Consider the following 72,089-nt stretch of genomic DNA (forward strand, 5'->3'; position numbering starts at 1 on the left):
TGCAGTTCCTGGGAAAAGAATTTACATAAAGAGGGGAGTAAGACAAGGAGACCCTTATTCTCCTTTAATTTTTGTGCTGGCCGCTAATTTGCTACAATCCATTCTTAATAAAGCCATGAGATTAAACCTGATCACTGCTCCACTGCAAGTAAACTCATGCCCTCACTTCCCAATTGTGCAATATGCAGATGACACCTTAGTGGTTATGCAAGCTGATTCTAGGCAGTTATTCTGCTTAAAAGCACTTCTGAATACTTTTGCCACAGCAACTAGTGTCGGTGTACAAAAAGAGGGGTACACTTTTTGTACCCCTATAACTGTGCACGGGTAGTCTGAGCCACAGCCACCACCACACCAAGCAAGGCAAGGGAGGTGAGCCAAGGTAAGGCCAAAACTCAGGAAAACTAGAACGACGCCAAGGCCAAGACCACAAAGAGCAAAGGGGGTGAAGCAAACTCCCCCGGCAAGATCCTTGCCGGGGGACGGTTCTAGCAACCCCGGCAAGGTTCTTGCCGCGGCAACTCGCCCCACGCCTACGGAGGAAATCGCCCTTGAGTCCACTACCCCCATGGGGCAAGGATTCGGGAGACATCCCCGTGGTGGCATGCAGATCTTTGTGAAGATATTCAAGATCAGATACACACTAAGGAAAGGACGACCCTTGGCGGGATCCCAGCCAAGGAGGACCACAAGGCCCCCGGCAAGCGCCTTGCCGGGGATGACAACAGGCGCCTCGGCAAGACCCTTGCCAGGGCCCCGGCAAGGTCCTTGCTGAGAACACCCGCAAGGCCACCATTAGGCCCACCTCCACCACCGCATGCATGCAGCTGCCGACCCAACCAGTTGGGCAGGCACCTGCGTGGCGGCATGCAGATCTTCATGGAGACCCACCACTGCGCCACCTCAGCTGCCTGCCTACCTATATGGCATCTCAGGCATCGCTGGCTAGGGCGCGTGTCGACACACGAAGGAGCGGCGACGGACAAGACATGTCTCTCCCCCATCCCCGATAAAGCAAGGACACCTAAGAAAGACGCATTAAATGCGCCTTGTCGTGTAATGTGAGGGATAACATCGCATCCCTGTACCCTTTCCACCTCCTGTGTGCCACTATGGCGACCCCTTTCTCTATAAAAGGAGGCCCGAGGTGACCAGGAGAAGGATTTGGCTTTTTTGGAGCTCCTCACGCCCCATAGCTAGCTCAAGAACGCAGATATACAATCCACCAAAGCAGGAGTAGGGTTTTACGCATCCTCGCGGCCCGAACCTGGATAAACGAACCGTGTGCTATCTGTTTGATCCGCTCTTCTCATGACCCCGCGCCCCGCTAACCGTAGTAGGGATTCTTGTGATCCCATAGGTGTCGTTCCCACCGACGTCTTTGCGCGCCAGGTAGGGGGGCGCAGTTGTGAGAATCGGCTCTAGCAGTTAGTCCAGCGCCTCTTCATCATCATGGCGCCCAAGAAGAAGACGACGGTGGCGGTTGGCCAGTCGGAGGCCGGACAGCCCGTCCCGGTGCGGGCGAGCAGTGGACCGGTCGTAGAAAGGACCCGAGGCGCTGCTCGTGAACACCAACACTGTCCCAGCAGCCGGAGTTTGGGAGGCGGCGATGTTTGTGCGCCTGGAAATGGGCCACACGTCGCCAAATCCAAAGGCGGAGCTAGGACCTCCGCGGGCGGAGTGGGGCCTTCCAAGGTCATCGCCGCCCAGCCCAAAGGCGACGCGAGGGCCTCCAAGACCCCCATGCCGGCACCAATAGCGCGCTCCTCTCAAGCAGCGCGCGATGAATGGTGTAATCACGCCGAAGATCTCGGGCGTCGACGCGGGAAGAGCCTCGAACGCCACTCCCGGGACGTAGAAGACCTGCCCGCTCGCCGAGGAGCTGGTGAAAGTGGCGTGCGACCGCGGGGTCGTGATAGAGCTCCTTCTGACATGGTCAGAAGTCGAAGCGCGTCGCGATCCGTGCAGGTTTCGCTGCCGCCGACGCCAGCAGAGGCCCTGGCGCGCACGCTGTTGCTCCGCGACTTTCATCCCACTACGGGGAAACTCGACGAATGGAGAGCCACTATCCGAAGCCTTGTTGCGGTGGCCAACAAAGACGAACCAAGTCCGGTGGAGCCCCCGGGTCGACGCTCCGATGGAGTCCCACGCACTAGTGGCAGGAAAGCTGGCGGCGCCACGACCACGGTGCATTCGCCTCCTCCTCGCCCGGTACCACGGACGCCAGCCCATCGCGACGTTACGGGCGACGAAATCTCCATAGCGTCGTCTGACCCGTGGACCCACTATGACCAGCGCCAAGTTCTTCGGGAACGAGCCCATGAAGACGCTCGAACCACTATCGAGCGCCGGCGCGGAGCGCGCCACGAGTCAGACAGGCGAGCAGGGCCTGCTGCGAACCACCCGGCACCGGAGAGCCCTGGAGGCCTACCTTACGAGGTAGGCTGTCCGGATTTTACCCGTGAGCTGCGGCAGTTCATGTGGCCCACTCACCGCACCTTCAAACCTGATGTTGGCGAAAAGTACAGTGGCAAGACCCACCCGTCTGAGTTCCTCAGCATCTACACCATCACGATACAAGCTGCCGGAGCCCACGACGATAAGGTTCTTGCGAATTACTTTCCATTAGCTCTTAAACCCAACGCCATGTCATGGTTGATGCACTTGCCGGTAGACTATATTTCCTCCTGGTCGGATTTGTACCATGAGTTTGCGGGCGCCTTTACTGGAGGCCACCAAGCCCATGGCTAGGCAAGCGACCTGCACATCATTCCCTAGAAGGGAGGCGAGAGTCTGCGCAAGTATATACAGAGGTTCAGCCGGATATAGTACAATATCCCTGACGTTCACCCTGCCACCATCATCAGCGCGTTCCATCAGAACGTGCGTAATCGCAAGATGCGCGAAGAGCTGGCAATGAACAAGGTGAAAGATGTGGCAGAACTCTATGTTCTTGCTGATAGATGTGCCCGAGCTGAAGAGGGAAGGAAGTACCCCGGTGAATATGCCGGCATGGAAACCGACTCCTTAGATGAGGATACTGCCGCCCCGGCGAAGAAAGGCCGGCGCCGCAACAGGAAGCACAGGGGTAAAGCCGTGCTTGCCATCGAGGGATCTGATGACACCGGCTCCGCCAAGAAAACTAAGGCAGATGACCCCGGCAAGGAAATTGCCGGATGTGTCGCCTGCCGGGCCTTGGCGGCTGTCGCGAAGCCAGGAAACTCCAACAAGCAATATTGCAAGATCCATCGCACCAAAGGCCATGCTCTCCAGGACTGCCGACAGGTTGAGCTCCTTGCTGAGAAGCAGAGGGCTGAATATGAGAGGCGAGACAAGGAGAAAGGCCAGGGCGGTGCTGAGGGGTCCGGCAAGAAGCGTGACGGCCAGGCGGGCCGTCGCGGCAAGGATAAACAACAGGAGAGGCCCGCCCGGGGCCGTGACAGAAAGCCAGAATATGATGATCATGAAGAGGACGACGAGTCCAGCGACCAAGAGTTTCAGAAAGCTACAGAGGCCATGTGCATCGATGGCGGCGCCTCGCTGCATACCTCTCACCACTGGCTTAAACAGTGGGCGTGTGAAATTACAGCGGCAGAGCCGTCGTTTGATGCCCAAAGGCCGCTGAAGTGGTCCAGCACACCTATCATCTTTGACACTGAGGATAACCCTGATCGTACTACTGTGGTCGGGTGTTTGCCATTGTTGGTTTCACCAACAATACGCAACCTCAAGGTGACAAAGAAGCTAGTCGATGGCGGGGCCAGTCTGAAATTAATCTTGCCTGCCGTGATCGAGAAATTGCAGATTCCTGATGGAGACCTCGAAGAAACGGGTACGTTTCAGGGGGTCAACCTGGGAAGAAGTCAACCGAAGGGAAAGGTCACGTTGCTCGTGACTTTTGGGAGTGATCTGAACTACATGACAGAAAGGGTTGTGTTCGACGTTGCCAAGATCCCCTTGCCTTACAACGGGATCCTTGGCCGCCCAGCGCTGGCCAAGTTCATGGAGGCGTCACACTACGCCTACAACACCATGAAGATGCCGGGGCCTGTGACGGTCATCACCGTCCCATCAGACAAGAAGGATGCGCTAATTTGCGCTGACCAACTCTACTAAGGCGCCTACTCTACTAAGAGTTGCAGCAGCCGCCTCTGCTAAGGTGCCTGCTCCTGCCGCTGGAGCCCCGGAAAGGCAAAAGAAGAAGACCGGTGAGACCTCAGGCACCCACTCCGGCAAGCGCACCTCTTCGGAGTGTAGCGCTCCCGTCGAGGACGTGCCAGAGAGCTCCACCGGCAGAAACAAGAAGTCCAGGGCCACACCACCGGGAACCAAGAAGGTTTCTCTCAAGGAGGACGACATGGGAGGAGCTTTCACTATAAGCTCCACCCTTGACGACAAATAGGAAGACGCGCTCATCACCTTCCTGCGGGCGAATGTCGATGTGTTTGCATGGCAAGCATCCGACATCCCCGGCGTTCCCAGGGAGGTGATTGAGCACCACCTTGCTGTCTGTCCTCATGCGCGGCCCGTCAAGTGGAAGGTCAGAAAGCAAGCTTTGGAACGACAAGAGTTCATCACAGAGGAGATCTGGAAACTAGAAGTAGCGGGTTTGGTAAGAGGAGTGCTCCATCCAACGTGGTTGGCCAATCCGGTGGTAGTGCGCAAGGCGAATGGGAAGTGGAGGATGTGTATTGATTACACAGATATCAATAAGGCTTGTCCCAAAGATCCCTTGCTGTTGCCGCGCATCGACCAGATTGTTGATTCCACAGCTGGGTGTGATCTGTTGTCATTCCTCGATGCCTACTCCGGCTACCACCAGATCTTCATGAGAAGAGAAGACGAAGAGAAAACGGCATTCATCACCCCATGTGGTACGTATTGTTTTATACGTATTGTTTGCAAGGGCGGTCCAGATTGGTTTTGAACCCCAGCTCCATAGAAATATGGAAGCTTATATGGATGATATAATGGTCCAAACCAAGGACAGGGCAACCCTCATATCGGATTTACAAGAAACATTTGCAAACCTACGCAAGATCAATCTCAAGCTGAACCCTGAGAAGTGCGTCTTTGGCGTCCCGTCCGGCAAGCTTCTTGGGTTCCTTGTGTCACAGCGTGGGATAGAGGCCAATCCAGACAAGATCAAAGTTATAGAGCAGATTGAAGCACCCAAGCGAGTCAAGGATGTGCACCGGCTTTCTGGTTGCGTTGCCGCCCTGGGCAAGTTCATTTCCAAGTCCGCCGAGCGCGCCCTTCCCTTTTTCAAGATTTTGAAAAAGGCAGGCCCAATGGAGTGGACACCAGAAGCCAAAGCGACATTGCAAGATTTGAAGAGGCACCTCTCCTCCGCGCCAATACTAGTTGCGCCGAGGCCACAAGAACCGTTGCTGCTCTACCTGGCGGCAACGAACCAGGTGGTCAGCGTAGCACTAGTGGCACAGAGAGAAATTGATGACGAGGCAATAACAGCGACGGAGCCTGATGCCACCGATGCAGAGACGACACAACCAGTTGGAGTGTCGCCAAAGAAGAAAATGATGCAGCGCCCGGTCTACTTTGTTAGTTCCCTCCTGCAGGGGGCTAGATCAAGGTACTCTAGTGTGCAGAAACTGCTCTTCGGCCTTCTTATGGCCTGGAGGAAGCTACGTCACTACTTCCAGGCGCACGAAATCACTGTCGTCACTCGCCTCCCTCTGCAACCGATTTTGCACAATCCAGACGCAACGGGAAGGATGGTAGAGTGGGCACTGGAACTGTCCAGCTTTGGCCTCAAGTTTGAGAGTACCTCGATGATTCAAAGCCGAGTCCTGGCGGAGTTCATTGCAGAATGGACCGCGACGCCTGACGAAGAAGCCCTAGAGACTACTCTCCCCGGCAAGGAGGCAAGTTGCGACTGGATCATGTACTTTGATGGAGCTTTCTCCATACTGGGCGCCGGGGCTGGCGTACTGCCTGCCGCGCCCACCGGAGAGCACCTCAAGTACGTGATCCAGATGCACATCCCCAGGGAGGTGTCAACAAACAATATGGCTGAGTACGAAGGACTGCTTGCTGGTCTTAGGATCGCGGTAGACCTCGGAATCAAGAAACTCGTCGTCAGAGGCGACTCGCAACTTGTCGTCAGGCAAGTCAACAAGGATTACCAGAGCCCGTTGATGAAGGCCTACGTCGATGAAGTGAGAAAGCTGGAAGAGCATTTTGATGGTATATAGGCAGAATACATTCCCCGAGCAGAGAACGACATCGCCGATTACCTGTCAAAGCGCGCTGCCCTCAAGTTACCTGTGGAACCAGGTACCTTTGTGCTTCAGCTAACTCAGCCATCCGTTGGTCCGTCAACAGAGCAAAACGAGAGGAGGAAATCAGGGCCCGGCAAGTACTTCCCCGCCGAGCTCCCCAGAGCCGCTGGCAAGGATGTTGCCGGGGACACTGAGCCCGCCACGAGACGGCTAGCTCCGGCAGAGCGTCAAGCTCTTGCTGTCGAGACAGCCGCTCCTATAGAGGAGGAAATGCCTTTGGTCCTCGCCGTCGAGCCCCGGGCTCCAGCGTGGGCACAACATACCGTCCGGTTCCTCCAAACTGGGGAACTTCCTGAGGAGCAGGAAGAAGCGGAAAAAGTTGCCCATCGATCTGCTATGTACCAGTTTGTTGATGATGTCATATACAGAAAGAGACTGAACAGCGTGAAATTGAAGTGTATCCCTCGAGAGCAAGGACTGGGGCTGTTGGCACAAATACATGGAGGCATATGTGGATCCCATATAGGGTCAAGAGCCCTTGCCGGCAAGGCATTTCGGCAAGGCTTCTTCTGGCCCACCACCCTCCAGGATGCGACGACACTAGTCACCAGGTGTGAAGCGTGTCAGTTCCATTCAAAGAAGCTTCATCAGCCAGCTCAAGCCCTTCAAACCATTCCTCTCTCCTGGCCTTTCTCGGTCTGGGGGCTCGACATACTGTGCCCTTTCCTCCGTGCTGTCGGGGGCTTTGAGTACTTGTACGTTGCAATCGACAAGTTCACAACGTGGCCAGAGGTGGAGGCAGTGAGGAAGGTCATAGCTCAGTCAGCCGTCAAATTCTTCAAGGGACTAGTGTGCCGTTTTGGTGTACCCAACAGGGTCATCACCGACAATGGCACACAGTTCACAAGCTGCACCTTCATGCAATATACCAAAGACCTCAGCAGCAAAGTTTGTTTCGCTTCCGTTGCTCACCCACGAAGCAATGGTCAAGCTGAAAGGGCAAATGCTGAAGTACTGCGGGGATTAAGGACAAAGACCTTTCACAGGCTGCACAAGAGCGGAAGGCGCTGGATTGATGAGTTGCCGACGGTTCTTTGGTCAATCCGAACGACACCAAATCGAGCCACCGGCCAGACGCCCTTTGCCCTAGTATACGGGGCAGAAGCAGTTCTCCCCACTGAACTCATATACAGGTTACCACAAATGCTCGCTTATGATGAGCTTGAGCAAGAGCAACTGCGGCAAGATGATGCAACGCTCCTTGAGGAAGATCGTCTTCGGGCGGCTGTGAGAGCAGCGCGCTACCAGCAAGCCTTGCGCCGCTACCATAGCCGCAAGGTTCATGCCCGAAGCCTTGAGGAAGGCGACCTTGTTCTTCGGCGCGTTCAATTCAGCCAAGAATTCCAACAAGTTGACGCCAAAGTGGGAAGGCCCTTATCGGGTAATACGAGTCACCAGGCCTGGCGCAGTCTGCCTGGAGACCGAAGATGCCGTTCCGGTGAGTAACTCCTAGAACATTGAGTATCTTCGCAAGTTTTACCCATGAGGCGCGGCTTACCGGGCCCCCCGGCAAGCCACCTTTTGTACAAGCCTTGCCGGTGATGCATGTAACCCTTTGTACAAAGCTAGGCGCAGACCCTCAGCATAAATAAATGAAGCGCTGGCGCCCTAAGTTATAGCATGCATGCTAGGTCGAGTCTCATCCTTGGTTAGGGTTGATAGTGCTTAGCGGCGACTAACCCCTAGCTTAGAGGTCGAGTGTGCGTCTCTTTCTCTTTTCTCTTTGTCTTCTTTGGTTCGCAAGACACACAGATATCCTTGCCAAACCACTTGAAAAGCTCAAAGGAACGGACCAGCATCTAGGCCCCGGCAAGCCAGTATTGCCGGGGGCTGCAAGAGCAAAGATTCACCCACGGCAAACCAGGGTTGTCGGGGACTGCAGCTTCAGATAAGTTCTTCATCCCCTTATGGACCGAGGTTTGTGAAACCTCGTTTTTCCCTAAAGCTACCGTGCTCCCCTAACTATAGGCCCTAGGGCTCGTTCCTAGGGCAAAGTTTGGCCGTAGTCGCGGTAGTGAAAGGATGAAACAAGGAGCCTGAACCCACCTCATCCCTGCCTCCGCCAAAAGCATGAGAAAGGTCGAGCGAAGTGGGAAGACGGCAAGGCCTGTTGTCGGGCAAGGAAATGTTTATCTTGGAGATATCAAGGATTTACTCCTTGTCGTGGGTTCCACCCACAAACAAATGACCTAGCAAGCATCCCTTTTTCATTAAAAACATTCCACTCAGCTACAGTCCATAGGGAATGAAAAACATGAATGATGGGATTACAAGTTTTAAATTCAACAAAGGCCTGAAGGCTTACAAACTAAAAAGAGATAAGGTGCCCATAATCCCTTTCTTGTCCCTCTCCTCAGGAGGCAGGTCAAGGAGGCGAAAAGGACAAAAGGAGCACCTAGGCAAGCTATGGGTGGCAGAAGACACCAAGAGAACATCTCGGTGGCCGTCCGAAAGCTGGATGGTGATGGCGGCACCGGAAGCAGAGCTCGAAGAGGAGGCGGCAGGACGTCAGCACGCGTCGAAGGTGTTGATGCCCGTGTACTCCGATTTGACGGCCTTACTGCCCGCCCTCTTCCTCTTCCGCAGCCTCCCAACGCCAGCTGCCCAAGGAGACGACCCCGAGAAGTTCGAGGAGCCGGCGACATGGATGATGGGGTCGCCGGTGCCGCACGGAGCGGCACCCGACACCTAGTCAGACCCGTCATCCTGCCGCTTACCGCCCTCGTCGTCGCTGCCACTGTCCTCCTCGTCACTCCCGCCCAAGGAGGAGTCTTCGCTATCAGAAGAGCTCTCCACGGAGCACCTTGCACGGGTCCCAAAGAACCCGAAGACCTTGACGAAGAGAAGGCCACCCTCCATCAGCTTAAAATGGAGAGTGATCCCCTCCGTCAAGCGGTGGATATGAGCAAACGTCTTCCATCCCCGACGAAGATACATCACGTGAGGGGCGGGGAAGTCGACGCGGACCCACGTGCCACTAATCCCGCAGCCCCTCATGTGCAGCCGCAACAACTCCAGCGGATCCAGCTCCATCTCCCGCGCAAATGGAGTCGGGAGACGAAGGCGACGGTGCGGCGGCCGGCGCAGCCTAACAAAGAACTCACAAGGGTCATCCCGAACATGGCCCTCCACTGGAGGAGGAGCTACTGGCGGAGGCGAGGCCGGCGCGCTGCCCCGTCCTCCTCTCCCCCGAGTGCCCCGGCCTCGCCCATGGCCTCGCCACTCCCCCTTCCCCTCGCGGCTGGCTCTACCACCGCAGGCGCAGGAGAAGGAGGGACGCGTTGTCGAGCTGCGACCCTCGCCGCCACCATCGAAGGACCGGGATTCTCTCTCTCCTTGACGAATGGAAGGGAGGAGCAGAAGCTGGAGGAATAAGAAGATGAGCGAATGCGGGACGCCATCCCCCCTCCCGCTCTTTATAAAGGAGGGGGGTTGGAGTTCGGCTGCCCCGCTCGACCAATCAAGATGCGGAAGGCGCAGGGAACCGGGGCCGACCCGCTGCCCCAGCCAGCGACGGCCCGGTTTCCCGCCTCCACCGTTTTCCACCCCAGGCGCATGGGATACGTGTGGCGGACGTGCAGAGCCGAGGGGACGGTTGAGACGACCTCTCCCCACCCCATCATTGTGGGGAGTGGATGCCTTGAAGACCGCGGCTCGGCCCCATTCAGTAAATGGGACGCGCCTCCACGCCTCCCTCCGTTTATGGGGAAGGGGCAAACCGTCCCTTTACTACGACGTGATGCAGGCGTGCGGGGCTCAACCCCATGCATGCAGCCCACGTCACGCCCACCTCCCCACGCCGCGCCACGCGTGGGAGTCATGGGAAGCGCAGCGCGCGAAGAAACTTACCGCGATAAAACCCGCCCCGCCTACCGGCGCACCGTTTTCGGGCCTGGCCCAACAACGCGTTGCGCTTATGTGTGGCCCAGGCCTGGGGGCTCCTGTCGGTGTACAAAAAGAGGGGTACACTTTTTGTACCCCTATAACTGTGCACAGGCAGTCTAAGCCACGGGCACCACCACACCAAGCAAGGCAAGGGAGGTGAGCCAAGGTAAGGCCAAAACTTAGGAAAACTAGAACGACGCCAAGGCCAAGACCACAAAGAGCAAAGGGGCGAAGCAGACTCCCCCGGCAAGGTCCTTGCCGGGGGACTGTTCTAACAACCCCGGCAAGGTTCTTGCCGCGACAATTCGCCCCACGCCTGCGGAGGAAATCGCCCTTGAATCCACTGCCCCCATGGGGCAAGGATTCGGGAGACATCCCCGTGGTGGCATGCAGATCTTTGTGAAGATATTCAAGATCAGATACACATTAAGGAAATGACAACCCTTGGCGGGATCCCAGCCAAGGAGGACCACAAGGCCCCCGGCAAGCGCCTTGCCGGGGATGACAGCAGGCGCCTCGGCAAGACCCTTGCCGGGGCCCCGGCAAGGCCCTTGCCGAGAACACCCGCAGGGCCGCCATCAGGCCCACACCGACCAAACCTCCACCACCGCATGCATGCCGTTGCCGACCCAACCAGCAGGGCAGGCACCTGCGTGGCGGCATGCAGATCTTCGTGGAGACCCACCACTACGCCACCTCAGCTGCCTGCCCACCTACATGGCATCTCAGGCATCGCTGGCCAGGGCGCGTGTCGACAGACGAAGGAGCGGCGACGGACAAGACAGGTCTCTCCCCCGTCCCCGATAAAGCAAGACACCTAAGCAAGACGCATTAAATGCGCCTTGTCGTGTAATGCGAGGGATAACCTCGCATCCTTGTACCCTTTCCACCTCCTGTGTGCCACTGTGGTGACCCCTTTCTCTATAAAAGGAGGCCCGAGGCGACCAGAAGAAGGATTCGGCTTTTTTGGAGCTCCTCACGCCCCATAGCTAGCTCAAGAACGCAGATATACAATCCACCAAAGCAGGAGTAGGGTTTTACGCATCCTCGCGGCCCGAACCTGGATAAACGAACTGTGTGCTATCTGTTTGATCCGCTCTTCTCACGACCCCGCGCCCCGCTAACCGTAGTAGGGATTCTTGTGATCCCATAGGTGTCGTTCCCACCGACAACTGGGCTAAAAGTTAATTATGGGAAGTCCATCATGGTACCCTTGAATATTGCTGAAGACAGGGTAGAAATTTATACAAACACCTTGCAGTGTGCTAGAAGACAATTCCCATTTACCTACCTTGGTATGCCCTTGGCAATATACAAACCAAGTGTTGAGCAATGTCTCCCCCTAGTTAAAAGGATTGCAAAAAGATTGGCTGGTATCTCTATCTTCATGACCCAAGCTGGAAAATTACTGTTGGTCAAGTCAGTGATGACATCTTTATCAGTCTTCTTCATGTGCTGTTTGGACATACCTATTACAATAAAAAAGAAGATCATTAAATACTTGAGACACTGTCTTTGGAGAGGACCTGATATGGAGGACAAAAGGCCTGCCTTGGTGGCATGGACTATAGTGTAGACCAAAAGACCAGGGAGGCTTAGGTGTTCTAGATATCTTTACACATAATAAAACCCTGCTCATGAAAAATCTTCACAAATTCTTCAACAGACATGATATTCCCTGGGTCAACTTGATTTGGGAAACATACTATAATGATGGAAAATTAACAGGGGACAACATGATTGGATCATTCTGGTGGAAGGCCAACTTAGCTCTCATTGATCAGTACAAAGCTATTGCTAGATGTAATGTGGGAGATGGTGTCTATGCTTTCTTTTGGGATGATCTATGGAGCCAAGCAATACTTAAACACCAATTTCCTCACTTGTTCTCTTTTGTAAGAAACCCCCAGCTGAATATTCAACAAGTATTGCAGACTGAATACCTGCAGGATTTATTCTTCCTCCCCTTGACAACTGAGGCCTATGAGGAATTCTTACGAATGGAATACATTTGTATAGCCATGAGACAATCTGAGCATTTAGACTCTTTAGACACATGGAGTTACATTTGGGGGACTGAGCACTATTCCTCCATCAAAACATATAAAGTCTTAATTGGTCACAAACAGACACCCCCACACTTCACCTGGATCTGGCAGAGTTCATGCCAACCAAAGCATAAAGTTTTCTTCTGGCAACTTCTTCATGATCGAGTCAACACCAGAAACTTACTTAGAAGGAAGAATTTTGTGTTGGAGGATTATAACTGTGCTGTTGGAGGCTGTCAACAAGAAGAAACACTGCACCATCTCTTTTGGGGTTGTCCATTTGTTCAACAATGATGGGAATTCATTTGTCCAACAAGAGCTCCAAACCTGTCTGTGTTAGAAGCATTCCAAGACCTCAAAGAAAAGCTAAGGTATCCATTTTACATGGAGATAATCATTCTTGGAGCATGGGCCATTTGGATCACCAGAAACAATAAGATTTTTGAAAATGTTGCTCCTTCATTCCAAGGGTGGAAGTTCATATTTCTGGAGGAACTGAAGCTACTCAAATATAGAATGAGGAAGAAGCATGAGAGACAATTTTCAGTTTGGCTTGACAGCATGTTGTAATTACTTTGTTCTTAGGATAGTTGGTTGTTTAGTTTTTTCTTTTTTCTTTCTTCCTTTGTTTCCTAGGTTTTAGGTTTTTAGTCTTCTTGTTTCTTGGTCTTACCTCAAGCCTTTCAGACTTCTTTGTTTCTCTGCGTTATTTATTAATAAAAATTGCAGTGGGGTTTTACCCTATTGTTTATAGTCAAAAAATCCTGTTATTTTCTTGTGACGTCGGCCTCACCACGCAGCCGACCAGTCAGCCCTCGTACTCTGCTCAGTGTGGGCATCTGCTGTTGTGGCTACGCCGGCTTCAGGTCATTCCCTTCCTGGGCCTTGCCCTCGTCCACCGTGTTTGTGCTCTCGGCGCGGCGTGGTCAACATGGTCAATGAACAACAGCCATTGGAAGAGGGATATAAGTGGAGAGGCTGACAGTAGGGACCCACACAAGCAAGTGCCTCCTTATTACGCGAAAACAGTGGGGCTTCTCCTGGTCATTCTAGACAGGGGCCTCGCCATCATCCACCGCCCTAGTTCTCTTGGCGCCGTGGTCAACGTGGTCAACGGATGACATCCATTGAAAGACGACTGTACATGGAGTGTGTGACGCCCCCGATTCAATCGTACACTAATCATACACGCAAATGTGTACGATCAAGATCAGGGACTCATGGAAAGATATCACAACACAACTCTAGACACAAATAAAAATAATACAAGCTTTATATTACAAGCCAGGGGCCTCGAGGGCTCGAATACGTAAGCTCGAATACAAACAAGTCAGCGGAAGAAACAATATCTATGTACAGACATAAGTTAAACAAGTTTGCTTTAAGAAGGCTAGCACAAAAGCAAAATGATCGAAAAGGCAAGGCCTCCTGCCTGGGAGCCTCCTAACTACTCCTGGTCATCGGCGGCCTCCACGTAGTAGTAGGCACCCTCGGGTTTGTAGTAGTCGTGGTCGAAGGTGGCATCTAGCTGCTGGACTCCGTCATCTGGTTGTGTCATCCAAGAAAAATGGAAAAGGGGGAAAAGAGGGAGCAAAGCAACCGTGAGTACTCATCCAAAGAACTCGCAAGCAAGGATATACACTACATATGCATCAGTGTCAATTGAAATGGGCTGTATCTATGGAATGAACTTCAGAATGCCAGAAGAGAAGGGGAAAAAACTAGTCCTATCAAAGACTAGCATCTTCTGGAATCCACCATCTTGCAGCAACATGAGGGAGTAGAGTAGTATAACATAAGTCATATTATGTTGTTGTATCAACGCTCCGGGATCCTTTCTTGACTCCCGAAGCAACATATCCAAATCATGCCTCAGCATCCAGTTCTAGTTGTATCAATCGGGATACAACTCTGAGTGTCCATTACCGTAGGACAGGATATCGATAGATGTTTTCTTCCCTGCAGGGGTGCACCAACTTACCCACCACGCTCGATTAACTCCGGCGGGACACACTTTCCTGGGTCATGCCCGGCCTCGGCCAAACAATACGCCGCAACCCGACCTAGGCTTAATAGAGAGGTCAACACGCCAGACTAAACCTATCCCCTAGGGGTCATGGGTCATCGCCCCGGGAACTCCTGCACATTGCATGGGCGGCTGGTGAGCAGACCTAGCTACCTCCTTAAAAAGGTAGGTGCTTACGCAGTCCAACCCGGCACGCGCCGCTCAGTCGCTGACGTCTATTAAGCTTCGGCTGATGCATACGACGCAAAACGCCCATACTATGCCCACGTGATGGTTAGGGCTATCAGGCCAGAGGGCCCTGGGATCAAATATCCAAATCATAGTGGATTATGAACGCGCGGTAACAAGCAGAGACTCACGAAAGATGTGACCCCGTTGCCCCGTCTCGAGGACTTGCGGCAAGGGCTAAGAATGCCCGGCCACGCCTCGTATTTATCTCAAGGGCACCTTCCAAGTCAACCCGACTCCACATCACTCGCAATTAAGCTCGCGCGGGTAACCCTCAGGGCCGACCCATCTTTAGTAACATGATTTAGTGTAAAGTCATAGTAACCATAGTAACTCTGTGCCTAACGCCAAGGGGAACCCTGAGGAACCACCCTCTGTGGATTCCACTCGGTGTAATCATCAAGGTGAACATAAGAGGAACCACCCTCATGGTTCACACTTGAGGGGTTGCACGACAGAGTTGTATCGGAAGTGGTTAAGGAGGAAATCACTCTCGATGACCACGACCAAATAGCTACACTACAGATATCTCATCAGGAGTGATGTATGAGGTTCCACCCTCGGCACTCGATGGTAACTCTGCAGAGTCGAGCACCAAAAGGGGCATGATGTGATGTGAGTTGTCGGGCTCTGGTCATCGATCATGTTGATTGAGTCATCGATGATGAAGCAGGGGCAACAAGGACCAGGTGGGGGTCACTGATGGATCATTAACCAACCTATACTAAGCAGTTTAGGATAAGAAGGTAGGTAACAATAAGCAGGTTACAAAAGCAGGCTATGCATCAGAATAGGAGCAACCAATTACAGTAGCAAAATCTAATGCAAGCATCAAAGAATGTAATGGGCGATATCGGGATGATCAAAGGGGGGCTTGCCTGTAAGCTCCGCCAAAAAGGGAAGAAGGGTCATCGTCGACGTAGTCGATCACAGGGGCAGCATCGGTCTCGGAGTCTACTGGAGAGGAGGGGAAAGAAACAGTAAATATAAAGCAAACATAGCATCACAAAGCATAACTTGGCAATATGTTGTGTCGGGTGTGACCTAACGTATGGCTACACGATATAGGTGAAGGGGGAATTCAACTGGGAATGTATTCCCGGTTCAGGACCTGTGCCGAACAGATGACCAGAGGGGAATGTTCCATGTTCAGATATTTAGAAACATCTGACAGGTATGTGGTTAGCGTATTCGGGTTCGTCTCGTCGTTCTGAGCAACTTTCATGTATAAAGCATTTTCATTCGAGCTACGGTTTATTTTCTACGAATTTCTAAAGTTTAAAAATTTTCTGAAATTATTTATATTAACAGAAATGGAATATGACGTCCGCATGACATGTTGATGATGCCAACAGTAAACAGAACGGCTGACCAGGTCAAGCCTGACTAGTGGGTCCAGTGGGTCCCACATGTCAGCCACTGTGGCACTAACAGTGGATTAATTTGACTAACAATACTAGTTAGGGGTGTGGTCCTGAAAGGATCGAGAAGAGGTGTCTAGAGGGGGGGTGATTAGACACTAAGTGAAAAAGTTGCAGTTTTTAATCTCTTTAAGTTTAAGTGGAGTTTTAGCACAAGTTTAACAATCACAATACATAACAAGCAAGCATGGAAAGAGTATATGAGGAGCGGAAAGTAAAGCAACTTGCAAGAATGTAAAGGGATGGGATTGGAGTGTGCAAACGCAATTGGAGACACCGATGTTTTTGTCGTGGTTCCCATAGGTGGTGCTATCGTACATCCACGTTGATGGAGACTTCAACCCACGAAGGGTAACGGCTGCGCGAGTCCACGGGGGGCTCCACCCACGAAGGGTCCACGAAGAAGCAACCTAGTCTATTCCACCATAGCTGTCGCCCACAAAGGACTTGCCTCACTAGGGTAGATCTTCACGAAGTAGGCGATCTCCTCGCCCTTACAAACTCCTTGGTTAAACTCCACAATCTTGTCGGAGGCTCCCAAGTGACACCTAGCCAATCTAGGAGACACCACTCTCCAAGAAGTAACAAATGGTGTGTTGATGATGAATTCCTTGCTCTTGTGCTTCAAATTATAGTCTCCCAACACTCAACTCTCTCTCACAGGATATGGATTTGGTGGAAAGAAGATTTGAGTGGAAAGCAACTTGGGGAAGGCTAGAGATCAAGATTCATATGGTAGGAATGGAATATCTTGACCTCAACACAAGTGTAGGTGGTTCTCTCTTGGAAAATGTATGTTGGAAGTGTAGGCATGTTCTGATGGCTCTCCCCACAAATGAAGAGTGGGTGGACGGGTATATATAGCCTCCACACAAAATCTAACCGTTACACAACTTACCAATCTCGGTGGGACCGAATCGTTAAACTCGGTCGGACCGATTTAGCAAATAATGTGACCGTTAGAATTTTTGATGGGACCGACATGTCAACTCGGTGGGACCAATATGGTTAGGGTTAGGGCATAACGTCATCTCGGTGAGACCGATTACACAAACTCGATGGGACCAATTTTGGTAATAAGCTAACTAGAGAGTTGGTAAGGCAAACTCGGTGGGACCGATTCGCTCATCTCGGTTGGACCGAAATGTTACGAAGAGGAACAGAGAGTTTGAATTGTAATCTCGGTAGGACCGATTACGCAAACTTGGTGTAGCCGATTTTGGTAATGGATACATACAGAGAGATTACAATCCCATCTCGGTGAGACCGAGATCCCTATCGATGAGACCGATTTGACTAGGGTTTGTGGCAGTGGCTATGACATCTGAACTCGGTGGTGCCATATAGAAAGAATCGGTAGGGCCGAGTTAGACTTTTGGTTTGGGTCATATGTGGATATGAGAAAGTAGTTGAGGGCTTTGGAGCATATCACTAAGCACTTTGAGCAAGCAAGCCATTAAGCAACACCTCAACCCCTCTTGATAGTATTGGCTTTTCCTATAGACTCAATGTGATCTTGGATCACTAAAATAGAAAATGTAGAGTCTTGTGCTTGGAGCTTGAGCCAATCCTTTGTCCTTAGCATCTTGAAGGGGTTCCAAATCCTCTAGTCCATGCCACTTCATTGTTGAACCTATCTGAAACATACTAGGTAAAAGTGTTAGTCCAACAGGAGATATGTTGACATTAATTACCAAAACCACCCAGGGAGCACTTGTGCTTGCAGGCTCCCCCTTTTTGGTAATTGATGACAACATACATCAAAGCTTTAGATAAAGATATAGATAATAACAAGTAAAGCTTTGGAAAGACATGTAACATGCATAGGCTCCCCCTACATGTATGCAATCATGTAAATATGGAATATAGGAGCGTGTGAATGCATAAGCATGACATAGTAAGCAATGTGTTACATGTATCTTGGCTATATGCATCAGAGCAAAAGATGTGAAAATGGGAAATGTACCTTCATGCTCATGACTCCTTCTTGCAAATAGTATGTACATCAGCAAGAGATCCTCATAAACATGACTGTGATGAATATACTTACCTTGTGGTCTTGAGTTGGCTTAGGATGGAATGAACCTGCGTAAACAAGGTTAGATAACACAGATGCACTTACTAGCCAGAGTAAACAAATGAAACCACAAGGGAACCAAGACTGGGATGACATGTAGAGTGAGTACTAAGTACCATATTGAATCATAGACATGTCCCCATAGGTGAAGATGTGCAAATGAATTTAAGGATTTCCTTCCCTTAGATGTCTTGCTCCCCTTGAATCTAGCATAGGATGCTGGGAGAAGATAGGGAATAGAAAATCAGAGCTCAAGGAAAATAAACAGAGCTAATGCAAACAAACAAATATGAACATGTCTTTCCCCTCTTGAAGACATGTGACTTCTCTCCTCTTGAACACCAAGCATCTGGGGTCCTTGATGATTACTCTTTGTCCCCTTGAGTATTCTCTCACCCTATAGATATGATTAAGCTTTGATGTGATCTCTCTCTCTCCCCCTTTGACATCAATTTCCAGTAAGGGTTCTTCTGGATTTTTATCACGAATGGGTTTGGTCCTAGAGTCACAGAACAAAGCAACAAGTTGAATGTGATGCTGGTAGAGGACAAGATTCATTGAGTGGAGCTGGATCAAGAACAATGGAGAAACAAGTGGCAAACTGTCTTTCCTGCTATGAAATCGGTGGCACCGAGTTGTGTGCTTCGGTTGTACCAGAGTAATTCAGTTGGACCAAAGGAGACAGGCCGGTGAGACCGAGTTCATCGCAGAGAAAACACTTGTCACCTCAGCTCACTAGACAAGTAAGAGCTCACAAGGATTTGCAAGGAATTATCTGAAAGATTTGCAATGAATTGGATGCAGGGAATGCAGAACAAATAGAAACAGAAAAGAAATCTATATGAAGTTTTTTTTTTGTTATTTGAAAGGGGAAACAAATATGCATGAGACAAATGCAAGAGCTTAGAAAGGAACACAAGAAAACTTCATCTAGAGTTGGTCGGCGATAAAGTCACCTATGTTAGAGTATATTGACTTAGGAGTCTAGTGAGATCACTTGATTATGGGTCATACTCATCGTTTAAGCTCAAAATGGGGTTACCATTTTTCGTTTAAGTATCTTGATGTATTCACATCTTGTCGAGTTGCTTTGACTCATGACTTGGAGTAAATATTCTCTAAGATGGAATAACATACCTTGGGTGGTGTTGTTGATCGTGATCATGTAGTCGAACTTATGTGGGTTGCTCAAGGTTGATCCAGCTCATCAAGAGTTGGGAGCACCACTTTGGAATTTGAGTTCGTCTACCTACATGGGTTAGTTTTGCAAGGAAGAGCACTTGTGTATCCAAAATGACAATCATTAATCTCAATAATAAATTTGTCAAATGATATGTTTGAATGGTTTCGTGCTTCCTTGTCTTCAACCACCATCGTGTAGAGATTGCTCAAGATGTGAGTGAGTTGCAATCTCATAGATTTAGATTCATCCAAGTACCTACACGGGTTAGATTACATGCAAGGTACAAATATATCCAAGACAAAAAGATTATCATCATAAGAGAAACATCAAGGATTCGTCATAGACTCATGTCTTGCATGTATCCAAATGGAGTTCCTACTCCAAGTTTGAAGCATCAATGATGTTCAATTCACCTCTTAACCCGCAAAACACTTTCTCATCAACTGGTTCAGTAAATATATCCGCTAATTGCTTATCGGTGCGAACATGCTTAAGGTTAATGTCACCCTTAGCAACATGATCTCGAATGAAATGATGACGAACTTCAATATGCTTAGTTCGAGAGTGTTGCACGGGATTGTGAGCAATCTTGATAGCACTTTCATTGTCACACAACAATGGAACATGTTTCACATATATCCCATAATCTTTAAGTGTTTGGGTCATCCAAAGTAATTGAGCACAACATGAACCAGCGGCAATGTATTCCGCTTCGGCGGTGGATAAGGATACCGAGTTTTGTTTCTTGGAAGAGCGAGACACAAGAGATCTACCAAGAAATTGACAAGTACCCAAAGTGGACTTTCTATCAACCTTGTCACCGGCATAGTCCGAGTCGGAGTAGCCAACAAGATTAAAAGAGGCCCTCTTTGGATACCAAATGCCAAATTTTGGTGTGTGAATTAAGTATCTCACTATCCTTTTCAAGGCCTTAAGATGACATTCTTTAGGGGCCGCTTGATATCATGCACACATGCACACACTTAGCATAATATTAGGATGTGAAGCACATAGATATAACAATGAACCAATCATAGAGAGATAAACCTTTTGATCAACCGGTTCACCATCTTTGGTCAAATCAAGATGTCCACTAGTAGGCATGGGTGTAGTCATACCTTTGCATTCTTGCATATTGAACTTCTTGAATAAGCCTTGGTGTACTTTGTTTGAGAGACAAAGGTACCTTGTTTAGTTTGCTTGATTTGCGAACTGAGAAAGAATTTGAGTTCACTCATCATCGACATCTCAAACTTCTCCGACATTAGCTTTCCAAACTTTTCACTAAAGTGAGGGTTAGTTGAACCAAATATAATATCATCAACATAGATTTGACACACAAATAGTTCTGCATTAACCTGATACGTCTCCAACGTATCTATAATTTTTGATTGTTCCATGCTATTACATTACCCCTTTTGGATGTTTATGGGCTTTATTTTACACATTTATATCATTTTTGGGACTAACCTACTAACTGGAGGCCCAGCCCGTATTGCTGTTTTTTGCCTATTTTAGTATTTCGAAGAAAAGGAATATCAAACAGAGTCCAAAAGGAATGAAACCTTCGGGAGCGTGATTTTTGGAACGAACGTGATCCGGAGAACTTGGAGTGCAAGTCAAGAAGCAAACGAGGCGGCCAGGAGATAGGAGGGCGCGCCCCCTGTCTCCTGGGCCCCACGAGCGGCCACCGACGTACTTCTTTGTCCTACATATACCTACGTACCCTGAAAACACCCAGGGAGCCAACGAAACACAATTTCCACCATAGTAACCTTCTGTATCCGCGAGATCCCCTCTTGGAGCCTTTGCCGGCGCTCTGCCGGAGGGGGAATCAACCACTGAGGGCTTCTACATCAACACCATAGCCCCTCCGATGAGTTGTGAGTAGTTTACCACAGACCTTCGGGTCTATAGTTGTTAGCTAGATGGCTTCTTCTCTCTTTTTGGATCTCAATACAATGTTCTCCCCCTCTCTTGTGGAGATCTATTTGATGTAACTCTTTTTGCGATATGTTTGTCGAGATACGATGAATTGTGGGTTTATGATTGATACGCCTCCGTCGTATCTACTTTTCTAAACACTTTTGCCCTTGTTTTGGACTCTAACTTGTATGATTTGAATGGAACTAACCCGGACTGACGCTGTTTTCAGCAGAATTGCTATGATGTTGTTTTATGTGCAGAAAACAAATATTTTTGGAATGACCTGAAACTCCACGGAATACTTTACAATAAATAATAAAAAATCCTCGCCAAAGATGAAGTCCAAGGGGCCCACACCCTGTCCACGAGGGTGGCCCCCCTAGCGCGCGTCCCCCTACCTCGTGGGCCCCCTGGAGACCTTCTGATGGCACCTCTAACTCTATATATTTGCTTTCAGGGAGAAAAAAGTAAGAGAGAAGAAATCATCGTGTTTTATGATACGGAGCCGCCGCCAAGCCCTAAAACCTCTCGGGAGGGCTGATCTGGAGTCCGTTAGGGGCTCCGGAGAGGGGGATTCATCGCTGTCGTTGTCATCAACCATCCTCCATCACCAATTTCATGATGCTCACCGTCGTGCGTGAGTAATTCCATCGTAGGCTTGCTGGACGGTGATGGGTTGGATGAGATTTATCATGTAATCGGGTTAGTTTTGTTAGGGTTTGATCCCTAGTATCCATTATGTTCTGAGATTGATGTTGCTATGACTTTGCTATGCTTAATGCTTGTCACTAGGGCCTGAGTGCCATGATTTCAGATTTGAACCTATTATGTTTTCATGAATATATGAGAGTTCTTGATCCTATCTTGCAAGTCTATGATACGTCTCCAACATATCTATAATTTTTGATTGCTCCATGCTATATTATCTACTGTTTTGGACTATATTGGGCTTTATTTTCCACTTTTATATTATTTTTTTGGGACTAACCTATTAATCGGAGGCCCAGCCCAGAATTGCTGTTTTTTTTGCCTATTTCAGTGTTTCGAAGAAACAGAATATCAAACGGAGTCCAAACGGAATGAAACCTTCGGGAATGTGATTTTCTCACCGAACGTGATCCAGGAGACTTGGACCCTACTCCAAGAAGTAACAGAGGCGGTCACGAGGGTGGGGGGCGCCCCCCCCTATGGCGTGCCCCCTGCCTCGTGGGCCCCCTGTTGCTCCACCGACGTACTCCTTCCTCCTATATATACCTATGTACCCCCAAACGATCAAATATGGAGCCAAAAACCTAATTCCACCGCCGCAACTTTCTGTATCCACGGGATCCCATCTTGGGGCCTGTTCCGGAGCTCTGCCGAAGAGGGCCGTTGAGGGAGTCCTGGATTAGGGGGTATCCGGACAGCCGGACTATAACCTTTGGCCGGACTGTTGGACTATGAAGATACAAGATTGAAGACTTCGTCCCGTGTCCGGATGGGACTCTCCTTGGTGTGGAAGGCAAGCTTGGCAATACGGATATGTAGATCTCCTTCCTTGTAACCGACTCTATGTAACCCTAGCCCCCTCCGGTGTCTATATAAACCAGAGGGTTTAGTCCGTAGGACACAACAACAATCATACCATAGGCTAGCTTCTTGGGTTTAGCCTCTCTAATCTCGTGGTAGATCCACTCTTGTACTACCCATATCATCAATATTAATCAAGAATGAGTAGGGTTTTACCTCCATCGAGAGGGCCTGCACCTGGGTAAAAACATCGTGTCCCTTGTCTCCTGTTACCATCTGCCTAGACGCACAGTTCGGGACCCCCTACCTGAGATCCATCGGTTTTGACACCGACATTGGTGCTTTCGTTGAGAGTTCCTCTGTGTCGTCATCATCAAGCTTGATGGCTCCTTCGATCATCGATAGCGATGCGGTCCAGGGTGAGACTTTCCTCCCCGGACAGATTTTTGTATTTGGCGGCTTTGCAGTGCGGGCCAATTCGCTTGGCCATCTGGAGCAGATTGAAAGTTATGCCCCTGGCCATCAGGTCAGGTTTGGATGCTTGAACTACACGACCGACATCCGTGGAGACTTGATCTTCGATGGATTCGAGCCCCGGCCGAGTGCGTCGCACTGTCACGATGAGCATGATTTAGCTCTGCCACCGAACAGTGTTCAGGAGACCGCACCGGCAACCGCTCCGACCTTCAATCCAGAGCTAGTTGCGCCATCCATGGACGGGTGGTTAGACCCCTACCACGGAGGTCGCATCCTCAACGGCGATCGAGCCGAACACCAGCCTTACCCTTCGCGAGGCCCGTGACTCCAAGTTGCTGGACTCTCGTCCGGACTCCGAACCTCCTGCGCCCCTGCCAATCGAATCCGATTGGGCGCCGATCATGGAGTTCACCGCCATGGATATCTTTCAGCACTCGCCCTTCGACGATATACTGAATTCACTGAGGACTCTCTCCTTGTCAGGAGAGTCCTGGCCGGATTATGACTGGCAGGGTTGGGATGCGGACGACGAAGAAATTCAACGCCTACCCACCACCCAATTCATATCCACTATCGATGATTTGACCGACATGCTCGACTTCTACTCCGAAGACATCGATGGTATGGACGACGATGTAGGAGACGAACAGGAACCACTGCCCACAAGGCACTAGACAGCCACCTCGTCATATGGCATATATATGGTGGACACACCCAAAGAAGGCAATGGCGATGGAACAACGGAGGATGACCCCTCCAAGAAGCAACCTAAGCACCGGCGTCAGCGGTGCCGCTCTAAGTCTCGCCAAAGCAAAAACAGTGATTCCGGCACAGGGAATAATAACACCCCGGACAGTGCCGAAGACAACCCCCTCCAGCAAGATTCCGCGCAGGAGGATGGAGAAGCCAGCCCTCATGAGAGAGCGGCAGATAGAGAGGTAGAGGATGATAATTACATGCCTCCCTCCGAAGACGAGGCAAGCCTCGACGATGACGAATTCGTCGTGCCCGAGGATCCTGTCGAGCAGGAGCGCTTCAAGCGCCGGCTTATGGCCATGGTGAATAGCCTTAAGAAAAAGCAGCAGCAGCTTTGAGCTGATCAGGACTTGCTAGCTGACAGATGGACTGAAGTCCTTGCGGCCGAGGAATACGAACTCGAACGCCCCTCCAAGAGCTAACCGAAGCGCAGGTTGCTACCCTGATTAGAGGAGGAAGCATTAAAACCTGCATCTCCAGTGTATGACGCGGCTGATCGGCCACCTCGTGGCCGCGACAGAGAGGCCTCTCGGCCCACAACTCAAGCCGCACCCCGGCGTCACTCAAAAAACACCAAGGCACGGGGAAATGCACCAGATCTGCGAGACATGTTGGAGGAGAAAGCAAAGCAAGCAAGATCGATCTACGGATCACGAGGGCGCCCCACTACACAAAACGATAACCATCACGCCGGATACAGTAAAAGTAAGTCCAGCCGGGCCGAACACAGCAGACAAAACTCATTTGAGCTGCGTTGTGATATAGCCCAGTACAGAGGCGCCACACACCCGTTATGCTTCACAGATGAAGTGATGGATCATTAAATCCCAGAGGGTTTCAAACCTGTGAATATTGAATCATACGATGGTACGACAGATCCCGTGGCATGGATTGAGGACTATCTCCTTCATATTCACGTGGCCCGTGGCGATGATCTACACGCCATCAAATACCTCCCAATCAAGCTTAAGGGACCAGCTCAGCATTGGCTCAATAGCTTGCCAGCAGAATCCATTGGGTGTTGGGAGGATCTGGAAGCCGCATTCCTCGATAACTTACTGGGCACTTAATATTAAAAAAAACTTACAGGGCACTTACGTGCGACCACCAGATGCCGATGACTTGAGCCACATAATTCAACAGCCAGAGGAATCAGCCAGGCAATTCTGGACACGGTTCCTAACCAATAAAAATCAAATCGTCGACTGTCTGGATGCAGAGGCCCAAGCAGCTTTCAAGCATAACATCCGCGACGAGTGGCTTACCCGGCACCTTGGACAGGAAAAGCCGAAATCTATGGTAGCCCTCACGACACTCATGACCCGCTTTTGCGCGGGAGAAGACAGCTGGCTGGCTCGCAGCAATAACATATCAAAGAGCCCTGGTACTTCGGATACCAAGGACAGCAATGGCAGGTCACGTCGCAATAAACACAAACGCCGCATTAACAGCAATAACACTGAGGACACGATAGTTAATGCCGGATTCAGAGGCTCTAAGCCCGGTCTACAGAAAAAAGCGATTCAAAAGAAGCACTCTGGGCCCGTCCAGTTCGGACCGTATACTCGATCGCTCATGTCAGATACATGGCACCCCCTACAAGCCAACCAATCACACCCACAGGTATTGTTGGGTGTTCAAGCAGGCCGACAAATTAAATGCTGCACACAAAGACAAGGGGCTACATAGCGACGACGAACATGATATACGCAAGTGCAGACGGTGAACATGATATACGCAACCCACATCCCCAAGAGGGAGCGGAAGCGTACGTTAAGGGACATATACGCTTTGGAGCCAGTCGCCCCAAAGTTCAACCCATGGTCCTCTTGTCCGATAACTTTCGATCACAGGGACCATCCCACTAGCATCCGTCATGGTAGATTCGCCGCATCGGTTCTAGACCCAATCATCGACGGATTTCACCTCACTCGAGTCCTTATGGATGGCGGCAGCAGGCTGAACCTGCTTTATCAGGACACAGTGCGCAAAATGGGCATAGATCCCTCAAGGATTAAACCCACAAAAACGACCTTTAAGGGCGTCATACCAGGTGTAGAGGCCCATTGCACATGCGCAGTCACACTAGAAGTGGTCTTCGGATCCCCAGATAATTTCCGAAGTGAGGAGTTAATCTTCGATATAGTCCCGTTCCGCAGTGGCTATCATGCACTGCTCGGGCGAACCACATTTACAAAGTTCAATGTGGTGCCACACTATGCATACCTCAAGCTCAATATGCCAGGACCTCGGGGGGTCATCACAGTTGATGGAAACACAGAGCGCTCTCTCCGAACGGAGGAGCACATGGCGGCCCTCGCAGCAGAAGTACAAAGCAGCCTCTCAAGGCAATTCTCCAACCCAGCGTTTAAACATCCGGACGCCGTCAAGCGCGCTCGGAGTAATCTGCAACAAGACTGCCTGGCACGTTCCAAGCAAGCATAGCAATGCGGCCCCAACCCCAGCCCCAGCCAAACGGCGGAATCCATGCCACGTGTACATAACTACGCTCTGGAAATACCATGGGCATCGGGGGAAGGGGCACGACCAAGGCACGCCCCATAATGCGGCTCAACCGCACTAGGGGCTTCCTGCTTTATTGTTTTTTCTTGCTTTCAGGACTTTACTCTTTGGAAGCACTGTCCGGCAGTATAATTGTCGAACACACGATGCAAGGACCAGGGGGGCCGAAAGCTACGTCGCATCATGGAACTCCCAGGTGGTCCCTATAACGAGCAAAATACCTTCTTTAAATACCATTCCATAGCTTACCCTTGGAGGAGACATGTCAAATAGTCCCATTTTCTGCTTACCGCACTACTTGTATCGTTCTGCTTCAATGCACCTTTTCGAATAAACAAGGCATAGCTTCAGTCTATTATTGCATTCTCTTTTTATGTATATATGTTCATTAATGACATTTTGCACCCGTGCACTTTGGTACGGCCAATACACCAGGGGCTTAAGTACCCCACAATATGGTGTGAGAAGTCCGAACACTTTCACAAGTGCGGCACCCTGAACTTATAGCATTATATGCATCAGCTCCGAATCCTATCTTGGGTCAATAGTTGGGTTTGCCTGGCTCCCACGTTTTGGTACCTTATGTTTCGTTATATTGGCTAAGGTAGCACTGGGAGACCTACTGCGATTGTGCCCCGGTTCAGCTGGGCTAAGCACCTAAGTAGAGAAAGCTAAAACTGACTGTCATGATAAGGCGAGAGTTGGTCGCTGTTCGGGAGGTTTCGAGTCCCTAAAGACATAAGCCTCTTAGGGCGAGGAGTCGGCTTTGTCCGGCTTAGGCGTGGATAGCGCCCTGAACTCGGTCTTCTGAATACTAGGGGCTTCGCCAAAATTTAAAATTCTAGAATTCTATGGCTAAGTGAGAGTGATAAAGCATTATAGTCCGATTGCCTTGTTCGTTGTGCTGAGCACCTCCCTCGAAGGACCCAAGAATGGGAAAAAGAGTACTCAGGTTTATCCCGAACACCCCAGCACTTGTGGCTTGGGGGCAGAAGCCGACGACTCGCCATCTCCCAGATTTAATAAATGGTCGCATAGAAGGTAATATTTTAAATTCAAACAAGCATTGCATAGCGCATATGAACAAGTTTTCAACGTACAGGATCACAAATGCGAGTTCACTCAAAAATTACATCTTTGGCACATTCATCCGCCACAAGGCGGGAACCCTTCAGGACACCCTCATAGTACATTTCAGGGCGGCGATGCTCCTTGCCCTGCGGTGGCCCATCCTTCACCAGCTTCTCAGCGTCCATCTTGCCCCAGTGTACTTTAACAAGGGCAAGCGCCCTGCGGGGACCTTCAATGCAGACAGAGCGCTTGATGACCTCAAGCCAAGGGCAGGCATCTGCAAGCCGCTTCACCAGCCTGAAGTAGCTCCCTGGCATGGCCTCTCCAGGCCACAACCGGACTATCAGACCCTTCATGGCCTGTTCGGCCGCCTTATGGAGCTCGACCAACTACTTCAGCTGGTCGCTTAGGTGCACCGGATGTTCGGCCTCAGTATACTGAGACCATAACACCTTCTCTGTCGAGCTCCCCTCCTCGGCTTGGTAGTGCCTTGCAGCATCTGACACACTACGGGGCAAATCTGCAAACACTCCTGGAGAGCTCCGGACTCGGGTAAGTAACAAGTAATTCACTTTTACGTGCTTGCTTTGCATAATGAATGCCTTACCCGCCGCTATCTTCTTTATCGCCTCAATTTCCTGGAGGGCCTTTTGGGCTTCGGCCTTGGCATGGTTGGCGCTCTCGAGGGCCGAGGCAAGCTCGGACTCTCGCGTCTTCGAGTCAAGCTCCAAACCCTCGTGTTTTTTCATGAGAGCCTGGAGCTCTTGCTGAACCTCCTCCACCCGCGCCTCCTGTTTCCCTCGCTCAGTGCACTTCGTGGCCGCTTTGTTTTCGGCCTCAGAAAGCGCTTGCTTCAAGGTCACCACCTCGGTCGTGGCCCCTGCCATAGCCACGATGATCCTGTCATTTTTTGCAACCACATCTTTTTTATATACTTACACAAGGTATTACTTACCTTCTTTCTCCTTGAGCTGCTTCTTGGCAAGGGCGAGCTCTTCCACGGACCCTCGAGGCTCTGCTTCAACGCATCGACCTCCGCAGTCACTACAACAGAGGTCAGCAGCGCAGCCTGCATACCCGTATCGACATACTTATGTAAGACTCCTGTGGATGTTCTTAGATCCTCAATTCGGCTTTTCTTTGTGAACACCGAACAGAGCATCAGGGGCTACTGTCTATGCGGTAATATTTTCATATATTTTAAATACATACCTCAAAGCCTGTTAGAAGGCTGGCACAGGCTTCAGTCAGTCCGCTCTCGGCGGACCGAACCTTCTAGACCACCGCACTCATAATAGTGCGGTGTTCCTCGTCGATGGAGGCGCCGTTAAGCACCTCCAGCAAATTATCCGGTGCCTCCGGTTGGACGGTGGTCACCGCCACGGCAGGCTTGCCCCTCTTGGCGGGGGGGCCGCTTGCCGGAGTCCGGAACCACTGGAGGTTCCGGTGCGGTGTTCGGCCCGGGGCCGAACTTGGAGCCCTTGGGAGCCTTGCTCCCTTTGTGCCTGCAGTCCGGAAGGTTACCTCGGGGCGCCTCTAGGACTACTCCCCCTCGGCTTGGTGCCCTTTGAGACAACACCTCGGCGTTGTCCGTAGGGCGAGGGGTGGAGGCAGTCGGAAGAGATCCTTCGCTGCTCATGGCTGACGGGTCCAAAGAGCCGCTCGACGAAGATACGTCGATGTGGGCCCGGGATGGACTTCATAACCGTGTCCGGCGTTAGAAGAAATTGTGCAATTAAACGGAGCCACGAGTTACTCTGGTGTCCGAACACTTACGATCTCGCCAGGGGCTTGGCCCTGGGTGGCCACTCATCTTCGCAGTCGGCAGCGGTGGTGGAGTAGTTCAGAGGCAGAGTCCTTCCCTTCTTGGACCCTCCGGCATCAGTAGTTGGGGCGACCTTCCTTTTCTTTTCTCCCCCCGCTGGAGGGGAGGAAGCTTATTTTTCCTCCTCCCCATATTTGCGGGAGGAGTGCGCCTCGGAGTCATCAGACGATGAGTCTGATACCACCAGGCGCCAGGAACTCTTTCGGGTTCCCGTGGCCTTCTTCTTGACCTTCTTCTCCGGCACCACGTAAGGTGCCAGAACCAGCAGCTCCGCTAAGCGGGCGTCTGTTGGGCCTTGGGGAGAGGGGATGGACAATCAATCTGCCCCGATGACTCCACCCAATCCTGTCAAAGGTGTGGAAAGCTCAAATCTTTCACATAGCTAAACTATGAAAAATGAATACCCTATAACAGGTAAAACAGCTTACTACGCTGGCTTGGCACTTCGTGCTAAATCCGCGATCCTCGGTAAGGGGAGGGGGAACCTCGGCGCCCTTAAATAGCACCTTCCAAGCATCCTCGTTTGTTGTGTCAAAAAGCTCCCTCAGAGTTTGTTGTTGGGCCGGGTCGAACTCCCACAAGTTGAACGCCCATTGTTGACACGGGAGGATCCGGCGGATGAGCATGACCTGGACTATATTAACAAGCTTGAGCTTCTTGCTCACCATGTTTTGGATACAGGTTTGGAGTCCGGTCAGCTCTCCCGAACTATCCCAGGACAGGCCCTTCTCTTGCTAGGAAGTGAGCCATGTGGGGATTCCGGATCGGAACTCGGGGACCGTTGCCCATTTGGGGTCATGCGGCTCAGTGATGTAGAGCCACCCCGATTTCCACCCCTTTATGGTCTCCACGTAGGAGCCCTCGAGCCATGTGATGTTGGGCATCTTGCCCACCATGGCGCCTCCGCACTTCGCCTGCCGGCCGCTCACTACCTTTGGTTTTACATTGAAGGTCTTCAGCCATAAGCCGAAGTGGGGCTTGATGCGGAGGAAGGCCTCGCACACGACGATAAACACCGAGATGTTGAGGATGAAGTTCGGGGCCAGATCATGGAAATCCAGGCCGTAGTAGAACATGAGCCCCCAGACGAATGAGTGGAGTGGGAATCCCAGTCCACGGAGGAAATGGGTAAGGAACACTACCCTCTCATGGGGCCTGGGGTGGAGATGAGCTGCCCCGCATCTGGGAGCCGGTGCGCGATATCGTCGGGCATGTATCCGGCTCCCCTCAGCTTCTTGATGTGTTCCTCCATGACAGGGGAAACCATCCATCTGCCTCCCGCTCAGGACATGGTTGGAGAAGGTTGAGGAAGAAAATGCGGACTTGGGCGCTGGAGATTGAGTGTGCAAAAATGGATGAGCAAAGGAGGAAGATGGCGTGGATGGGAAAGATGAACCCTTATCCCCTTATATGGGCGGACGAAACTATGCATCTCCACCAGCCTGGTAAAACTCGCTTATCCCCCAAGCGCTATAATTGATGGCGCGGTTGGGTTATCCACATCCGTATTAATGAGAATCCCGCAATAAGGGGACACGATCTCTGCTTCGACAAGACGTGCCAAGGAAACCGTCTCGCAAAACGCGCTGAGGTTGGTTGTAAAAACGATTCGCATAAGGGCTGGCTGTGGTGTGATGTCACATTACGGGATACGTCAGCAGATTAGATTTGTGGAAATATTTATTCTCTCTACGGAGGTATGTGGAACTTGTTTTGCAGAGCTGGACATGATCCTCGTTTTCAAAATCTTCTACGAAGTATTCTAAGGAGGAACCCGCCTTGCAATGCCGAAGACAATCTGCGCGCCGGACTCATCGCCATTGAAGCCTGGTTCAGGGGCTACTGAGGGAGTCCTAGATTAGGGGCTATCTGGACAGCCGGACTATAACCTTTGGCTGGACTGTTGGACTATGAAGATACAAGATTGAAGACTTCGTCCCGTGTCCGGAAGGGACTCTCCTTGGCGTGGAAGGCAAGCTTGGCAATACGGATATGTAGATCTCCTTCCTTGTAACCGACTCTGTGTAACACTAGCCCCCTCCAGTGTCTATATAAACCGGAGGGTGTAGTCCGTAGGACACAACAACAATCATACCATAGGCTAGCTTCTAGGGTTTAGCATCTTTGATCTCGTGGTAGATCCACTCTTGTACTACCCATATCATCAATATTAATCAAGCAGGAGTAGGGTTTTACCTCCATGGAGAGGGCCCGAACCTGGGTAAAAACATCATGTCCCTTGTCTCCTGTTACCATCTGCCTAGACACACAGTTCGGGACCCCCTACCCGAGATCCGCCGGTTTTGACACCGACAGCCGTCATCACGGAGGGCTTCTACATTATCATAGCCCCTCCGATGAAGTGTGAGTAGTTTACCTCAGACCTTCGCGTCCATAGTTAGTAGCTAGATGGCTTCTTCTCTTTTTTTGGATCTCAATACAATGTTCTCCCCCTCTCTCTTGGAGATCTATTCGATGTAATCTTCTTTTTGCGGTGTGTTTGTTGAGAACGATGAATTGTGGGTTTATAATCAAGGCTATCTATGAATAATATTTGAATCTTCTCTGAATTATTTTATGTATGATTGGTTATCTTTGCAAGTCTCTTCAAATTATCAGTTTGGTTTGGCCTACTAGATTGGTTTTTCTTGCCATGGGAGATGTGCTTAGCGTTGGGTTCAATCTTGCAGTGTCCTTTCCCAGTGACAGAAGGGGCAGCAAGGCACGTATTGCATCATTGCCATCGAGGATAACAAGATGGGGTTTTTATCATATTGCATGAAACTATCCCTCTACATCATGTCATCTTGCTTAAGGCGTTACTCTGTTTTTAACTTAATACTCTAGATGCATGCTGGATAGCGGTCGATGAATGGAGTAATAGTAGTAGATGCAGGCAGGAGTCGGTCTACTTGTCTCGGATGTGATGCCTATATACATGATCATACCTAGATATTCTCATAACTATGCTCAATTCTGTCCATTTCTCAACAATAATTTGTTCACCCACCGTAGAATACTTATGCTCTTGAGAGAAGCCACTAGTGAAACTTATGGCCCCCGGGTCTATTCTCATCATATCAATCTCCATCACTTTAATCTTGCCTTGCTTTTTAGTTTCTCTTTTACTTTTTACTTTGCATCTCTATATCAAAAATACCAAAAATATTATCTATCATCTCTATCAGATCTCACTCTCGTAAGTGACCGTGAAGGGATTGACAACCCCTGATCACGTTGGTTTGCGTTGAGCTATTGTTTTTGTGTAGGTACGAGGGACTTGCGCGTGGCCTCCTACTGGATTGATACCTTGGTTCTCAAAAACTGAGGGAAATACTTATGCTACTTTGCTGCATCATCCTCTCCTCTTTGGGGAAAACCAACATAGTGCTCAAGAGGTAGCAAGAAGAATTTCTGGCGCCATTGCCGGGGAGGCTTACGCAAGGTCAAGTCAAGATTTGGACTCCCGACAACGAGCCATTTCTGGCGCCGTTGCTGGGAGTCTATGCAAAAAGTCAACATACCAAGTACCCATCACAATCCCTATCTCTCGCATTACATTAATTGCCATTTTCCTCTCGTTTTCCTCTCTCCCACTTCACCCTTGTCGTTTTATTCGCCATGTCTTTTCTGTTCGCATTGATGTCTTTCTTGGCTCGTTTCCTCGCTTGGTTGAAATAGTTGACTATTTATTCCTAAACAGAGAAGCTAATATCTATGGATCCTCATCCACTTGCCAATATTTTTAAGAGATCCAATTATGATGAACCAACTCCTAGTGATTTGGATGCACTAGATTATCTTTATAAGCTTTTGCCTGAAATCCGTAAATCTGAAAATTGTGATGAAGTGCTTCACGATAGATCTTTGAATAAAAAGCATGATTGCAATGATTTTATTATTAGTTCTATTGATGTAAATTATGCTAATAATATGCAAAACCCTAAGCTTGGGGATGCTAGTTTTGCTATGTCCAATAGTCATGATTGGGGAGATTCTTCTTATGATCTTGAAAATTTATTTAAGCCCCATGACAAATATAATATTGATAATAGTGTTTGCAATAATATTGAAAGTGGGTTTGGAAGAGTGTCAACTTTAGATCCCACATATTTCGATGACATTCAATCTTATGAAATTTTTGATAAAAGTGGGCTTGGAGAGATCATGACTTTAGTTAATGATAATCCCACTATTTTGGAAGAGTGTAAACTTCGCATGCATGTGGATCGTGTTGAGAATATGTTATGTGATAGCTATATTGTAGAATTTTCTTATGATCCTACATGTAATTATTATGTGAGAGGAAAATATGGTTATAGAAATTTTCATGTTACTAAATTACCTCTCGTTATGTTGAGATTGCTATTGTTCCTTTCTGCTTCCTTGCATATGCTAGTTTTTGCTTGCTACGATAATTTGTTTGCCTATAGTATGCCTATGCATAGGAATTATGTTAGACTTAAGTGTGTTTGTCACATGTTTTATGATGCTCTCGTTGTGCCTCAATTCTTGCCTTTCTTGTGAGCATCATTGAAATCTCAATGCCTAGCTAAAAAGGCTTTAAAGAAAACCGCTTGTTGGGAGACAGCCCAATATTTTTCCTTGCTGCTTAGTAATAAATAACCCATGTACCTTCTGTTTGGATGTGGTTTTGTATTTTAATTAGTGTTTGTGAAAAGTTAGACCTATAGGATCTTCTTGGATGATAGTTATTTCATCTTGCTGTAATTTCCAGAAACTTTCTGTTCACGAACCGAATTATTAAAATCACCAGAACGTGATAAAATACTGATTCCAATTGCTGCTGATCAATAAACAAATTTCCTAGGTCTTCCTATTTTGGTAGATTTTTGGAGTTCCAGAAGTTTGCGTTAGTTACAGATTTGTACAGACTGTTCTGTTTTTGACAGATTCTATTTTTCGTGTGTTGTTTGCTTATTTTGATGAATCTATGGTCTAGTAAAATAGTTTATAATCCATAGAGAAGTTGGAATACAGTAGGTTTAACACCAATATAAATAAAGAATGAGTTCATTACAGTACCTTGAAGTGGTCTTTTGTTTTCTTTCTCTAACGGAGCTCACGAGATTTCTATTGAGTTTTGTGTTGTGAAGTTTTCAAGTTTTGGGTGAATTCTTTTGATGGATTATGGAACAAGGAGTGGCAAGAGCCTAAGCTTGGGATGCCCATGGCACCCCCAAGATAATCCAAGGACACCAAAAAGTCAAAGCTTGGGGATGCCCCGGAAGGCATCCCCTCTTTCGTCTACTTCCATCGGTAATTTTACTTGGAGCTATATTTTTATTCACCACATAATATGTGTTTTGCTTGGAGCATCTTGTATTTTTTGTGTCTTTGTTTGTTAGTGTGCCACAATCATCCTTGCTGTACACACCTTTTGAGAGAGCCATACATGAATTGGAATTTGATAAAATACTCTATGTGCTTCACTTATATCTTTTGAGTTATGTAGTTTTGCTCTTTGTGCTTCACTTATATATTTTGATCATTATAATTTTGCTCTATGTGCTTCATTTAGATGTTTTAGAGCACGGTGGTGGATTTGTTTTAAAGAAACTATTGATCTCTCATGCTTCACTTAGATTGTTTTGAGAGTATTTAATAGCATGGTAATTTGCTTAATAATAATATGCTTGGTATTCAAGATTTGTGAAACTTTCTTTTGAGTGCGTTGAATACTAAGAAAAGATTGATGCTTGATAATTGTTTTGAGATATGAAGATGGTGATATTAGAGCCATGCTAGTTGAGTAGTTGTGAATTTGAAGAATACTTGTGTTAAAGTTTGTGATTCCCGTAGCATGCATGTATGGTGAACCGTTATGTGATGAAGTCGGAGCATGATTTATTTATTGATTGTCTTCCTTATGAGTAGCGGTCGGGGACGAGCGATGGTCTTTTCCTACCAATCTATCCCCCTAGGAGCATGCGCGTAATACTTTGCTTTGATAACTTCTAGATTTTTGCAATAAGTATATGAGTTCTTTATGACTAATGTTGAGTCCATGGATTATACGCACTTTTCCCATCCTTCCACCATTGCTAGTCTCTCTAATACTGCACACTTTTCGCCGGTATCATACACCCACCATATACCTTCCTCAAAACATCCACCATACCTACCTATCATGGCATTTCCATAGCCATTCCGAGATATATTGCCATGCAACTTTCCACTGTTTCGTTTATTATGACACGCTCCATCATTGTCATATTGCTAGCATGATCATGTAGTTGACATCCTATTTGTGGCAAAGCCACCATTCATAATTCTTTCATACATGTCACTCTTGATTCATTGCATATCCCGGTATACCACTAGAGGCATTCATATAGAGTCATATTTTGTTCTAAGTATCGTGTTGTAATTGTTGAGTTGTAAGAAAAATAAAAGTGTGATGATCATCATTTTTAGAGCATTGTCCCAAGTGAGGAAAGGATGATGGAGACTATGATTCCCCCACAAGTCGGGATGAGACTCCGGACGAAAAAAAGAGGCCATAAAAAAAGGAGAAAAGTCCCAAATAAAAAAAGAAGAGAAAAAGAGAGAAGGGACAATGTTACTACCCTTTTACCACACTTGTGCTTCAAAGTAGCACCATGATCTTCATGATAGAGAGTCTCTCATTTTGTCACTTTCATATACTAGTGGGAATTTTTCATTATAGAACTTGGCTTGTATATTCCAATGATGGGCTTCCTCAAAATTGCTCTAGGTCTTCGTGAGCAAGCGAGTTGGATGCACACCCACTTAGTTTGTTTTGTTGAGCTTTCATATACTTATAGCTCTAGTGCATCCGTTGCATGGCAATCCCTACTCACTCACATTGATATCTATTGATGGGCATCTCCATAGCCCGTTGATACGCCTAGTTGATGTGAGACTATCTTCCCCTCTTTTTCTCTTCTCCACAACCACCATTCTATTCCACATATAGTGCTATATCCATGACTCACGCTCATGTATTGCGTGAGGATCGAAAAAGTTTTGAAAATGTTAAAGTATGAAACAATTGCTTGGCTTGTCATCGGGGTTGTGCATGATTTAAATACTTTTTCACTACTAGGAAAAGGGCTATAGATAGGATTGATACTAATGGCGCACCATGGAAGCAGTGCGCCACTACTATATACTAATGGCGCACCGGTTGGTGATGCGCCATTAGTGTGCAAGACACTAATGGCGCACCAGAAACAGGGTGCGCCACTAGTATTAAATTATTTTTTTCCATTTTTCCATACATACTAATGGCGCATCAGGTCGAAGTGCGCCATTACTAGTTCTAAGTAGTAATGGCGCACCAAGCAGACAGTGCGCCATTACTGTAAAAAAAATTATTCTTTTTTTTTGCAAAACTACTAATGGCGCATCGTTTCACAGTGCGCCATTACTAGTTTAAACTAGTAATGGCGCACTATTACCCGGTGCGCATTGCAATGAGCCATGGGTACTGGCTTCCCAAGTGGACCAATGCTTCTTCATTACCGACCCGTCAAAGCCCAGTCGTGTTGTTGTGAGGAGAGGCAAAAGGAAGATCATTGAAATGGATGGAGTAGCCAATGAGCAAGACTTCAACAAGTACGGCGACCCGAAGATCGAACATGACGACGACGATGAAGTAGCAGCACACACCACAAGAAGAAGCAGGACCACCCTACCTAGAGGACGTCCGTTCCATAGAAGAACTCCATTTGCGAAAAAGAAGGGCAAGAAGATTGTGAACAGATAGCTAGCTAAGATCGATTGTATTTAAATCGTAGTCTTCATTTCTCGATTGTATTTCATGGGCACTTTTTGATATCATGAATATTTTTAAATTTCATGGGCACTTTTTGAATTCATGAGGACACTTGATCTCGATCCCCCTCCATCTCGATCTCGATTCCCCCTCCATCTTGATCTCGATCCCCCTCCATCTCGATCCCACCCGCACCCTCCCCTGCTAGCTCCACCGCCGCCGCCGACCCACCGCAACCCTCCCCCGCTCCACCGCCGCCGACGAGCACCCGGCCCCCCGCACCCTCCCCCGCTCCACCACCGCCAATGGGCAACCCCCACACCCTCCCCCGCTCCACCGCTGTCGCCGATGATATTTTCAAGTAACAAATTTGAACATATTTTTAAAAAAATTATTACTATTTTTATAAAAGATATTATTGTTATGATTAAAACAAAATTCTAATGGCGCACCGAGGGGTGGTGCGCCATTAGAATAGTCGTACTTATGGTGCACGAGGGGGTGGTGCGCCATTAGAAAGCTTCCCCCCACACTAAATTCTAATGGCGCACCGAGGGGTGGTGCGCCATTAGAATAGTCATAATTATGGCGCACGAGGGGGTGGTGCGCCATTAGAAAGCTTCCCCCCACACTAAATCCCCAATCTCTCTAATCTCTCCCCTGCCTCATCGATCTCACTCGCTGACCCCCGTGTTCACCGTCCCCCTCGCCGCCCCCCTCGCCTCCTTCGCCGTCCCCGAGCAGCATGGCCAGTTCGAACCAGGGAGGAGTGCCCCACGCACCCACCCGACCGCGTCGCCGCCTCGTCTCCTCCCACCTCTCGCCCCTCCGGCCGGATCGGCGGAACCCCCTCCCCTGCCTCCCGCCGCCTTCCCGTGCCGCCCACTCCGACCTTGCCGTCCCCGAGCAACACCAGCAGCAGCAGCGCTCTGCCCCCTCGCACTAGCCTAGGGCTTCCGCTCAGGTATCGCCCCCTGTGACCTTGGCCACTTCGTTGCCTCCCGGTAGAGCAAAGATTCTACTGCTTGTCTTGTGTTTTTCTGGGTTGCTGCGTGCGCGAGAGAGAGGAGAGGCGGGGATGGCTGGGCTGGGTGGGAACCCATTTCGGCGAGTGGAGGAAATCTGAGAGAACACGGAGTAGTCTGTCAGATGTAGTGTAGAGTTGACTTTGTTTGGGCCGTGTTCATGATAGATTGTGGTAGCATATAGCTTTCGGTTTGGACCCTGTCACCAGTCGGACTGCCCGTTTGAGCAATTCCGGGGATGCTTTGTAGCACAGGGGGCTCAAAATTGTTGGTGTTGTCACTCTGATTTGTGTGACTTTGTGATGCATGGACTTGTTCTACCGGTGGTCTATGTACTGCAGATTTCTGAGGTAGATGCTTTTGTTCATCATAGTATAAAAGGTCAGGTCATGGAGCAGCGCCAGGCTGCTTGGGGAATTGAGAAAAAGGAACACTCCATGGTGCAGAGATGTGTCAGCCTTGGCGCGGTTCTATTTCAGATTTGTATAGTTTCAGAGATTTGTATGACCAAAGATACAGTTCAGATTTGAATTGTTTCAGAAATTGGTATGACCAAAGGTGCTATTGTATATAAATGGGCTGCTGTAGAATTGTTCTTCATCTTTACAGTGCTGTTGTATAGAAATATGCTGAATTTTCTGCTCTGATTGTTGCTCAAAGAAATTTAGCAAAAAAATGGGGTCCTAGGAGACGCCGCTGCTGCTTGAGGCCCTTGAGAGGCCCTTCCTGTCGTGATGATTTTGCAGGTACCCCGAGAGGCCCTTGAGTTTGCCGGAATGTCGATTAACTTCCATTCCGGCAAATTCGGGTACTCCATATGTCCTATTTTTAGCAAAGGTCATGCTGAAATTTTCCGTGAATTTTAGCATGACTTTGCTAAAAATCGTACATATGAGGTACTTGCTACTAATGCATGGGCCGGGGTATCTTAGTACTTAATTAAGTAGGATCAACTGCCCCTTTATTCTTGCTTTATTAAACCATATGTGGCAATAGAGCCAAGTGATTAGTGCCAAGTGATTAGGCCCAACCTAGGGTGCCTCGGCATCGATAAACCCTAAATGAAGAAAACTTAACTTGGCTGCCCCGGATGCCTCGGTGTCGATGAGAACCTAAATGATGTACGCTTAGGCTTTTAGGGTGCTTCGGCGTCGACAAACCCTAAATGATGAAAGCTTAGGCTTTTAGGGTGCCTCGGTGTCAACAAACCCTAAATGATGAGACCATGATCTTGTTCCTTGACAATAACCAACTTTTTGACCAAACTTTTTTCCTATTTAGAGCGAAACATGGCCCACAACGATGAGGCTGGTGGTTCGGGCGGCAAGCAATTCCGGGAGCTGTCCGAGGATATGTCGTCATCATCATCGGACGACGAAAGTCTCCCGGCAGAGTGCGACTGGTGCCACGACGATCGAGGTCTGTGCGACATGCCTCACCTGGATGATGATCGGCGCTTCAGCATTAAGCTCGAGGAGACCTTCGAAGTTGAAACGGTACACTACGACGACAAGTGTTATTTTCATAATTAAGCATGACTTCAACTATTTCAACGTGTAATTTTCATCTTTTACAATTCGAGTATAGCTTATCCCATGCCATGCAAGACGCTATGTCTTGGAGAGGATGGATTTTGAAGACCATGAAATTTCTGAAACAAAGAAAATTCACCTAAGGACTCATCACGATGTGGACTTTGAAGTAAATCTATATAATTCTGAGAGCGTAACCCATTTTGGTTGCAAAAATTGGGAAGCATTTTGCAAGATGTTTGGTTTTGATGAGGGTATGCTTATCACCATGGATCTTGGTAATCCTGACATCAACCAAGACAATATGGACATTTGGGTCCTTTATGATACGCCTCCAGTTCTACCGCTATGTGAGTTTCTCAAACATAGTTATTAGCTAATTTATATTGTTTATTTCAAAATAGTTGACAGCTTATTTCCATTGACAACTTATTTTTATTGTTCAAAGAATGTGCGGGAGATGGTAGACAAAACCACTACACCGATGGCTCCGAATTAACAACTTACAAGGAGAAACATCATTTGGTTGGATTTTGTACTGACATTGAGAATTACAATATCTACAATCAAACTCCTAAACATTATGGTAAATACGTGCCACTAGTGCATGTGTTCAACTACGGTAACTACCATGGAGATACCTTGGTAAGATTTTTACTATTACGACATCCGTGCATCTTTTGCATACTTCTAAAACTAGTACATCATTGCTAACTATGAAGTTATTACTATGTTTTTCAACAGATAATCCCAGAGAATTGTGTGCCTCATATGATGTATCTGAAAGGTAGTGTTAATGTTTTGAAAATACGGCCAGGTCGTCCTACGAATCTCAATTGTCCATACGAGATTTCTAAAAGAAGTGGAGACATGAAAATCAAAGGTTGGAAAAAATGTATGGACAGTCGTAAGGAGCTTCTTGGAAGCAAAAGGAAGCGAAGCGCAAGAATTGGAGACAGGATGTTCTCCATTCTCCATAATGGAGAGTCAGGGTCTATATTGTTTTATGCTATTTTAGCTTAAATAGGGTATTTAGGTCCTGCCTAATACTGATGATCATGTGCTAAGAACAATTAAGTAGGGTTGGTTCGAAGACTATCAAGATGATGATCGTATGACTTGTTATGAATAACGAGTAGAAGTTGTATGATGATGATTAGTAGGACTTGTTAGGATTAGTATTACTTCCGATAAACTCGATACTCGCGGTCTTGAGACTTGTAATGTTTTATCTTTGTTCGGTCTTTTGAATTCGGAGACTAATATGATGAATTGTATTCGGAGACTAATCTTCTATTGTATTTGATGAATCTGATGTTGCTGTGTGCTGCTATCTATATTCTGTCCAATAATATATTTTGTAACCTGTGCAAAAATCAGAAAAGCAAAAAAAATAAAACCTAATATTCATACTAATGGCGCACCACACATGACACTAATGGCGCACTGTGATCATCACACTAATGGCGCATTAACTGCTGGTGCGCCATTAGAATGCCAAAGCACATGGGTACATATGGCCCCCTGGGAGGCATTCTAATGGTGCACTGGAGGCTATACTAATGGCGCACTACGTGGTGCGCCATTAGAACACCAGATACTAATGGCGCATTGGTGGTGCGCCATTAGAATTTAATTCTAATGGCGTGATGCCAGTGGCGCACCGGTAGTGCACCATTAGAAGGCAAATTCGGTGCACCACTAGCATGCCTTTTCCTAGTAGTGTTTGTGGTGAAGATAGGGCATAGCCAGACTATATGATTTTGTAGGGATAACTTTCTTTGGCCATGCTATTTTGAGAAGACATAATTGCTTTGTTAGTGTGCTTGAAGTATTATTATTTTTATGTCAATATGAACTTTTGTCTTGAATCATTCGAATCTGAATATTCATACCACAATTAAGAAGATTTTCATTGAAATTATGCCAAGTAGCACCCCACATCAAAAATTCTCTTTTTATCATTTACCTACTCGAGGACGAGCAGGAATTAAGCTTGGGGATGCCTTATACGTCTCCAATGTATCTATAATTTTTGATTGGTCCATGTTATATTATCTACAGTTTTGGACTATATTGGGCTTTATTTTCCACTTTTATATTATTTTTTGGGACTAACCTATTAACCGGAGGCCCAGCCCAGAATTGTTGTTTTTTGCCTATTTAAGTGTTTCAAAGAAACGGAATATCAAACGGAGTCCAAACGGAATGAAACCTTCGGGAACGTGATTTTCTCACCGAACGTGATCCAAGAGACTTGGAACCTACTCCAAGAAGTAACAGAGGCGGTCACGAGGGTGGGGGCGCGCCCCCCTAGGGTGCGCCCCCTGCCTCGTGGTCCCCCTATTACTCCACCGACGTACTCCTTCCTCCTATATATACCTATGTAGCCCCAAACGATCAGATACGGAGCCAAAAACCTAATTCCATAGCCGCAACTTTCTGTATCCACGAGATCCCATCTTGGGGCCTGTTCCAGAGCTCTGCCAGAGATGGCCGTCATCATGGAGGCCTTCTACATCATCATAGCCCCTCCGATGAAGTGTGAGTAGTTTACATCAGACCTTCGGGTCCATAGTTAGTAGCTAGATGGCTTCTTCTCTCTTTTTGGATCTCAATACAATGCTCTGCCCCTCTCTCGTGGAGATCTATTCGATGTAATCTTCTTTTTGCGGTGTGTTTGTTGAGACCGATGAATTGTGGGTTTATGATCAAGTCTATCTATGAATAATATTTGAATCTTCTCTGAATTCTTTTATGTATGATTGGTTATCTTTGCAAGTCTCTTCGAATTATCAGTTTGGTTTGGCCTACTAGATTGGTTTTTCTTGCCATGGGAGAAGTGCTTAGCTTTGGGTTCGATCTTGCGGTGTCCTTTCCCAGTGATAGAAGGGGCAGCAAGGCACATATTGCATCGTTGCCATCAAGGATAACAAGATGGGGTTTTTATCATATTGCATGAAACTATCCCTCTACATCATGTCATCTTGCTTAAGGTGTTACTCTGTTTTTAACTTAATACTCTAGATGCATGCTGGATAGCGGTCGATGAGTGGAGTAATAGTAGTAGATGTAGGCAGGAGTCGGTCTACTTGTCTCGGACGTGATGCCTATATACATGATCATACCTAGATATTCTCATAACTATGCTCAATTCTGTCAATTGCTCAACGGTAATTTGTTCACCCACTGTAGAATACTTATGCTCTTGAGAGAAGCCACTAGTGAAACCTATGGCCCCCGGGTCTATTCTCATCATATCAATCTCCATCACTTTAATCTTGCCTTGCTTTTTTACTTTGTCTTTTACTTTTTAATTTGCATCTCTATATCAAAAATACCAAAAATATTATCTATCATCTCTATCAGATCTCACTCTCGTAAGTGACCATGAAGGGATTGACAACCCCTAATCGCGTTGGTTGCGTTGAGCTATTGTTTTTGTGTAGGTACGAGGGACTTGCGCATGGCCTCCTACTAGATTGATACCTTGGTTCTCAAAAACTAAGGGAAATACTTATGCTACTTTGCTGCATCATCCTCTCCTCTTCGGGGAAAACCAATGCAGTGCTCAAGAGGTAGCAGTCTATAGTCACCTACTATGTGTTATGATCCGGCAACCCCGAAGTGACAATAATCGGGACCACTCCCGGTGATGACCATAGTTTGAGGAGTTCATGTATTCACTATGTGCTAATGCTTTGTTCTGGTTCTCTATTAAAAGGAGGCCTTAATATCCCTTAGTTTCCATTAGGACCCCGCTGCCACGGGAGGGTAGGACAAAAGATGTCATGCAAGTTCTTTTCCATAAGCACGTATGACTATATTCGGAATACATGCCTACATTATATTGATGAATTGGAGCTAGTTCTGTGTCACCCTATGTTATGACTGTTACATGATGAACCACATCTGGCATAATTATCCATCACTGATCCAATGCCTACGAGCTTTCCATATACTGGTTTCTGCTTATTTACTTTTTGTTGCTATTGTTGCAATCACTACAAAATACCAAAAATATTTACTATTGCTTGCACTACTCTTCCGTTACCGTTACCACTACTATCATATTACTGTGCTACTAAACACTTTGCTGCAGATACTAAGTTTCCAGGTGTGGTTGAATTGACAGCTCAGCTGCCAATACTTGAGAATATTGTTTGGCTCCCCTTGTGTCGAATCAATAAATTTGGGTTGAATACTCTACCCTCGAAAACTGTTGCAATCCCCTATACTTGTGGGTTATCAAGACCTTTTTCTGGCGCCGTTGCCGGGGAGCATAGCTCTATTCTTTGAGTCACTTGGGATTTATATCTGCTGGACACTATGAAGAACTTGAAAGACGCTAAAACAACAATTTATCCCTCAACTACGAGGGGAGGTAAGGAACTGCCATCTTGCTCTGCACTTGATTCACCTTCTGTTATGAGTAAGCTTGCGACACCTAAACCTGCTTCTGCTATTCGTTCCGATATGTCGCATGTTATTGATGATGCCACTTCTGCTATGCATGATACTTATGATGAAACTGCTTCTATGCCTGATACTATTGTGCCCCTTAGTGAATTTCTTGATGAACAAATTGCTAGGGCTAGAGAGAAAGAAATTATTGAATCTGATTATAATGATGAAAGTGATGATGAAGATATGCCTGTTATTCCTGAGGGTTATATTTTTGATATGGAATCTTCTGCCACTATTTTAGCCTGCAAAGATAGATATGAGCTCAAGTGGTTATTAGCTAAATGGAACAAAGAATCTCTTAAAGATAAAATGAAACCTGACCCTGCTTTTGCTACTTCACCTATTTGTGTTCCCGATAAGGATTATGAATTCTTTGTTGATCCCGATATAATTACTTTGGTTGAATCTGATCCTTTTCATGGCTATGAATCTGAAACTGTTGTGGCACATCTTACTAAATTAAACGATATAGCCACCCTGTTTACTAATGATGAGAGATCTTGTTACTTTTATATCCTTAAAATATTCCCGTTCTCATTAAAGGGTGATGCTAAGATATGGTTTAATTCTCTGCTAAATATTTCCCTGCTCATAAGAAACAAGCTGCTTTGAAGGAAATATACAACTTTGTGCATATTAAAGAAGAGAGTCTCCCACAAGCTTGGGGGAGGCTTCTCAAGTTACTTAATGCTTTGCCTGATCATCCTCTTAAAAAATGAAATACATGATATCTTTTATAATGGACTAACTGATGCTTCCAGAGATTACCTGGATAGTTGTGTTGGTTGTCTTTTTAGGGAAAGAACACCGGATGAAGCTGAAATTCTATTGAATAATATGTTGACAAATGAAAATAATTGGGCACCTCCTTAGCCAGCTCCTGCTTCAATTATTGAGCCTATTCCTAAACCAGCTCCGAAGAAGAGAGGTGTTCTATTTCTCAGTCTCGAAGATATGCAAGAGGCAAAGAAATCTATGAAAGAAAAAGGTATTAAAGCTGAAGATGTTAAGAATTTACCTCCTATTGAAGAAATACATGGTCTTAATTTACCACCTATTGAAGAAACATATGGTCTCAATCCTTTATTTATTGAAGAACCTACAGACCTCGATATCCCAACACAGGTAGTAAAGGTAAATTCTCTCTATAGATTTGATGAAGGTGATATTCCTCATTATAATTCTGCTAGGCAATGCCTTGATGAGTTTGATAATTTTATTGTCAAACAAGAAAACTTAAATGCTTATTTTGGTAGACAATTAAAACGAGATGCTTACATGATTAAACGCTTGGGTGATTATATGGCTAATATTAGAGGTGAACTTAAACTTGTTAGCAAGCATGCTTCTATGGTTACCACTCAAATGGAGCAAGTACTTAAAGCTCAAAAATAATTGCTTGATGAAATGAATAGTAAGAAAAATGATTATGCTGTTAGAGTAGCTACTAGAACTGGTAGAATGACTCAGGAACCTTTGTATCCTGAAGGCCACCCTAAGAGAATTGAGCAAGATTCTCAGAGAAATAATATTGATGCACCTAGTTCATCTAAAAAGAAGAAAAAGAAAAATGATAGAACTGTGCAAACTTCTAGTGGACCTATTGCTGAACCACCTGAGAATCCAAATGATATATCTATTTTTGATGTTGAAACACAATCTGGTAATGAACATAAACCTAGTGAAAATGTTAATGATGATGTTCATGATGATGCTGAACCTAGTAATGATAATGATGTAGAAATTGAACCTGCTGTTGATCTTGATAACCCACAATCAAAGAATCAACGTTACGATAAAAGAGACTTTGTTGCTAGGAAACATGGTAAAGAAAGAGAATCATGGGTTAAGAAACACATGCCTTTTTCTCCCAAACCATCCAAGAAAAAGGATGATGAAGATTCTGAGCGCTTTGCTGAAATGATTAGACCTATCTTTTTGCGTATGCGATTAACTAATGTGCTTAAAACTAATCCTTATGCTAAATATATGAAAGATATCATTACTAATAAAAGAAAGATACTGGAAGCTGAAATTTCCACCATGCTTTCTAATTATACTTTTAAGGGTGGAATACCAACGAAACTTGGAGATCCAGGAGTACCTACTATACCATGCTCCATTAAAAGAAATTATGTTAAAACTGCTTTATGTGATCTTGGAGCCGGTGTTAGTGTTATGCCTCTCTCTTTATATCATAGACTTGACTTGACTAAGTTGACACCTACTGAAATATCTTTGCAAATGGCTGATAAATCAACTGCTATACCTGTCGGTATTTGTGAGGATGTGCCTGTTGTGGTTGCGAACGTTACTATTTTAACGGACTTTGTTATTCTTGATATCCCCGAGGACGATAGTATGTCTATTATTATTGGAAGACCTTTTGTTAATACTGCAGGAGCTGTTATTGATTGCACCAAAGGCAGTGTCACTTTTCATGTTAATGGTAATGAGCATATGGTACACTTTCCGAGGAAACAACCTCAAGTTTATAGCATCAACTCTATTGAAAAAATTCCATTGATTATATTTGGAGGTTTTGAATTTCCTCTTCCTACTGTCAAGAAGAAATATGATATTCTTATTATTGGGGATGTGCATATCCCCGTTGAGGTAACCTAGTGTTATTCGAAATTTCTCCGGTTTCATGTTAATCGAAATGAGTTTGTTAACAAGACTTGATCAACCTTGTTAGTGGATTCCTTTTGATGAGCATTAGATGGATGAAACTAGAAGCACAACTTTCTGTACCTTCTTTATACTTTCTGTTATTTAGTTGAAATAAAGTAAAAATAGTATTTTTCTGTCTGTTTCCTGATTTATCCGTGCAATATAAACATATCCCAAAAATAAAAGCCCTCAGAATGCCATGCCAATTTAATATGATTTGTTCGGGAATATTTGAGGATTTTTAGTGCAAAAATCATAGCGGGGGGAGCTGCCACCTGGTCACAAGGGTGGAGGGGGCGCCCTATCACCCTGGGCACGCCCCCTGGCTCGTGGGCCCACGGTGGCCCTCCTCCACTTATTCCTGCACCCATCCTCTTCTTCTTCCTCCCCCAAACACGAAAAACCAACTCAAGCACAAGTTCTAGGCCACTTTGCTGTGATTTTCGATCTCCTTGCTCAAAGAACCTCTCACAAAACTGCTTGGGAAGATTGTTCCTTGGTATGTGACACCTCCATTGGTCCAATTAGTTTTTGTTCTAGTGCTTTATTCATTGCAAATTTGTGCTGCATAGGTGACCATGTTCTTGAGCATTCATGTCAAATTTATATGGTTCCAAGTAGTTCTAATGCTTGATATAGGATCCACGCACTTGTAGGAGTAGTTGCTATCAGCTTTATTGAAATTGGTTCACTTTTGTGTGAAGTTACTAAAAATTTCAGAATATTTCAGAAATAATGAAGAGACTTTTGAGGGGCACATCGAGCTGAAGCTCGAAGGAAAAACAAAATGAAGAAGCACAGAGGCCCAAATATAATTTGCCTCGTACCACGGAGGTCCGGCCGTGTGAATGGCCTTCCAATGACTTCTTGAGAAAAGCCGGGATTTATAAGGATTTCTATTCATTAATTGAGAATGCCGGCCTCACCGACTTCCTCCGCGACCAACGCCATCAGTATCTCTTACTCACAAATACTTTTGTGCAAAACTTCTACTTTTTCCCTGAGGAATCACCTCCTACAGTAGAGTTTCATTTATATGATGTTGTTAAGAAGATGCCATTAGCTGAATTTTGCAAGGTTTGCCACATACCCCCTGAGGGCACTTTAGAGGAACCACACCGTAATGAGGTGGAGGCGTTTATTAACACTATCACTGTGGGAGAAACCAGGAGGGCTTCTAATGCAAGAATCACTAGCATACATTTTCCTGTTTTACGCTACTTTGCCATATTTGCTAGTCGTTGCTTGATTGGTCGTGGAAACTGTGGAAACCTTAGTGTTCCTGATATTATTATTTTGTTCCATGGTTTATACCGCGATAACACTGTTAGTATGGGTGGAATTATTGCTAGACGGTTAATTATGAACCGTACTAAGGGACCCATCTTTGGAGGCATTTATGCTTCATGCCTCGCTGCACATTTTAACATAGCTATTAGGCTTCATGGGAAAGAAGAAAAATTGCTGCCAAGTGCTTATTTAGATTATAAGAGTATGCTAGCGCATGATTTTATTGTTAAGGGCAGGGAAGGCGAGCTCAAATATAAATTATTCTTTCATAAACATCATCCTGAAACTATTACCTTGCCTGCTCCTTCCTTGTTTAATTTTGAAGGACCTTATCTCGTTAGGAGGGCTGCCGTTCAAGCTTACCGGAATCCTGCACCAGCCCCGGAACCGGAACCACAAGATGAGCCTCCACGACAATGTGTTTATTCTTGGGATCCGGACTTGGCTTCCAGCCAATGGCAGTCAGAGTCTTCTTCATCACAGTACGACCCCAGCTACACCTACGGATATCAGCCAGGCTATCCCTGGCAATAGACCAACTTAGGCCAAAAGCCTAAGCTTGGGGGAGTACGTATTTCTCATCGACATTACATTTATGTTCACACACACTCATTGCTAGATGTCGGTGCTCATACTCTTTCACTGTAATATCCATGCTAGTTTATTTTCTTTTTCTTGCTTTCTTCTTGGGTGTTTGTTAAACCTTAAGAAAAACCAAAAAAAATTAGTAGTAGTTTACTTTCTTGCTGTAGTAGTAATAATTAAAATGAAAACCCAAAAATATTTCCCGTTCTTATTTTGCTTGTTGGGAGTTTTCCCGTGTAAATAGTTTTATATTATTTCTTTTCTTTGGGGGTTGATAGGAGAAGACCATGATTAAATTGTTGAAGTGGCTCTTGTATGCATTATTGTTGATTTAACCCAACACTATATTGCTTTGTCTTCTCCTATTTATTGAATGCTCGCAGATTCCAGCTTAGTCCAATGCACGCGCACTCTTATTATTATTCACATCGTTCGGTTGTGCAAGTGAAAGGCAATTATGATGATGTATGATGAATTGATTGGGATAAGTGAAGCTGGTTTGAACTCGACCTCTTTTGTTTTTGTAAATATGATGAGTTCATCATTCTTGATTCAGTTTATTATGATTAAACATGTTTGCAATGACAATTAGAGATCATAGTTACTTGTGCCATGCTTGATTAACTATGAGTTATAATGGTTTATCTTGCGTGCCAACATGCTATTAAAATGGTTATGGTGTGGTATGATGGGGTGGTATCCTCCTTTGAATCATTTGAGTGACTTGACTTGGCACATGTTCACACATGTAGTTGAAACAAATCAACATAGCCTTCACGATATTTATGTTCATGGTGCATTATATCCTACTCATGCTTGCATCCAATGTTTATTAATTTTAATGCATGTACATGGCTATTGTCGCTCTCTAGTTGGTCGCTTCCCAGTCTTTTGCTAGCCTTCACCTGTACTAAGCGGGAATACTGCTTGTGCATCCAATTCCTTAAACCCCAAAATTATTCCAGATGAGTCCACTATACATTCCTATATGCGGTATCTACCTGTCGTTCCAAGTAAATTTGTATGTGCCAAATTCTAAACCTTCAAATAAGCATTCTGTTTTGTATGCTCGAATAGCTCATGTATCAACCAAGGCTGCCCTTATCTTCCATGTTAGGCGGGTTATTCTCAAGAGGAGTGGACTCCGCTCCTCACTCACGAGAAAATGGCTGGTCACCGGGATGCCCAGTCCCATGCTTTATGCAAACTAAATCAAAATTAATTGCAAACAAAACTCCCCCGGGACCTGATGTATGTTGGAGGCACTCGTTGTTTCGAGCAAGCCATGGATTGATGCTTGTTGGTGGAGGGGGAGTATAAACTTTACCATTCTGTTTGGGAACCACCTATAATGTGTGTAGCATGGAAGATATCGCCATCTCTTAGATGTTATGTTGACAATGAAAGTATGCCGCTCAAAATATTATTTATCTCTATTTCAAAACTAAGCTCTGGCACCTCTACAAATCCCTGCTTCCCTCTGCGAAGGGCCTATCTATTTACTTTTATGTTGAGTCATCACCTTCTTATTAAAAGCACTAGCTGGAGAGCACAGCTGCCATTTGCATTCATCACTGTTAATTTATATTGGTTATGACTATGATTGGATCTCTTTTACCATGAATTACAATGTCTAGTCAGTCCTTTATCTTCAAAGGTGCTCCGCATTTATGTTTCGCGGTCTCAGAAAGGGCTAGCGAGATACTATCTTGTTATATCATATTATGATTGTTTCGAGAAAGTTTTGTCATCCGAGATTTATTATTATGGCTTGCTAGTTGATCATGCTATTGATATGAGTAATTATGAGACCTGAGAATTATAGCAAATGCAGTTATTTATAATCTTTGCTGAAAACCTGAATACTGGCTTGACATATTTCCAACAACAAGAGCAAACAAAGTTTCTAAAAGTTTTTCTTTTTCTTTTTCAGTTTGTCAACTGAATTGCTTGAGGACAAGCAAGGGTTTAAGCTGGGGGAGTTGATACGTCTCCGTCATATCTACTTTTCCAAACACTTTTGCCCTTGTTTTAGACTCTAACTTGTATGATTTGAAGGAACTAACTTGGACTGACGCTGTTTTCAGCAGAATTGCCATGATGTTGTTTTATGTGCAGAAAACAAATATTCTCGGAATGACCTAAAACTCCATGGAATACCTTACAATAAATAATAAAAAATCCTCGCCAAAGATGAAGTCCAGGGGGCCCACACCCTGTCCACGAGGGTGGGTGGCGTCCCCCCCTAGGGCGTGCCCCCTACCTCGTGGGCCCCCTGGAGACCTTCCGACGCCAACTCCAACTCTATATATTTGCTTTCGGGGAGAAAAAAATAAGAGAGAAGAAATCATTGCGTTTTACGATATGGAGCCGCCGCCAAGCCCTAAAACCTCTCGGGAGGGCTGATCTGGAGTCCGTTCGGGGCTCCGGAGAGGGGGATTCGTCGCCGTCGTCGTCATCAACCATCCTCCATTACCAATTTCATGATGCTTACCGCCGTGCGTGAGTAACTCCATCGTAGGTTTGCTGGATGGTGATGGGTTGGATGAGATTTATCATGTAATCGAGTTAGTATTGTTAGGGTTTGATCCCTAGTATCCATTATGTTCTGAGATTGATGTTGCTATGACTTTGCTATGCTTAAGGCTTGTCACTAGGGCCCGAGTGCCATGATTTTAGATCTGAACCTATTATGTTTTCATGAATATATGAGAGTTCTTGATCCTATCTTGCAAGTCTATAGTCACCTACTATGTGTTATGATCCGGCAACCCCGAAGTGACAATAATCGGGACACTCCCGGTGATGACCATAGTTTGAGGACTTCATGTATTCACTATGTGCTATGCTTTGTTTCGGTTTTCTATTAAAAGGAGGCCTTAATATCCCTTAGTTTCCATTAGGACCCTGCTGCGACGGGAGGGTAGGACAAAAGATGTCATGCAAGTTCTTTTCCATAAGATCGTTTGACTATATTCGGAATACATGACTACATTATATTGATGAATTGGAGCTAGTTCTATGTCACCCTATGTTATGACTATTACATGATGAACCACATCCGGCATAATTATCCATCATTGATACAATGCCTACGAGCTTTCCATATACTGGTTTCCGCTTATTTACTTTTTCGTTGCTATTGTAACAATCACTACAAAATACCAAAAATATTTACTATTGCTTGCACTACTCTTCCGTTACCGTTACCACTACTATCATATTATTGTGCTACTAAACACTTTGCTGCAGATACTAAGTTTCCAGGTGTGGTTGAATTGACAACTCAGCTGCCAATACTTGAGAATATTCTTTGGCTCCCCTTGTGTTGAATCAATAAATTTGGGTTGAATACTCTACCCTCGAAAACTGTTGCCATCCCCTATACTTGTGGGTTATCAATGATCAAGTTTATCTATGAGAAATATTTGAATCTTCTCTGAATTCTTTTATGTATGATTGAGTTATCTTTGCAAGTCTCTTTGAATTATCAGTTTGGTTTGTCCTACTAGATTGATCTTTCTTGCCATGGGAGAAGTGCTTAGCTTTGGGTTCAATCTTGCGTTCTTCTTACCCAGTGACAGAAAGGGTTGCAAGACACGTATCGTATTGTTGCCATCGAGGATAAAAATATGGGTGAGGGAGTCCTGGATTAGGGGGTGTCCGGGTAGCCGGACTATAACCTTTGGCCGGACTCTTGGACTATGAAGATACAAGATTGAAGACTTCGTCCCGTGTCCGGATGGGACTTTCCTTGGCGTGGAACGCAAGGTTGGCAATATGGATATGTAGATCTCCTCCCATTGTAACCGACTCGGTGTAACCCTAGCCCTCTCCGGTGTCTATATAAACTGGAGGGTTTTAGTCCGTAGGAGGAACAACAATCATACCATAGGCTAGCTTCTAGGGTTTAGCCTCTCTGATCTCGTGGTAGATCTACTCTTGTACTACCCATATCATCAATATTAATCAAGCACGAGTAGGGTTTTACCTCCATCGAGAGGGCCCGAACCTGGGTAAAAACATTGTGTCCCTTGTATCTTGATACCATCCGCCTAGACGCACAGTTCGGGACCCCCTACCTGAGATTCGCCGGTTTTGACACCGACATTGGTGCTTTCATTGAGAGTTCCGTTGTGCCGTCGCCGTCAGGAAGGATGCCTCATCCCGTCTTTAAAAACGGCACCGTTGCTAAGGGAGCTTTGGCTGTCGGCCAAACTCTCCGGCTAGGTGGTTTTCTTATGACCGCCTATTCGGCCGCTGCGCCGACGATGACTTCTCGGGTCATCGAAAGCAATCTCCATGCCAACTCAGAACTCGCCGAGCAGTTAGATCCAATGGAGCTCTCTTCCTTACATGAGCTCTTGGATCGCATCGCCGCCCTGGGAGTCACTACAGACTATGATCAGATTGGGCCTAAACCCGATCTGAGAGAGATCAACTCTCCCCAGGTCACCCATCACATTGCAGTAGTGGAGGAACAATGCGGCGACCCTTCATCTATCCTAAGGACAAGTTATGTCCAGATTCCCGATCCCTCCAAGCCGGATATCTGCGGAGGGGAGGACGTCACTCAAGACCTGAACCTAAAGTCAGGCAGCGGGCCAGATTCATTGGACAACATCCAAGAATCCAAACTTCCGAGTTCGGAAACTCCTTGGCCCCCGAGTCTCAGATTGGGCGAGGTTTCGGATTCAATTCCACCCACCCACCCAAACATATGCGATATATCCCAAATTAGGCAAGAGCCCGAAGAAACAGTACACCATTACTGGGCCAGATTCCTCCTGGTCATGAACAGGATAAAGGACTGCCGCGAGGAAGACGCAATTTCATTCTTCTACAATAATTGCACGGACAAGAGAATCCTCAACGCCATAAGTCGCCGTGAAATTACATGCTTCACCGACTTGGCGTCCATAGTACGAAAGTACTGTGCGATGGAAAGCGCCTGGAAAAAGGAAATAAAATTTTGGGACAATCCAGCCCCGAATACAAACCCAGTCCGAAATAAAAGGGTGCATTATCGCCAAACACCCGGGTTAAACACCAAAAAGCAAAAATCCTCTACAGGGCATGGAACCGTATTGGAGGGATGGCTCAATGGACCCTGTAAAATTCATAGTACATAGGGCGCCACACCAACTCATAGCCTTAGAGCATGTTGGATACTCCGGCAGGTGGCCAAAAGTGGCGAAGATCTTCTAAACCCAGAAGCCGCGGAGCGCCAGCCTAGGGATACCAGTACGGTACTAACAGTCTTTAAGACTTTAGCATCAAATAATATGCGAAAACGAACACTCTGCAGCCTTGTCGAAGTCTACCATGTGGCACAATAAACCCATGGAGTAACACTGCCATCACTTTTAATGCCAGTGACGAACCAAAATTCTGAACAGCCCGAGCACCAGCCGCATTGGTCCTCAGTCCAATAGTGGACGGATTTCAACTCACCAAAGTACTCATGGACGGTGGCAGCGGATTGAACCTCACTTATGAGGAAACCCTTCGAAAAATGGAAATAGACTAGAACTGCATTGAGCGAAGCAGTACAACCTTTACAGGAATAATCCCCAGTCGGGAAGCACGTTGTACAGGAAAAATCACACTAGATGTGGTGTTCGGCATGCCAGATAATTACAGGTCCGAAGAAGTCATGTTCCATGTGGCCTCTTTAGTAGCGGATACCACGCTCTATTAGGGCGGGAGGCATTTACAATCTTCCAAGCTATACCCCATTATGGGTACATGAAGCTCAAAATGCCCGGGCCCAATGGAATCATCACTCTTGCTAGTGATCCAGACATAGCACTCCGCGCCAAAAATAAGACAGTCGCACTGGCCCTCGAGGCATTATCCGAAGCCCTAGCGGCCGAGGAACTGACTGCGCTGCGCTCCATGGTGAATAGGGACGATGTGATACTCGACAAAAGATCCAAGTCCACCTCCTTTAAACCGGCGGACGAAGTAGTCAAATTCCAAGTCCATCCAACGGACCCTACAAAAACAGCTTCCATCGGGGCACAATTAAAACCTGATGTAGACGCCACACTACGAGAGTTCCTACGCGAGAACTGGGACATTTTTGCTTGGCACCCTTCAGACATGCCAGGAATCCCACGCAGGCTGGCCGAGCACAGCCTAAATATCCTAAAGGGATTCAAGCCAGTCAAGCAGGCTCTTCGGCGTTTCTCCGAACCTAAGAGACAAGCCATGGGAGAGGACCTAGCCAAGCAATTGGAGGCCGGATTCATCAGAGATATAAAACATCCAGACTGGCTAGCAAACCTGGTGATGGTACCAAAGAAGGACAAATCCTGGCACCTATGTGTCGATTTTCAGGACCTTAACAAGGCTTGCCCAACGGATCCCTTCCCCCTCCCCCGCATTGATCAAATTATCGACGCCATCGCCGGACACGATTCATTGTGTTTCCTTGACGCGTACTCCGGCTACCATCAAATTAAGATGGCAGAGCCAGACCAAGCCGCAAGGGCATTCATCACCCCATACGGCCCATTCTGCTTCAACACAATGCCCTTCAGGCTCAAAAACACCGGCGCAACATATCAGCGCATGATTCAGACATGTCTGGAAAACCAGATCGGCAAAACAGTGGAGGCATACGTAGATGACATGGTCGTCAAAACCAAGCATGTCGAATCTCTAGTAGACGACTTGAGGCTCACATTCGATAACCTTCGAACATACGACATCAAGCTCAACCCGGAAAAATGCGTTTTTAGCGTACCAGCCGGAAAGCTCTTGGGCTTCATTGTATCCGGTAGAGGAATTGAAGCAAACCCAGCCAAGATCCATGCTCTGTCACAATTGGATATCCCAAAGGACCTCAAACAAATACAAAAATTAACCGAATGCATGGCGGCTCTAAGACGCTTTATCTCTCGCTTGGGAGAAAAGGCATTACCCCTTTATCGCCTTGTCCGACACACCGAATACTTCGAGTGGACGGATGCCACCACGGCCGGACTCGACGAAATAAAAGCAATATTGGCAACAAACCCAGTCCTGGCCGCGCCAAACACTGGCGAACCTATGCTATTATACATTGCGGCGACTCATCATGTTGTAAGCGCAGTGCTCGTCGTCGAACGAGAAACGGACGGACACAAATTCCCCCTTCAAAAGCCGGTTTACTATGTGTCCACCGTCCTTACTCCATGCAAGTCACGGTACCCGCATTATCAAAAGATAGCGTACACGGTATTTATCGCATCTCGGAAGCTGCGACACTACTTTCAAGAGTGTTCAATCACGATAGCCTTGGAAGTACCACTTAATGATATTATAAACAACCGCGACGCGACGGGCCGGATTGCCAAATGGGCCGTTGAGCTCCTCTCGCTCGACATAACTTACAAGCCACGATGAGCTATCAAGTCGCAAGTCTTGGCCGACTTCGTCGCTGAATAGACGGAAGCCGAACTCCCTAAAGAGTACGGCACATATTCCAATTGGATCATGCACTTCGACGACTCCAAAATGTTGGCTGGTCTGGAGGCTAGCGTCGTTCTGACGTCCCCGATAGGAGATATAGTTCAATACGTACTCCAGATAATGTATACGGACTCCAACAACGCAGCCGAATATGAGGCCCTTCTGCACGGTCTCCGGATGGCAGTATCCATGGGCATTCAATGCCTAGAGGTGCGCGGGGATTCGAACCTCACGATATCCCAAATAAATGGAGACTTTGATGCCAAGGATCCAAAAATGGTAGCTTACCGCAACGCCGTCCTAAAAATGTCAGCTCGGTTCGAGGGGCTCGAATTTCATCATATAGCTCGGGAAAACAACTAGGCGGCAGATGTCTTGGCATGCATTGGCGCAAAATGAGATGGAGTCCCCCCCAACATCTTCTTGGAGAGGCTGTTCAAGCCATCCGTAGTATGGGAAGGGGAAGTCGGCAGTAACATCCTGGACCCAACTGCACTACCCGACACCGAACACTCTGACATAATTGGAGGATCTGCAAACGAAATAACATCTTCCTTCCACGAAATAATGGCCGTCATCGCCCCGTGGACAGAATCATTCCTAGCCTACCTTACTAGGAAGGAACTTCCCGAGGACCAAAACGAGGCACGCTGCATAGTGCAGTGATCTAAAGCCTATAAAAGTCCATGAGGGAGAGCTTTATAAGAAAAGAACCACCGGAGTCCTTCAAAGGTGCATCTCCGAAGAGGAAGGGCAGAATCTTCTGGCTGAAATTCATGCCGGACTCGGCAGTCACCATGCTGCAGCTCGGGCCCTTGTAAGCAAGGCCTTCCGTATAGGCTTTTATTGGCCGACGGCCTGGCAGACGCTCAGGACTTAGTCCAACGATGCGGTGGTTGCCAGCTTTTTGCAAACCAAAGCCATATGCCACCCACCACCCTCCATACTATCCCCATCACCTGGCCCTTCGCGGTCTGGGGGCTTGACATGGTTGGACCCCTTAAAGGAGGAACCCATAAGAAAAAATACTTGCTGGTCATGGTGGACAAGTTCACCAAATGGATAGAAGCCAAGCCTGTTAAGACGGCCGAATCCAAACCGGTGATAGACTTCATATCCGGGGTCGTACACCGTTACGGCGTCCCCCACAGCATCATCACTGATAACGACATGAACTTTACGGCCGACGAGGTAAAACTCTGGTGCAAAAATACGGGCATCAAGCTCGATTACGCTTCAGTCTATCACCCTCAAACTAACGGTCAGGTCAAGCGAGCAAATGGTCTTATCATGAGTGGCATCAAACCCAGATTAGTGCGGTCCCTCAAGGAATCTAACACGCACTGGGTAGAGGAGCTCGACTCCGTACTCTGGGGGCTGCGGTCCACGCCGAATCACACCACCGGATACACACGATTCTTCATGGTATACAACGCAGAGGCGGTTCTACCCTACTACTAGGAAAAGGGCTATAGATAGGATTGACACTAATGGCGCACTAGGGAAGCAGTGCACCACTACTATATACTAATGGCGCACCAGTTGGTGATGCGCCATTAGTGTGGAAGACACTAATGGCGCACCAGAAAACAGGTGCGCCACTAGTGATATTTTTTTTATTTTTACATACATACTAATGGCGCATCCTATCGAAGTGCGCCATTACTAGTTCTAACTAGTAATGGCGCACCAGACATGGAGTGCGCCAGTACTGAATTTTTTTATTCTTTTTTTTTGCAAAACTACTCATGGCGCACCGCCTCACAGTGCGCCATTACTAGTTTAAACTACTAATGGCGCACCCTGTAGAAGTGCGCCATTAGTATATATTTTGATATCATGAATATTTTTAAATATCATGGGCACTTTTTGATATCATGAATATTTTTAAATTTCATGGGCACTTTTTGAATTCATGAATATTTTTTCAAATTTGATGATATTTTTTCATATACAATATGATAAAATATTGAATATTCATGAGGACACTCGATCTCGATCCCCCTCCATCTCGATCTCGATTCCCCCTCCATCTCGATCTCGATCCCACCCGCGCCTCCTCTCCCCTCTTCATTTTTTAAAAAATAATAATAAAAAAGTGTAGACTACAATTGTTGTTAAACAACAATTATTACTGTTTTTATAAAAAAATATTACTGTTTCATATTCATATTCATTTTCTAAAAAATTATTACATGCAAGAAAAAAAATTACTTATGGCGCACCTCTCGCTGGTGCGCCATTGCTATATATAAAAAAAAGATTACTAATGGCGCACCTCTGCCTGGTGCGCCATTGTTATGTAAAAAAAAGATTACTAATGGCGCACCTATGCCCGGTGTGCCATTGCTATGTAAAAAAAAGATTACTAATGGCGCACCATCCGCAGGTGCGCCATTAGTAAGATTCCCCCTAGCTAATTACCTCCCTCTCGCCAGATCCCCTTCATCCCTCTCCCTCGCCCCCTAGCTAATTCCCCCCACTGCCCCGACCCACACTGCCGCCGCCAACCCCCCGCACCCTCCCCCGCTCCACCGCCGCCGACGACCCACCGCACCCTTCCCCGCTCCACCGCCGCCGACGACCCCCCGCACCCTCCCCTACACCCTCCCCCGCTCCACCACCGCCGCCGACCCCCCGCACCCTCCCCCGTTCCACCGTCACAAATGAATGCAACTAAAAATCCAAAAAAAACAAATTTGTTTATATTTTCAAATAACAAATTTGATGATATTTTCAAATAATAAATTTGATGATATTTTTTCGATTCATAAATATTTTCAAATAACAAATTTGATGATATTTTTTAAAAAATATTACTGTTTTTATAAAAAAAATATTACTGTTTCATATTCATATGCATTTTCTAAAAAATTATTAGATGCAACAAAAAAAAATACTTATGAAAAAAAGTTACTTATGGCGCACCTCTGGGTGGTGCGCCATTGCTATCAGAAAAAGGATTACTTATGGCGCACCGCTCTGGGGTGCGCCATTGCTAATTCGACCGATCCCTTCGTCCCTCCCATGCCAGATCCACTTCGATCCCCCCTCACCAGACCCTCACGCGCGCCCCCTCCTTCTGCTGCCTGGCCGACGCCATAGTCGCGCCACCGTGCTCGCCCTCTCCCCCGCTCGCCTTCTCCGCCAGATCCCGAGCCTCGTCGCTGTGTTAGCCGCGACCATCGCCGTCCCCGCACCTCGGCGGCAAGTCCACGAGCTCCGCTTCGTCCTCCCTGACCCCGGCCTCGAGCTCGTCTCCGCTGCATCGCCCTTGTCTTCCCCCTCGGGCACCACCACCCTCTACTGCTACTAAGCTTTCACCGGTCTCCTTGTGCCACCAGGTGAGCTTCCCCTCTCCTCCTGCTGCTCTCCTCTTCCACCTGGTGCTCCGTCGAGGTTTCCAATTGAAACATGTTCAACAATTGAAACAAGTTCAGAAATGTGCAGTCTTAGCTAAAGTAATTCAGATGTTTGGGCTTGAACCTGGAGTAGAAAATCTACTGTAAATTCAGATGGTTACTGGATTCAGTTTGAGTTTGCTACTGTACATTGTTATTCACAGTAATCTTCAGTTTTTCCTCTTCATTTTGCTACTGCATTCGAGCAAGATCTATAGGCTTCCTTGCAGATTAACTGAAGCAAGATCTATAGACTTTTCTTAAACTTGTAAATGCATGCCTTATTACTGTCCTAGTAGATTGCATTGACTGTTCCAACCAAGGTAGTATGGGTGACATCTGTACCTAAATCTGCTTTGAAATATTCAGCTAACAACTAAGTTTGATAATTGGTGGTGTCTGGCTAGCTAGTTCCCCAAATAACTATTCTGCTCTTAGTTCCATGTTACTGAAGTTGCACTGTTTATTTAAATATAAACAACAGAAACCAACAGAATTTGAAATTCAAGTGCTCCTGAAGTGTTCCAGGATTCTGGTTTTTTGACTTGGGGATCTTTTGTTTCTAAATAAACCAGCAGAAATCAAATACCATTGTTATTCATTAAAAAACTAATTATTACTGAACAAGAGGAAACAAAATTTTATGTTATGTTTCATGAACAAAATAGTCCTACCTTTGAAAATATTCAGCTCAGCTTGGAGTATTACATTGTAAATCACAGTGCTATTTTGTTGTAAGGGAACAGTATATTTAGATCACATCAATTTGTAGTTTGTGTTTTTATTTGTTCCTGATTTGAGGTTGTGGCTTTGGCATTGTTCTGCTCCTTACATCTATCACTATCGTATATCTCAAACTTGAGATCAAGCAAATAACTATTGTGGATACTCCTGTTTACTTCATGCTGAGAACTTCAGCTTTTTCAAGTTGCTGGACTATATGTTCATTGGTACTACTTGTGTTGCTGCTCCTGTACTACTTGGAAATTTTGTCAACTTGTGATGCTGCTGCTGTACCCCGAGAGGCCCTTGAGTTTGCCGGAATGTCGATTAACTTCCATTCCAGCGAATTTGGGTACTCCATATGTCCTATTTTCAGCAAAGGTCATGTCGAAATTTTCCGTGAATTTTAGCATGACTTTGCTAAAAATAAGACATATGGGGTACTTGCGACTAATGCATGGGCCGGGGTATCTTAGTACTTAGTTAAGTAGGATCAACTACCCCGCCATTCTTGCTGCATTAAACCATAGGTAGCAATAGAGCCAGGTGATTAGGCCCTAAACCCTAGATGATAAACCCAACATAGGTGGCAATAGAGCCAAGTGATTAGTGCCAAGTGATTAGGCCCAACCTAGGGTGCCTCGGCATCGATAAACCCTAAATGATGAAAACGTAAGTTGGCTTCTATAGGGTGCCTCGGTCTCGATGAGAACCTAAATGATGTACGCTTAGGCTTTTAGGGTGACCCAACGTCAACAAACCCTAAATGATAAAACCTTGACTTTTAGGGTGCCTCGGTGTCGATAAAAACCTAAATGATGAAAGCTTAGGCTTTTAGGGTGCCTCAACGTCGACAAACCCTAAATGATAAAAAGCTTAGCTTTTAGGATGCCTCGGTGTCGACAAACCCTAAAAGATGTAGTTTTGAATTATGAACGTAGGATATGTCGTCATCATCATCGGACGACAAAAGGGACGACAAAAGTCTCCCGGCGGAGTGCGACTGGTGCCACGACGATCGAGGTTTGTGCGACATGCCTCACCTGGACGATGATCGACACTTCAGCATTAAGCTCGAGGAGACCTTCGAAGTTGAAACGGTACACAATGACGACAAGTGTTATTTTCATAATTAAGCATGACTTAAACTATTTCAATGTGTAATTTTCATCTTTTACAATTCGAGTATAGCTTATCCCATGCCAGGCAAGACACTATGTCTTGGAGAAGATGGATTTTGAAGACCATGAAATTTCTGAAACAAAGAAAATTCACCTAAGGACTCATCACGATGTGGACTTTGAAGTAAATCTATAAAATTCTGAGAGCGTGACCCATTTTGGTTGCAAAAATTGGGAAGCATTTTGCAAGATGTATGGTTTTGATGAGGGTATGCTTATCACCATGGATCTTGGTAATCCTGACATCAACCAAGACAATATGGACATTTGGGTCCTTGTTGATACGCCTCCAGTTCTACCGCTATGTGAGTTTCTCAAACATAGTTATTAGCTAATTTATATTGTTTATTTCAAAATAGTTTACAACTTATTTCCATTGACAGCTTATTTTTATTGTTCAAAGAATGTGCGGGAGATGGTAGACAAAACCCACTACACCGATGGCTCCGAATTAACAACTTACAAGGAGAAAAATCATCTGGTCGGATTTTGTACTGACATTGAGAATTACATTATCCACAAAAAAACTCCTCAACATTATGGTAAATACATGCCACTAGTGCATGTGTTCAACTACGGTAACTACCATGGAGATACCCTGGTAAGATTTTTACTATTATGACATCCGTGCATCTTTTGCATACTTCTAAAACTAGCACATCATTGCTAACTATGAAGTTATTACTATGTTTTTCAACAGATAATCCCAGAGAATTGTGTGCCTCATATGATGTACCTGAAAGGTAGTGTTAATGTTTTGAACATATAGCCAGGTCGTCCTACGAATCTCAACTGTCCATATGAGATTTCTAAAAGAAGTGGAGACATGAAAATCAAAGGATGGAAAAAATGTATGGACAGTCGTAAGGAGCTTCTTAGAAGCAAAAGGAAGCGAAGCGCATGAATTGGAGATAGGATGTTCTCCATTCTCCATAATGGAGAGTCAGGGTCTATATTGTTTTATGCTATTTTAGCTTAAATAGGGTATTTAGGTCCTGCCTAATATTGATGACCATGTGCTAAGAACAATTAAGTAGGGTTGGTTCGATGACTATCAAGATGATGATCGTATGACTTCTTATGAATAATGAATAGAAGTTGTATGATGATGATTAGTAGGACTTGTTAGGATTAGTATTACTTCCGACAAACTCGATACTCACAGTCTCGAGACTTGTAATGTTTTATCTTTGTTCGGTCTTTTGAATTCGGAGACTAATATGATGAATTGTATTCGAAGACTAATCTTTTATTATATTTGATGAATCTACTGTTGCTGTGTGGTACTGTCTATATTCTGTCAAATAATATATTTTGTAACATGTGCAAAAATCAGAAAAGTAAAAAAAATAAAACCTAATATTCATACTAATGGCGCATCACTACAGAGTGCGCCATTAGTATGCCAAGTATACTAATGGCGCATCCATCCGAAGTGCGCCATAGTGTGCCAAAGCACATGGTTAAATATGGCCCCTGGGAGGCACACTAATGGCGCATGGTGTTATATACTAATGGCGCACTCGATGGTGCGCCATTAGTATACCAGATACTAATGGCGCACCAGTGGTGCGCCATTAGTAAAAATTACTAGTGGCGTGCTACTAATGGTGCAACAGTGATGTGCCATTAGTAGGCCTTTTCCTACTAGTGATGACTCACCTCAAGTGCGCATGTATGAAGAAAGAGAAGCCGAGCTCGATCGGCAGGACAGTTTGGACGCCTTGGAGGAGGAGCGTGATGTGGCAAAAGCCCATTCCGCATTCTATCAACAGCAGGCTCGAAGATACCAGAGCAGAGAAGTACGGGCCAAAACTAACAATGTTGGCGAGTTAGTTCTACGCCTGCCGGATAAGAAAAAGGACAAACTGAAGCCCAAATGGGAAGGTCCCTTCATTATTGACCAAGTGCTGACTGGTGGAGCATACCGTCTGCGGGATGCATCGGATAATCGACTTGAGCCGAACCCATGGAACGCAGCCCGACTCCGAAGATTCTACACCTAGCGCCGGACTCTGAGTTCGTCTCCTTCCTCCATCCCTTTTTTATAGACTATCTGTCCTAGATGTTTCTCCCTTTCTTTTTTTCACAGCCTTTCGGGGCCCATGTGTGTCTTGTTTGCACACAACGGACGCGCTATCCGTGTTCCTTATCCCTGGGGGATTCTTTAACAGAAGCTTATTTATACGGGCTTCATGCCCAACACATGTGTCGTACTTCCGCATGTTCCTTTTATTCACCATTATATGCATCGATATGACTTAAGTTTTGGCCAAGCTCGGTTGCCTGGCTCTTGTATTTATACCCTATGTTCTCGTTAATTCAGCTAGGGCATAAGGGGAGAACCTTTGCGGTTGTTACTGCCGGGTCAACCGGATGTGTACCTCAGACTGGGTGAAGCCGAAAGCTAACGTTCTTAAGGGAATATTCGGTCGGTGAACTAAAGATGATTTCTCACTTGTTTATTTATCCGCCCCCAGATGTTTTCTGCTTTTTTCGCAGTCCGAACATGCACTTTAGGGCATGCCTCCCAAGGAAAGGAACCCCTAACGGAACTATTATCCCTGGAAGATGTTTCTTACTAACCATGTAATATAACATAACTAGTTGGGAACTTGTCTGTTCAAGCACTAATGACCCCTACGCCTGGTCTCCATTAATGCCCCGGTTCTTACATAACCGAGAGGTTATTCGGACACACTCCGGACTATCGGGTCCCGAGGTTGAAGCGAAAAGGTCCGCTATGACAAACGATCTACAATCCGGCTAGAAGGCATTTTACATGTCGTCTTAAATTACATAGTCAATTTGATTGGGTAAATTCCTCTTCAATACCATCCAACAGGCTGTCTAGTTTATAGTCCTGTTGGGAATATTTTGCGGCCAATTCTACTTGGCCGTACACTAAGCTCACAGGGATCTCCTTCCCATCAGGCCCCATAGGTCCGACCTCGGCCATGTGGTTCGGGTCAGCCTTCGTGTACCGCATCTTCACCATGGCCCAGGCCTCCCTGGCGCCTTGACGGCAGGCCGATATCTTCCATAATCAGAAGCGCCACCGTGCTCCCTTCAGCTTCTCTGCAAGCTCTCCAAGGCCTTCGGGCACGGACACTGATGGCCACAATGCCTGGGCGACGCCTTGCATCACCTGCCGAACTCGTTCGTGCAGCTGGGAGAGCTCGGGAAGAAGGTCACCCATAGAACCGGGCATTTCCTCTGCAGGATGACCTGTTAGCGTACCTACACACATAACTCTGTTAGTCAACTTCCTCGCCGAACTCTTTTTCAAAGTTTGTTCAAGCACTTACTAAATATGCCGTGTCGAAGCTGCCGATTCTCCTTAACGGAGTCCGATAGTTGGGCGCGAACATCCTTTAGTTCCACGCCCAGCTGGGTGTTGGCATCTTGGAGATCATTCTTGTCCTGCCTCACCTTTGTAAGCACGCTCTCACCAGCCTTTAGCTGGCGTAGGAGTTGCTGCTTATCCGGATCTAATCCGGCTCCATCTGCAATTTTATTGTCAGACTTGCATACACGCTGCACTCTACATGATGTTTATCAATTGAGGCATATAGTGCCAGAGGGGGTCTTCTTGAGCTCCCCTGCTGTGGCTAGTGTGGCCTGAAGTTGGGCTTTGCACTCCTCCAGCTCCCGGGACAATTGGGTATTCTTTTCTGTAAGAACCTACATAACAAATGATCCTTAAATCAGTTATTCTAACTGTTTCAAGTCTCAAGGGCTACTGATGTATATATAATCATCAAATTTTCTCACCCGTATTTCTTTTACATACTGCTCCGTGGCCCTGGTTAGACCATTTTGAGCGGCACGGAGGTACGCATCTCCTGAGTTGAAGGCATCCAATGCCTCTTGGGAGAAACAAGCATCGCGAAGAACTGTCCGGTGGCGCCTGTGGTTTATGGCACTCCCCACCTCGGAATTGGTGGCGGACAGTTTGTCCACATCCTCTGTCGGAGGAGCATCTGATGCACGCCTCGTGTTCGCCTCTGCTTCTGGACCTGGCTTTGGAGCCTGTCTGGTGGAGGCGCGATTGGCAACCTCTCCGGATATAGTCCGGCGAGCGCTCTTTTTCCTAAAAAGAGCATGGGCGTTAGTATGCCTCGTAAGAATAATACCTTGGAATAAGGCGGCGCGCCTTATTGCTGCGCCGGTGTCTCGATCCGGACTACGTGTCTTTTTAGCCTGACCACCCTCGCGGTCCCTTGTTGGCTAGTCGCCGCAGGCTTGGCATTCCGCCTTGAGATCCTCCCCTACAAAACACCATTGGTATACAGTGATAAAAAATAAGCACGGACGGATCATCTTCGAAGTATTGGGACTTCGGTCTCAGTTACCTATGAGGCTGGGAGCAGTCCAGGATAATCGGCCGTAATGGCCACCAAGACGTTGTCATTGCTCAATTGGTAAAATACCCCATCGATCAGCTCCACAGATATGTCTGGATCGTCTTGGGAGGCCGGGTCGAGGGACCATTCTGGATCCTCGGGTTCTGGAGGAGGGCTGTTTATCTCCTTTATGGCGTGACGCAGTTCCTGCATCGAAATCACAAGATAGGATACTTAACTATGGAAATATGGAACGGATGGGCAAAAAGAAGTGTCCGCTTACCCAGATTGGAGGATTGTACATAGAAAATCCGCCATGTGGATTGACATAGAGAAATTCCTCCTCTTCTCCCTTGTACAAAGCGAACAAGATCTTCATCAGAGCGGCAACCGATTCCGGCCCCTTACGGCCGCAGCGGGTGGCATCATCCTCCCCGCTGAAATCCCACATGGGGTGGCCTCTATACTGAAGCGACTGCACCCCCCGCATAATGCATGTGGCCATGACCTCGATCATGGTCAGTCCGGAATGAGCTAACAACCTTATCCGGCTCACCAGGTAAAGAACGTCCTTGTCATTTTCCTTCTGAGGGCTCCGTGGACGCCAGCTTAGGAGCTTCTTCAAGGGAGCATTATCGAACTCAGGGAGGCCGATCCGAATAGGATCCGGTAGGGGGACATCTTCTATATAAAACCATTCTGAAGGCTAGTCTTCGGACGCCTTCTTTGGGGTTCCTGATAGATATCCGGTCCCGGCGATGCGCCATACTTCGGCTCCACCCACTTGATATACCGACCCCTTCTGAGAACGGGGCACAAGGCAGAACAACTTCTTCCAAAGTGCGAAATGTGCCTCACAGCCCAGAAATAGCTCGCAAAGGGCTACGAAGCCCGCGATATGCAATATGGAGGCTAGCGTCAGATTGTGCAGCTGGAGGCCATAGAACTCCAGCAGCCCCCGGCGAAACGGATGAATTGGAAATCCGAGCCCTCTTATCAAATAAGGGGCAAGGCATACCCGCTCTCCTTTGGAGGGATTAAGGACGCTCTCCGCTTGCTCTCCGCCATTATAGGTGGCAAGCTCAGCTCGAACCGGGACCATGTAGGCTGGGGGAAGAAATCCCTTGGTTTGGAGCGTCACTAGCTCGCTGTGTGGGATGGAAGATCTCTCCCAATCTCCAGGCTGAGGACTGGGTGGGCGAGAGGTGGAGCTGCGACGACCGACCATGATGGAATGGATCTCTGTCGGATGCGCTCCGATGAAAGCTCGCAAAGGGAAGATGGTGTGATTTGGATCTAAATCCTCGTCTCTTTAATAGGCAGCTCATTTATGCAGCTAGGGGGTAAATGTAAAAACACCCTGGCTTTTCGCATTCATTTGACACGTGGAAGATGGCCATTATTGGGCACGGAAGCCAAGGAGCACAATATTCACAAGAAGTCGGACACTATTCAACAGGTACACGGAATTTGGAGAAGAACCCGCCTTGAAATGTCGAAGACAATCTGCGCGCCGGACTCACTGTCATTAAAGCCTGGTTCGGGGGCTACTGAGGGAGTCCTGGATTAGGGGTGTCCGGGTAGCCGGACTGTAACCTTTGGCCGGACTCTTGGACTATGAAGATACAAGATTGAAGACTTCGTCCCGTGTCCGGATGGGACTTTCCTTGGCGTGGAAGGCAAGGTTGGCAATATGGATATGTAGATCTCCTCCCATTGTAACCGACTCGGTGTAACCCTAGCCCTCTCCGGTGTCTATATAAACCGGAGGGTTTTAGTCTGTAGGACGAACAACAATCATACCATAGGCTAGCTTCTAGGGTTTAGCCTCTCTGATCTCGTGGTAGATCTACTCTTCTACTACCCATATCATCAATATTAATCAAGCAGGAGTAGGGTTTTACCTCCATCGAGAGGGCCCGAACCTGGGTAAAAACATCGTGTCCCTTGTCTCCTATTACCATCCGCCTAGACGCACAGTTCGGGACCCCCTACCCGAGATCCGCTGGTTTTGACACCGACAATGGGGTTTATATCATATTGCATGAGTTTATCCCTCGACATCATGTGATCTTTCTTAATGTGTTACTCTGTTCTTATGAACTTAATACTCTAGATGCATGCTGGATAGCGGTCGATGTGTGGAGTAATAGTAGTAGATGCGGGCAGGAGTCGGTCTACTTGTCGCGTACGTGATGCCTATATACATGATAATGCCTAGATAATCTCATAATTATTCGCTTTTCTATCAATTGCTCGACAGTAATTTGTTCACCCACCGTAATACTTATTGTATCTTGAGAGAAGCCACTAGTGAAACCTATGGCCCCCGGGTCTATCTTTTATCATACAAGCTTTCAATCTACTTTTATTTGCATCTTTACTTTTTGCATCTATATTATAAAATAACAAAAATATATTTATCTTATCATATTATCTCTATCAGATCTCACTTTCGCAAGTGGCCGTGAAGGGATTGACAACCCATTTATTGCGTTGGTTGCGAGTGCGTTGTTTGTTTGTGTAGGTGCGTCGAACTTTTGAGGAGCCTCCTACTGTATTGGTACCTTGGTTCTCAAAAACTGAGCGAAATACTTACGCTATTTTGCTGCATCACCCTTTCCTCTTCAAGGAAAACCAACGCAAGCTCAAGATGTAGAAAGAAGGATTTCTGGTGCCGTTGCCGGGGAGGTCTTCGCTCAAGTCAAGAGACACCAAGTACCCATCACAAACTCATCTCCCTCGCATTTACATTATTTGCCATTTGCCTATCATTTTCCTCTACCCCACTTCACCCTTGCCATTTTATTCGCCATCTCTTTCCATTCGTCCTTTTGTTTGCTCGTGTCTCCATGTGCCTTCCTTTTGCTTGCATCTTTGCTTGCTAGCAGTTTATGGATCCTCATCCACTTGCTAATCTTTTTAAGAGATCCAATTATGATGAACCAATTACTAGTGAGTTGAATGCACTAGATTATATATATGAGGTTTTCCTTGAAATCCATGAATCTGAAAATTGTGATGAAGTGCTTTATGAAGAGATAGACGATAGCTCCTTGAATAAAAAGCATGATTGCAATGATTTCACTATAAATTCTATTGATGTCAATTGTGCTAGTAATATGCAAAACCCTAAGCTTGGGGATGCTAGTTTTGCTATGTCTACTATTTGTTGCAATGATCATGATGATTCTTCTTATGATCTTGAAATTTTACTTAAGCCCCATGTTGAATATGAGATTGATAATAGTGGTTGCAATAATATTGAAAGTGGGTTTGGAAGAGTGTCAACTTTAGATCCCACATATTTGGAGTATGATTAATCTTATGTGTCGGGGGTTGGGTGCGACATATGCCAATGGATGGCTTATCGTGGTGGGAGCGGGTAGAACGTCGCCGGTGCCCAGAAGCGGGATGAGGCGTAGACACAAACGCCGGTGTACTTTACCCAGGTTCGAGGCTCTCCTAGGAGATAACACCCCTAGTCCTGCTATGCAGGGTCTCCGCATGATCACAAAGGCACAAGTGAGTACAATGGCGCTCCTCGAGCTGTATGCTAGAGGTAGGAGAGGGCAAGGCTAGCTCTCTCCTTCTTCTATGGTTTGGTCTAGTTCTAACAGGTTGGGAACCCTTTGCATGGGTGCCCTAGGGGGTTTATATAGGCCTACCCGCCAGGGGTACAATGGTAATCCGATCGGGCGCAGGGCCTGGCCGTCAGTCTCTTCGGCCGCCGGCTTCTCCGCCGACTGCTGGGGCCCGCCACCTGGTGGGCCCCGCCGACTGGTTAGGTATGGGGCAGACAGGCCGTCCCCGCCACTCTCGGGTCTTGTTGGCAGCTGATCACTGTAGCCGTGACTCTAATGACGCATGCTTGGTCAGAGGGGCGTGGCTACAGCTCCGTCGTCTGACGGGCGATTACTGTAGCCACTTCGTGTCTCGTCTGGTTAATGGCGCGTGGGTCCCGAGGAAGGGGCGGGCCGACTCCTAGCGGACGACCTCCCTCGGGTTCGACTGGTGGGACTGTCGCCGTCTTCCGGGCTCTCACTGGTTGGTGGGGCCGTCATTCTTGGGCCGTACCGATAGGCCGTCATGGGAGCAGGGCTCTGCCTACTTGCGGTGACGTTAGGGATGGCATGGCAATAGTGCCACACCGGGCGGAGATCTCTGCCAGTACGTTGCACTGTGGCCACGCCTGCCCCTGGAAAAAAGGGGGGATGGGCTATACTATAGCCATTCCCTGTCCCGTCCCCCTTGACGAGGGCACGGGCTTCGTTGGTGCCGTGGGCCGACTCCTCGGGGCCGGCTTCTCTAGAAGCCGCCAGATAGGAGTCGGCTTGCACTAGTAGAAAAAGGGTCAAACGTGAAGCACATTAGTGCCGGTTTGAATTTGAGCCGGCACTAATGGTACCATTAGTGCCGGTTCGAATGGCTATGCATTAATGTCGGTTCGTGTTGAACCTTTAGTACCGGTTCGTGCCACGAACCGGTAATAAAGGGGTGATGGCAGGCTGGTGTCAGGCCGGGGCCCCACGATCACCTTTAGTATCGATTCATGTCACAAACCGGTACTAAAGGGCTAACCTTTAGTACCGGTTTGTGCCACGAACCGGTACTAAAGGGGTCTGACCTATAGTACCGGTTTGTGACACAAACTGACACAATAGGGCAATTTTCAAACTCTACCCCCCCCCCCGTGTGTCGCCATTTCAGTTCTGAAAAAATCAAAAGAAAATGATAAGAACTTCAAAAAATAAAATCCTTCGAGAGGTAGTTATATTACTACATCTACTAGTTAGGAAAATTTGAAAACTTTAATTTGGACATGTTTTGCAACAAGTGTAGGGAAAATGTAAAACGGCTATAACTTTTGCATACGATGTCGGAAAAAAACGTATAATATATCAAAAAATTCAGCACCGAAATCCGCATCCGATGGAGACCGCCTACGGCCTGTTTGCAATTTTTTAGAATCCTCAAATTCCAAAAGGAAAAAAAGATATGGTCACATTTAAGTTTTTTTTAATTTTTTTGTTAAATCTGGTCAAACTACTTATTCAAGAAGTATTAATGTTACTACATAATTATTCAAGAATATTAGTGTTACTAAACAGTTATTTCAATTTTTTGAATTTTGGTCAAATCTGGTCAAACTATGGTCAAACTTATTCAAGAAATATTAGTGTTACTAAATAATTACTGTTTTTTAGAATAATAGTTTCAAACTCAAACAGTGAAATGTGTGACTTCATGCTCAAGCTAAACTCCTGAGGGTTAATAGGATTGGCATCTTACTATTGTCAGGAAAACAACAAGTGCAGACTTGGAAACGAAGGAGAATAGAACCCAAAAGTTAACCATGCTCGGGCTGGAATAGTGAGAGGGATGGGTGACCAGTCGGGAACTTAGATGATTTGGAATGAGTGATCCACACTTGAGCAGTTAAGAGAGGTGATTAGAGACTAAATCACCAAATAATTCAGAAAAAATAAAAATAAAAAAAATCAAAAACAATTTCCAAAATTTTCAAAAAAAAATTAAAAAAAAACCTTTAGTGCCGGTTGGTAACACCATCCGGTACTAAAGGTCCCCCATACCAGGGCGCGAGCTCACGCCACGTGGTGGCACTTTAGCACCGGTTCGTGCCGAACCGGTACTAAAGGGGGGGGGGGCTTTAGTGCCCACCAATTAGTGCCAGTTATGGAACCGGCACTAAAGGCCCTTACGAACCGGTTTTAAAGCTCCGTTTTCTACTAGTGTTGTCTTGGCCTTGCCTCCAAGACTCGACCGTTTATGGGCAGCCGCTATTCCTCCAGCCGGCCTCCAGAAGGCGGCTCTTCATCTTGGCGTCTTGAGGGGTGCAGTCAGCCCCGATGTCTTGAAAGGTTCTGGGCTTCGGGTTAGCCTACCCGTGGGCCATTACTCCGACATTATGATATTTTTGATAATAGTGGGTTTGGAGAGGTCATGACTTCAGGTAATATTAATCCCAATATCTTGGAAGAGTGTCAACTTTGCATGCATGTGGATCGTGTTGAGAATATGTTTTGTGATAGCTATATTGTTGAATTATCTGATGATCCTACATGTAATTATTATGAGAGAGGAAAATATGGTTGTAGATATTTTCATGTTACTAAACTACCTCTCGTTATGTTGAGATTGCTATCGTCTCTTTCTTGTTCCTTGCATATGCTAGTTTTTGCTTGCCTTGCAAATTTGTTTGCTTATAATACGCCTATGCATAGGAAGTATGTTAGACTTAGATGTGTTTGTCACATGTTTCATGATGCTCTCTTTGCGCTTCAATTCTTGTCTTTCATGTGAGCATCATTAAAATTATCAATACCTAGCTAAAAGGCTTTAAAGAAAAGCGCTTGTTGGGAGACAAT

The sequence above is a fragment of the Triticum aestivum genome, chromosome 2A (genome assembly GCF_018294505.1).
Source record: "Triticum aestivum cultivar Chinese Spring chromosome 2A, IWGSC CS RefSeq v2.1, whole genome shotgun sequence".
NCBI lineage: Eukaryota > Viridiplantae > Streptophyta > Magnoliopsida > Poales > Poaceae > Triticum > Triticum aestivum.